The 72,089-nt window shown below is 42.6% G+C and overlaps 3 protein-coding genes across 5 annotated transcripts in view; 2 read left to right on the top strand and 1 right to left on the bottom strand.

Moving 5' to 3' along the window:
• LOC110499049 (COP9 signalosome complex subunit 3) overlaps positions 1-295 on the top strand; it is an 11,189-nt gene extending 10,894 nt beyond the window's left edge. For both annotated transcript variants that reach the window (XM_021575881.2, XM_021575882.2), the window contains one exon: positions 1-295. This exon is cut by the window's left edge. The gene's annotated coding sequence lies outside the window, so the exon portion shown is untranslated.
• Positions 296-16,102: 15,807 nt separating this feature from the next.
• On the top strand, positions 16,103-60,267 carry LOC110498751 (ubiquitin carboxyl-terminal hydrolase 22). 2 transcript variants are annotated; one of them, XM_036955885.1, is made up of 13 exons: positions 16,103-16,593; positions 38,530-38,662; positions 41,746-41,859; positions 45,124-45,225; positions 47,951-48,117; positions 48,546-48,693; positions 51,806-51,908; positions 53,093-53,251; positions 53,568-53,694; positions 53,844-53,935; positions 56,293-56,352; positions 57,130-57,279; positions 58,867-60,267. In XM_036955885.1, the coding sequence occupies exons 1-13, from the start codon at positions 16,474-16,476 to the stop codon at positions 58,907-58,909; spliced, it is 1,518 nt and encodes a 505-aa protein (XP_036811780.1). In that variant the 5' UTR covers positions 16,103-16,473; the 3' UTR covers positions 58,910-60,267. The 2 variants fall into 2 exon arrangements, with proteins under 2 accessions (XP_036811780.1, XP_036811779.1); XM_036955884.1 differs by having other exon boundaries at positions 51,803-51,908.
• On the bottom strand, positions 59,558-66,079 carry LOC110499048 (tumor necrosis factor receptor superfamily member 13B). Its single transcript, XM_021575879.2, has 4 exons — positions 65,667-66,079; positions 65,211-65,327; positions 62,314-62,610; positions 59,558-62,085 (listed from the first exon to the last, which is right to left on the bottom strand). Exons 1-4 carry the CDS (start codon positions 65,779-65,781, stop codon positions 61,832-61,834), a joined length of 783 nt encoding a protein of 260 aa, XP_021431554.1. The 5' UTR covers positions 65,782-66,079; the 3' UTR covers positions 59,558-61,831.
• Positions 66,080-72,089: the final 6,010 nt, after the last annotated feature.

The following is a 72,089-nucleotide window of genomic DNA, read 5'->3' as shown; positions in this document are numbered from 1 at the left end:
TTTATTTATCAATGTTCAGATGGAAGAGCCACTGCTGCATTAACAACCATAATAATAAAAACTGGACTTATTTGTTCAAAAAATAATGTGTTGCATGTTCATTTCTTTGGAATTTCCTTCTAGGCAAACTTGAAATTTGAGGAAAGCTTAAGTCTCCTGTTTCCAAGATCAGTAATTTTCCTCGACGAGCTAGCATATTTTTTGGGGGGGGTCAAATCAAATGTAGATTTGACAACAAAAGCAAGACTGTACTTCTGCCCTTGACCAAATGTACAGAGGAGAGTCCAGCTTTAAATTTTTTTTTAAAAAATGCACTGTTTTTTTCCATCCCCTAGAGGTCTCTCATGTACTTTTGTACTGTAGTTTGCATTTACTGCAGGTGGGATGAGCACTGAACTGAATACATATTTATCTGTTATGTGGAAGGACTCAAGATTAGCGATTTTTGAATGTTGGAATAAATTGATTCAGTAAATTGACACAATTTTGCATTAAATGGATCACGTCACATTACTATTTTGTCAGCATGGTTTACCCTAGTTTTCCGACATTGTGTGTTACTTATAGCTCAGGTATTTGTGCAGTGTGTTATGTAGTTAACACAGCCACCAAGTCATAATTATGGCTAAACCCTGCCCATTTCTACAATTATCTTCTTAAAATCTAATTTAATACCTAACCTTAACCACACTGCAAACCTTATGCTTAACCTTAAATGAAGACCACAAAGCTTTGTTTTTGTAGCCAATAGATGTGGTAAAGAGGTCAATGGGACGCTGGAATGGGCACATTTAACACATCTGATCTAACAAAGTCGATATTTTTCAAATCCGTATTAATTTATGTCTTGTAACAGGCTCACAGTGTGGTTACTAAAGTCTGATTTGGATACAGACCTTTTCAACTGTCAAAACAACAACACGTACTATGTACACGCACAACCAATAGGTTCCCCAGTAAGGCCTCGAATCACACCTACAGCGTCATTGCGCAAAATGCTACGCAGCATCATCTGTATGTTTGCAAAAGTTCAACATTCACTTTCTGCTACCATTTTCTATCCAGCCGTCTACGCATACGGTTTGACGCATAGGTTCAATAAATCCAACGTATGCACCACACAGAACGCACTGCAACGCAAATGCAGTGTTCCATTGGAAATGAATATACTTCTGGTTTACCAAAATGCAATAACGCCTCGATCACAACGACAGTGTCATTACACCAGAGGTACATTCATTTCCAATGGAACGCTGCGTTTGCGTTACAGTTGCAGTGCGTTCTGTGTGGTGCATATGTAGGATTTATTGAACGTATGCATTAAACTACATGCGTAGACTGCTTGACAAAAATGGTAGCAGAAGGTGAATGTTGAACTTTTGTTGCACACCTATCTAGATGATGCTGTGCAGTTGTGAGTTTGGCATGTAGATAGGGCCTACATAAAGCAGTCCCAACAACTTACCACTGCTACACCTGGCTATCAACGGAACCTTGTCTGGCAGCAAAACAGTTCAGCCTCATTTACTGCCTTTAATTTTTTTTTGCTGATATGGCTGTATGTAAGTATGATGTTGACATGATCAGTCCAATCAAACTACGGTAGATATAACGTGATTTGATGTAATTTTATCTGTGGCCAATGACCTTGAGCCTTCATGGGTGGGCACTTCTAATGTAACTCAATGGCAGCACCCAAGGGGCTTGAATTTTCGAGCTCTCCCTGTAGATTTGGCTGCGATGTAGTGTCCCCATGAGTGACAGAACAGTGAGCAAATCATGGCGCAATTAGAGAACATTACCAACCCCTACATTACCAACCCCTACATACGTTCTGCTGGCTGCCCCACCACCACATAAAGCAATGAGCTAGGCTGAAACACCTGCGTTTTGGAGCTGCCTTACTCAAGGAAGCAAAAAAGAGACATGTTTGTATGCGACTTTATTAACTCTATTATATATATTTACATGGTTGGCAAACTGATATGTGGCTCGTACTAATGCCAAAATAACGTGCAAAACAGGCACACACAAAACAAGCTCAACAGGCGGGGGCTCAAAACAGCCCTGAATGACGGGTTGCCACTGATGTTGTGTATCATTTTGCGCAATGACACAGTAGATGTGATCTAGGTGTAAACATCTGGCTCTGGCTGCAGCGCGCCATAATTGCGAACTAGGAAATTACTAGTACTTGGCTAACGTTACTGAGCTAGCACAAAATGTTAAGTTCGTATTAATTGATCCAACCAACAAATGAATTATATATACACATTGAATTGTTGCCACCAGATCAAACAAAACATCATCGGGCAATGTTTATTTCCCGTTAATTATCCATTTGTTCTGGTGGTGTTACATTTGGCTAGCAATAACTACAACACGCTGGCTGTGTGAAGGTAGAGAAAGATCATTTTACCTTGTTAGCAGCTAGATTAATTTACCTCATGACAGCCAACAATATAACTCAACTAAATGTGGCTAGCATACGAGTCCAACGTGCGATGGCCACGTTGTTTACATCAAAGTTAGCTAGCAGCAGTAATTCACACTATCACCTCTCTCTCCCCCCTCACCAATCTGTCTCCCCTAGCTCTTCGTCTGGTTCCTCCAAAACGCAACTATATTTTACCCGGGTGTATTGTCCACTTAGTTTCAATTAGGAAACATACTGTAGTATTATTGACCTCACGTTACGAGACCAAGCTAGTGGTTTGTTTACATGTAGCAAAACAATTGCTAACGCTGACACCTTGTGGTTATAATGTTGAACTGCATATGAATTACACCAGGATGATGCATTGCATGAAGTTCAAATTGCAACTTTATTTCAAGCAACATGTATTTTGACATTAAATCAAATAAACCTTAACATATTAATTTCTGCACCCCCTATTGAAAGTGATATTTGCTAAAAATGTCTCTCTTCTGAGCATGTCATCCTTAAGGCCTACCTTCGTTACAACGGTAAGGCTTGCAATAATCAATTTCCTACGGCATGTACAGTAGGTGTAGAAGTCAAATCTGGTATCCTTCAACATGGTTAGCCTCAATGTCTAATGAAAAAGAAAATCCCACACACTGATCTTGCCAGTTTCAATCAAATTATTCCCACACACAAGTTCGAAGATGTGTGAGTGCTTTTCCTATTTCTAATAGTGTATCATTTCCAATGTAGAAAACATCTCAGCAAAATGTAAACAATGTGTGAGTATTTGTGAATCCTGTTTCAGCATAGAAATGACAAGCTACATGTACAAGTGCATTGGACAAGACCACAAGGCCAATACTAATCCCATCATGTTTGCGATGGGCGTGCATGCCATAAATAATCTCACATCCACTGTAACCAAAAGGGTAGAGCATGGATAGTGGAGACAAAAGAAAAACACCCTGGAGAGTGACCACAACGAAGGGTAACTTTTACACGGGCTGCAAAGTAGCTATGTAATTTATGAGTTCCATCCCTGTATGGCTGACTGGCCAGGACACAAACCCTAATCAAATTACACTTGTAGCTAGCATGCCAACCACTGGAGGAGGAGGATAGTGAGTGTAGCAGCGGGAAGCAAATCGGCGCAAAATTATGGGAGGAGATTCACCCGCAGCCGAGATGCTTACAGTATTAAAATATCTATACATTCATGATAGACAGGAGGAGACACGACTTCAAATCTCCTCCACTACATACACACCCCTTCCACCTCCTACCCCACCGACAGTATATCTCAGCCACCGACTGTGATCTGAGTCAATGTAGCACAATTAAATACCCACAAAATTAAATCTGTGGGTGCTAGATTGACCCAGTTCACACAGTCTTCTCTGCTGGCTGCTGAGGTTGATGAGGAGGAGGAGGCCAGTGAGTGTAGCAGAGGGGTGAGTGTGTAGCACATGTGAACTAGTTTACAGGTGAATGTACAGATGTACAGATGGGGAGATAGGATGCGAGTAATCAAGGATAGACAAAGTGAGAAAGCCCTAGTAGCCATCATGTGGTGAGACCAAAAGTATTGTTATCCTAGCCCAACCAAGATCATGGATGCTTCATTGTGGGTATGAAATGCTGTTGTGGACAGGAGTTGCAACATCCTAGGTTAGGCATTCTGACCACTATATTTTTTAACCTTTATTTAACTAGGCAAGTCAGTTAAGAACAAATTCTTATTTTCAATGACGGCCTAGTGGGTTAACTGCCTGTTCAGGGGCAGAACGACAGATTTGTACCTTGTCAGCTCGGGGGTTTGAACTTACATTGGAAACCTTCAGGTTACTAGTCCAATGCTCTAACCACTAGGCTACCCTGCCACCCCATATGATGTGTTATATTAAATGTTATATACTGTAGTGAAGACCTCAACACACCATGGTAATGACCACCTGGCTACAGCTTATTACTGTAAAAAGTATTACACAGGATAAAGTTGGATATTGAAAACATGGTTCATTAAATTTCTATGTGTTTCCATAGTCACCAATAAAAGTTTAAATCTGCAACACATTGTTACATTTAAAATAGATAGCAAGTGCAAAAACAAATCAAAGAATTTGCACATCTGCATACAGTAATTGTTTCATAATTCACCAACAGACATTGCATACATAGAAAGCCTGGGACACAGGGTATATAATTGCAGATAGTTTTTTTTATTATTAATGATTTATATGAGTAGTGTGATGGGTCACATCTGCAGTGAAGAGAATCAGCGCATTACAACTTGATCAATTTGGGGTTTAAAAGAAAACTAGAAAAGGACATTCCTCAAGAAAATGTAGTCTATCTATTTCTATGATGGATCACACCAATATGTAGCTATACCCTTGCGTGTTATTTGGGTTCTTGCATTGTAATTATATTGAATCTCGCTGTGCTCTATCAGCACCATGGACAGTGCCCTACACACTAAAGCAAGATTTCTTATAAAAAACAACCAACTGGATTGTTTCAATCTTAACTTTTCAAAAGTTGCAGCTTCCTTGATGCTCTGTGGAACTCTCAAATACCAATTTGATTAGTTGAATTTTCATTGGGTGTAGCATGTTTTTTCTGTGCTGACTGAAAACGTTTGTCAAAGTGGAAAGTGGGTTCTGTTGTGTACCCTAAAAGTCTGTCCATGTTTCAGTGCAGTAAGCACGGTCGGCTTAGCGGAGAGAAGCCCAGATAATTGGAGCCAGAGCAGGCAATTTCAGTCTTGGCAAGCAACACTAAATTCAGCTTCCACCAAATCGGTTTTCTCAACATCACAAGTCTCAACACCAGTCTCAACGTCATGTGGTATCCCAGGAGGTCTACCCCCGGGGATGGCAGTTGACTGCAACTTTCTGCAGACTTGTTTACGTGCTGCTGTGCATTTTGTTGCCAACCTTACTTTTCTACCTGACAATTTTACAGTTTTGACTTTTTAATTACTGTTTCTATTTTTAGTTTTTCCCTCACTCAACTTTTTTTCATTCAACTTTTTCACTCCGGATGTTTTATCTGGACATGGTTCGTCCGGACTTCCAACTGCCGAAGCTAAGTAGTAACATTAACATGATGCCTTCTAATTGCAGTCGCTGTACTCATAATATACGGGAGAACGATTGCCTTACGGCAAGGATAGCTGTGCTACAAGCCCAGCTTCAGACGCAATCTTTAGGCAAGGGTAATTTCAATGTAGGAAAGGATGAAACAGTGTCTGTGCCACCTGTAAGTACAGATAGTAACGTTAGTATAAATCCCCTCGCACGGTCCCCGCAGCCGGACAACTTTCTCATGGCTTCTGGAGGGAAATGCTGTAGGAATACTCAACCGGTGTCACTCATTCAGCCGACAGAAACTTTCAACCGGTTCTCCCCATTAAGCAGCGAGTCGGAGTCAGAGGCCGAGCCTTCTCTGGTCTCTACTCCTCCCGTTACAGGGTCTGAGACTCCGAAGCTTCCCACCATTAGCTCTGACAAATTGAAAACCCTAGTCAATGGCGACTCCATTACCCGCAGTATTAGACTTAAAACAAATCATCCAGCGATCATACACTGTTTACCAGGGGGCAGGGCTACCGACGTTAAGGCTAATCTGAAGATGATGCTGGCTAAAGCTAAAACTGGCGTGTATAGAGAGTATAGAGATATTGTTATCCACGTCGGCACCAACGATGTTAGGATGAAACAGTCAGAGGTCACCAAGCGCAACATAGCTTCAGTGTGTAAATCAGCTAGAAAGATGTGTCGGCATCGAGTAATTGTCTTTGGCCCCTTCCCAGTTAGGGGGAGTGATGAGCTCTACAGCAGAGTGTCACAACTCAATCGCTGGTTGAAAACTGTTTTCTGCCCCTCCCAAAAGACAGAATTTGTAGATAATTGGCCCTCTTTCTGGGGCTCACCCACAAACAGGACCAAGCCTGGCCTGTTGAGGAGTGACGTACTCCATCCTAGTTGGAGGGGTGCTCTCATCTTATCTACGAACATAGACAGGGCTCTAACTCCCCTAGCTCCACAATGAAATAGGGTGCAGGCCAGGCAGCAGGCTGTTAGCCAACCTGCCAGGTTAGTGGAGTCTGCCACTAGCACAGTCAGTGTAGTCAGCTCGACCTAGGTTGGGCAAAACTAAACATGGCGGTGTTCACCCTAGCAATCTCACTAGAATAAAGACATCCTCCATTCCTACCATTATTGAAAGAGATCGTGATTCCTCACATCTCAAAATAGGGCTACTTAATGTTAGATCCCTCACTTCAAAGGCAGTTATAGTCAGTGAACTAATCACTGATCATAATCTTGATGTGATTGGCCTGACTGAAACATGACTTTAGCCTGATGAATTTACTGTGTTAAATGAGGCCTCACCTCCTGGTTACCTAGTGACCATATCCCCCACGCATCCCGCAAAGGCGGAGGTGTTGCTAACATTTACGATAGCAAATTTCAATTTACAAAAAAAAAAAAACTGACGTTTTCGTCTATTGAGCTTCTAGTCATGAAATCTATACAGTCTACTCAATCACTTTTTATAGCTACTGTTTACAGGCCTCCTGGGCCATATACAGCGTTCCTCACTGACTTCCCTGAATTCCTATCGGACCTTGTAGTCATAGCAGATAATATTCAAATTTTTGGTGACTTTAATATTCACATGGAAAAGTCCACAGACCCACTCCAAAAGGCTTTCGGAGACATCATCGACTCAGTGGGTTTTGTCCAACATGTCTCTGGACCAGCTCACTGCCACAGTCATACTCTGGACCTAGTTTTGTCCCATGGAATAAATATTGTGGATCTTAATGTTTTTCCTCATAATCCTGGACTATTGGACCACCATTTTATTACGTTTGCAATCGCAAAAAATGATCTGCTCAGACCCCAACCAAGGAGCATCAAAAGTCGTGCTATAAATTCTAAGACAACCCAAATATTCCTTGATGCCCTTCCAGACTCCCTCTGCCTACCCAAGGATGTCAGAGAACAAAAATCAGTTAACCACCTAACTGAGGAACTCAATTTAACCTTGTGCAACACCCTAGATGCAGTTGCACCCCTAAAATCTAAAAACATTTGTCATAAGAAACTAGCTCCCTGGTATACAGAAAATACCCAAGCTCTGAAGCAAGCTTCCAGAAAATTGGAACGGAAGCTAACTAAAAAGCAGCATTCCCCAAGTGAGGATGGCTTTCACTTCAGCAGTAATAAATTGATGAGCTTTGAGGAAAATATTATAATCATTAGAAAGCAAATTACGGACTCCTCTTTAAATCTGCGTATTCCTCCAAAGCTCAGTTGTCCTGAGTCTGCACAACTCTGCCAGGACCTAGGATCAAGAGAGACACAAGTGTTTTCGTACTTTATCTCTCGACACAATGATGAAAATAATCATGGCCTCTAAACCTTCAAGCTGCATACTGGTCCCTATTCCAACTAAACAACTGAAAGAGCCAAACCTTGACCCAGAAAATATTAAAAAAACTATCGGCCTATATCGAATCTTCCATTCCTCTCAAAATAATTTGAAAAAGCTGTTGCGCAGCAACTCACTGAATTCCCAAAGACAAACAATGTATACGAAATGCTTCAGTCTGGTTTTAGACCCCATCATAGCACTGAGACTGCACTTGTGAAGGTGGTAAATTACCTTTTAATGGCATCAGACCGAGGCTCTGCATCTGTCCTCGTGCTCCTAGACCTTAGTGCTTCTTTTGATACCATCGATCACCACATTCTTTTGGAGAGATTGGAAACCCGAATTGGTCTACACGGACAAGTTCTGGCCTGGTTTAGATCTTATCTGTCGGAAAGATATCCGTTTGTCTCTGTGAATGGTTTGTCCTCTGACAAATCAACTGTAAATTCCGGTGTTCCTCAAGGTTCCGCTTTAGGACCACTATTGTTTTCACTATATATTTTACCTCTTGGGCATTCGAAAACATAATGTTAACTGTCATTGCTATGCGGATGACACACAACTGTACATTTCAATGAAACATGGTGAAGCCCCAAAATTGCCCTCGCTAGAAGCCTGTGTTTCAGACATAAGGAAGTGGATGGCTGCAAACCTTCTACTTTTAAACTCGGACGAAACAGAGATGCTTGTTCTAGGTCCCAAGAAACAAAGAGATCTTCTGTTGAATCTGACAATTAATCTTGATGGTTGCACAGTCGTCTCAAATAAAACTGTGAAGGACCTCTGCGTTACTCTGGACCCTGATCTCTCTTTTGACAAACATATCAAGACTGTTTCACGGACAGCTTTTTTCCATCTACTGTACGTAACATTACAAAAATCTGAAACTTTCTGTCCAAAAATTATGCAGAAAAATGTATCCATGCTTTTGTTACTTCTAGGTTAGACTACTGCAATGCTCTACTTTCCGGCTACCCGGATAAAGCACTAACTAAACTTCAGTTAGTGCTAAATACGGCTGCTAGAATCCTGACTAGAACCGAAAAAATGTATCATATTACTCCAGTGTTAGCCTCCCTACACTGGCTTCCTGTTAAGGCAAGGGCTGATTTCAAGGTTTTAGTGCTAACCTACAAAGCATTACATGGGCTTGCTCCTACCTATCTTTCCGATTTGGTCCTGGCGTACATACCTACACATACGCTATTGTTCCTAGAATTTCTAAGCAAACATTTTTATGGAATGGTCTGCCTACCCACGTGAGAGACGCAGACTCGGTCTCAACCTTTAAGTCTTTACTGAAGACTCATCTCTTCAGTAGGTCATATGATTGAGTGTAGTCTGGCCCAGAAGTGTGAAGGTGAACGGAAAGGCTCTGGAGCAACGAACAGCCCTTGCTGTCTCTGCCTGGCCGGTTCCCCTCTCTCCACTGAGATTCTCTGCCTCTAACCTTATTACAGGGGCTGAGTCACTGGCTTACTGGTGCTCTTCCATCACGTCCCTAGGAGGGGTGCGTCACTTGAGTGGGTTGAGTCACTGACGTGGTCTTCCTGTCTAGGTTGGCGCCCCCCCTCGGGTTGAGCTGTGGCGGAGATCTTTGTGGGCTATACTTTGTCTCAGGATGGTAAGTTGGTGGTTGAAGATATCCCTCTAGTGGTGAGGGGGATGTGCTTTGGCAAAGTGGGTGGGGTTATATCCTCCTGCCTGTTTTGGCCCTGTCCGGGGGTATCATCGGATGGGGCCACGGTGTCTCCTGACCCCTCCTGTCTCAGCCTCCAGTATTTATGCTGCAGTAGTTTATGTGTCGGGGGGCTAGGTTCAGTCTGTTATATTTGGAGTATTTCTCCTGTCTTATCCTGTGTCCTGTGTGAATTTATGTATGCTGTCTCTAATTCTCTCTTTCTTTCATTCTTTCTCTCTCTCGGAGGACCTGAGCCCTAGGACCATGCCTCAGGACTACCTGGCATGATGACTCCTTGCTGTCCCCAGTCCACCTGGCCGTGCTGCTGCTCCAGTTTCAACTGTTCTGCCTGCGGCTATGGAACCCTGACCTGTTCACTGTACGTGCTACCTGTCCAAGACCTGCTGTTTCAACTCTCTAGAAGAGACAGCAGGAGTGGTAGAGATACTCTCAATGATCGGCTATGAAAAGCCAACTGACATTTACTCCTGAGGTGCTGACTGGTTGCACCCTCGACAACTACTGTGATTATTATTATTTGACCATGCTGGTCATTTATGAACATTTGAACATTTTGGCCATGTTCTGTTATAATCTCCACCTGGTACAGCCAGAAGAGGACTGGTCACCCCTCATAGCCTGGTTCCTCTCTAGGTTTCTTCCTAGGTTTTGGCCTTTCTGGAGAGTTTTTTCTAGCCACCGTGCTTCTACACCTGCATTGCTTGCTGTTTGTGGTTTACAGGCTGGGTTTCTGTACAGCACTTTGATATATCAGCTGATGTAAGAAGGGCTATATAAATACATTTGATTTGAGTTGATTTATAGGGGAGGTACGTGATGCGATGTTGGCTCTCTCTGCTGGGAGTACATGAGCTGGGCACCCCGACACGGATAGCTTCAATTGGAGGTAATTAGGGGAAAGTGCCAACCAGCCCTGGAGGCCAAATATAAGGAGCACTGTGGCACACCGCCAGGCAGGACGGGGAGAGACCAACACAGAGCCAAAGCTGAGAAGAAGGACCGAGCCAAACCTACGTGATTTTCTTTGTTATGTTTATTTTATGCCCGATTAAAGTTGTTTGTGGACTAAAACTTCCCTGTCTCTGTGTTAATCTCTGCACGCTCAACCCAACACCCCACGGTTTACCACAGTCAACAGTGAAGAGGCGACTCCGGGATGCTGGCCTTCTAGGCAGAGTTGCAAAGAAAAACCCATATTTCAGACTGGCCAATAAAAATTGTCAAAAGAAAACAGACACTGGAGTCTGCCTAGAAGGCCAGCATCCTGGAGTTGCCTCGTCACTGTTGACCTTGAGACTGGTGTTTTGCAGGTACTATTTAATGAAGCTGCCAGTTGAGGACTTGTGAGGCATCTGTTTCTTAAACTAGACACTCTAATGTTCTTGTCCTCTTGCTCAATTGTGCACCGGGTCCTCCCACTCCACTTTCTATTCTGGTTAGAGGCAGTTTGCGCTGTTCTGTGAAGGGAGTAGTACACAGCGTTGTACGAGATCTTCAGTTTCTTGGCAATTTCTCGCCTTCATTTCTCAGAACAAGAATAGACTGTTCTATTTGTTTCTAGACATTTTGAGCCTGTAACCAAACCCACAAATGCTGATGCTCCAGATAGTCAACTAGTCTAAAGGCCAGTTGTATTGCTTCTTTATTGAGGACGACAGTTTTCAGCTGTGCTAACATAATTGCAAAAGGGTTTTCTAATGATTAATTAGCCTTTTTAAAATAATGAACTTGGATTAGCTTACACAATGTGCCATTGGAACACAGGAGTGGTGGTTGCTGATAATGGGCCTCTACAACTATGTAGATATTCCATAAAAAATCTGCCATTTCCAGCTACAATAGTAATTTTCAACAGTAACAATATCTACTGTATTTCTGATCAATTTTATGTTATTTTAATGGACAAAAAAAAAGCTCTTCTTTCAAAAACAAGAACATTTCTAAGTGACTTTTGAACAGTAGTGTACATACTGTCACATTCTGACCTTAGTTCTTTTGTTATTTCTTTGTTTTAGTATGGTCAGGGCCTGAGTTGGGTGGGTTGTCTATGTTCCTTTTTCTATGTGGTGTTTTTTGTTTGGCCTGGTATGGTTCTTAATCAGAGGCAGGTGTTGTTAGTTGTCTCTGACTGAGAATCATACTTAGGTAGCCTTTTCCCACCTGTGTGGTGTGGGTGATTATTTTCTGTTTCGTATCTGTACCAGACAGAACTGTTTCGGTTTCATTTTGTTCTCTTGTTGGTTTTGTATTTTAGTGTTCTGAGTTCTATTAAAGAATATGAACACTTACCACGCTGCGCATTGGTCCTCACCTTCTTCCACAACAGACAACCGTTACACATACATACAGTACATATACCAGTGCATTCGGAAAGTATACAGACCCCTTCCCTTTTTTCCACATTATGTTACGTTACAGCCTAATTCTGAAATTGATTAAATCTACAAACTATAACTATCTATAACTATAACTATAATGACAAAGTGAAAACAGGTCTTCAGACATTTTAGCAATCAAATAAAATATAAGAAAACGTATACCTTATTTACATAAGTATTCAGACCCTTTGGTATGATACTCGAAATTGAGATCTGGTGCATCCTGTTTCCATTGATCATCCTTGAAATGTTTCTACAACTTGATTGGAGTCCACCTGTGGTAAATTCAATTGACTGGACATGATTTGGAAATGTACACACCTGTCTATATTAGAGGTCGACCGATTATGATTTTTCAACGCCGATACCGATTATTGGAGGACCCCCCCCCCCCCCAAAAAAAGCCGATACCGATTCATCGGTCGATTTGTAATAATGGCAATTACAACAATACTGAATGAACACTTCCTTTTAACATGAGTCTTCAATATTCCCAGGTAAGATTTTTAGGTTGTAGGTATTATAGGAATTTAGGACTATTTTTCTCTATACGATTTGTATTTCATATACCTTTGACTATTGTATGTTCTTATAGGCACTTTAGTATTGCCAGTGTAACAGTCTAGCTTCCATCCCTCTCCTCGCTTCTCAAACCAGGAACACATCGACAACAGCCACCCTCGAAGCAGCGTTACCCATCGCTCCACAAAAGCCGCGGCCCTTGCAGCGCAAGGGGAATAACTTACTACCCCCAAGTCGCAGAGCGAGTGACGCCACTGATTGAAACGCTATTAGCGCCCACCCCGCTAACGAGTTAGCCATTTCATATCGGTTACACCAGCCTAATCTCGGGAGTTGATAGGCTTGAAGTCACAAACAGCGCACTGCTTGAAGCATTGCGAAGAGCTGCTGTCGAACGCACTAAAGGCTGTAATCGCTGCCAAAGCTGCTTCAACAAAGAACTGAGTAACGGGTCTGAAAACTTACGGAAACTTGATATTCTTTTTTTTATTTTACAATTTTGCAAACATTTCCAAAAACAAGTTTTTGCTTTGTCATTAATGGGTTTTGTGTGCAGATTGATGAGGGGGAAAAATATGTAATACATTTTATAATAAAGCTGTAAAGTAACAAAATGTGGAAAATGTCAAGGGGTCTGAATACTTCCAGGATGCACTATATATATAGTTTACTATTTAATCTGAATTATTTTAATGTTCCGACATTTTAAATGTACTGTAACTTTGTCTGTTCCTGATAATTACAGGCATCCACTAGGTGCTTCAATCATGCATTCTTACATCTATTTAAAATACATTTTCTTCAACACCAAAATGTCTCTAACAGACCAAAAGGGAAGACAACTATTTATCAAGTGCCACACTGATTTCTTCATTTTTGCCCTTGAAAACCAAACCCAGAATCAAACTGAAAAGACATTTGAAACACTTAGACATGCCTCCCTCGTCCTTCCTTTCAGAATGTTAAGTATCAAAGAAAATGTCAACCAAGTGGAATTTCATTGTGTTTTATTAACACCATAATTTGCTAAGTACAAGATGTGTTATGGTATGCTTAGATGAGTTCATTAAGTGCCATATGAAAATAAAGAGCTATACAAGGTACATTGCAAATATTAATAAATCACAAGGAGTTATCTTTAGCCATTAGATAAACATGTATGAAGAAAGCTGTACAAGACAACAACAAGAAAACACAAATCAAGAGTTATGCTTAGATAATAAGGTAGAGCTGACAGAGAGAGCTTTACCAGGCACAAAATACAAGACCTATTTAAAAACACAAAGTATTAGGCCTAAATACCACATAGATTAACATATTTGGAGCACAGAGTTAGTCTGAATGACTGGATCTCATATACTATCCTTGGCAGCATATGTGTGAAATAGACTGCCTTCAGTTTAGGAATAACATCAGCACAGAACTTCACATCAAATGGCACATCAATAACAACTTGCTTGGATGGAGCCCAGACAAGTAGTTTGCATCTCTCCAGTCCTGTGTAGAACATGCCCATTTGCTCCTGCAAGTAGTACCCACGGGCTCCATTAGTTTGCCGCTGAGGCATCCACCAGTTTCACATCAGTGAGTTTGCCAGAGAACAGTTCAGTCAGAGACTCACACTTCTTACTCAGAACAGGACATTTGATTTCTAGAAGTGTGTAAGCCACCTGCTTGTTCTCCTTGCCAAATGTGGTTGCTGAGTTCCCATGGGACATGGAGAAGAGATGCTCCCACACAAAGTTGTCGGGATTTTTTGTGGTGCGCACAGGAAACGTCTTTGCTGAGCTATAAGGGATCCGAAGTTTACGTGTGTCATAACACGCATGGGAGGCTCTCTGTGCTTTAGTGACCTCCTTCAAGGTGGCACATTTACACTCCTCCAGCTTAACATAAACATCATAAAATGACAGCATTTCTGACACTGCATATTTATGCCATGTTCACCATGAGGCTGCTGTAGCTGTTGCTAGAAATTGATGACTGTTTGGTTTAGCTTTGATACACTTGTGCAGAAGGATCTCCACTGGAACATTGGCCCCTTCCAAACTCTTCTTAAGTGCGTTGTGGGAGAGGTAGAGATGGAGAAGCAGGCGGGTTTCTGTCAGTTCCATTTTAACTAGTAGGTTTAAGTTATGCTGGTAATTACCAATTTCATTGTAAAATTCACCTTGATTCTGTACCTACCTCATTGTAATTCGAGATTAGACTGATATACTTACACAATGAGCCATTGAAACCAAGAACTGTGTGTGCATGTTGTAATAGTTAACATTATCAGTTCTGGTCAGTGATATGGTATAATCACAATTAGCTAGCTAGCTAAGTAACTAGCTAACATCAAACGTATCAGTCATAAACAAAAAGACAGCGAGCTTGCTACTTTCCATAGTATTGCAGCTGCATGACTGCAAGACTTCCCCTGCCCTTACAACAAGAACACCTTGCAGTCTCCACCGTGCCGACAGAGGATACAAGAATCCAGGCAGAATGATGGTGTGTTTTGGTCTGACTGGGCTGGACATCTGCTTTGAGGAACACCAGGTTGTCATCCTCAAAGTGAATAAACACCCACCCAACTTTGCCACTGTGGAGGTATTGATATGCATCTGTGCTTTTGTAGCTCCTCATCTCGGAGCCATCCACACAGACAGACAAGATTAAATAATTGAAGATGTCTTTGTAGGTGATATGTGGCCATTTTTTCATATCGTCCTCCCACTCTTGAATAATGTGATGTAGCCCAGACTTGCCATTCAACTTTGAAAGGTTTTTCTTGGTGTGATTTTCCGACATTTTGAGCTAGCTAGCTAATGTTCGGAAAAATGGCAAGAATATCACAACGGATGTCCTCCACAAAACTGAACATTCAGACATTGTTCTGTTTTCCAGGTTCTTAAATAAGGTGAATACATGAGGCCAACTTTACCATATTATCCTGGAGGCATACTTACACATCCTGTCTCATTACTATGAGTGAACGATATCTCTGAACTTTAAACAACTTCTAATACAAAATCTTTGTTCAGCTTCTTTCTATTCTGTGGTTGCATGAAATAGCAAACATAATGTGAATTCAACAATGACATTACTTTATCTTTGTTACTCCCTGATAAAACAGTAACATCCTTTACTGTAGTTAAACAGTGGGTTAAATAGATTCCACGATCCGGATTCGATCCAAATTTACGCAAGTGCTTGGTTCAGTTCTCGCCCTGTGTGCACCCATATGCGTGCAGAACTGTACGCCCACCTTGATGTATAGCGCCGCCCACCGGGCGAAATGTCGTGAAAAGAGTGTGTCCACCAAGGAAAGAGGACCACTGGAGAGGAAGCATGGTGGTCTTTCGCCCAAAAGACAAAACCTCTGTATTTGTTTCGAACTGTGTAACACAGATAGAAAAATGAGGTTAGTTATAACAATATTTGAGTCTAATGTACAGGACCAGCGCTTCATGTAGCCAATGGGAGTCGTTTTACGAGCGGATAAGGCTCGTAATAAATAATTGTGCCAATCACAATATCAGTTTCCAAATAGGGGCGGGACATAATACGGAAATGATACCCACACACGCCAATCAAAACCAGGCACTCCTTTCCATTGGCCGATCGAGAAATGAATGAGGTGGGGCTTGCAGCAACGCTCGCGGTGTTCTGTTGAAATTCCATTGCCGAACATTAGCTAGCTAAAATAACTGGAACTAAGGATATAGCTTCCGAAGTGTGGCCAACGACCAATACCACCCAAATGTGGATTTAATTTGGGAAAAATATGTCAAAATTCTGGAATGGGATTACTCAAGGATTGCTTTGATGTGTACTGCATTTACCTCCGATTTAGCTGTGGCTACCTCTCAAGCTAGCCGAATCGGAACAATCGGCGGATAACTGGCTAACTAACGTTAAACGTAACTAACTTAGCTAGCTAATTCTTTAACGTCAGGACTAGGACGGAGCACGTTTCATCGTTAAAAATACACAAAACGAATGTTACTGTCATGAGTCCAGCCGGGTGCCCCCATGTGAACGGGTTCAAAGTGGATAACTGGAAACAGAATCTACGGGTCATTTACCAATGCTTTGTGTGGAGTGGGTCTGCCGAAACCAGGAAACGCAAGGTAAACATTTTAAACGTTAGTTAGCTAACGTTGGCTACTACTAACTCGCTCAGAACATGTATGCAGACCGCTTCTCGAGAGAACAGTGCCTACAACGTCTCTCTGGCTAGCTGTCGTACATCGTCATTGTTACCAAGCCACACTCGAAGAGGCAACTCGTACAGTGTGTGAAAGACCCTGTTTTTTTCCCGATTCACTGGTGATATATGCTACTGTTTCCCTTGCACGAATAGACCTTGTCCAACGTTAGCTAGGCACACATTTTCAGGCATGTCTTTTTCTCGGCTTGGGCACTTGTAACTTTGCTTACGCGGACTGCTGCAGTTTTAGACAGAATTGACACTGACTGAGGGTTTGTGTGTGAGAGACTGTTCGTTAGCTCAGCTCACTACCTAAACCCCCTGCGTCTCTTGCGTCACAAAATATGAGTGTCAACTCTGCCCATGTGTGCGCGATCCTGTTTAAGCACTCCCAGTTCAAAACTTAAATGTAATGGCAAAATGTAGATTTCCGTCTAAATAGACATACCCAAAAGTAACTGATATTCATGTGTAATTACAAGATTCTGACATGTAATAATAACTTGGTATATTTGGAAAGAGAACATCTGGGAGATTGAGGAAATGATCAGGAGTTACATAGTTCAGTATACACAAGATCAAGCACACAAGTTTTTCTTTTGAGTCATCTTTCATTGACAAGCTATAAGTGATGACTAGACCTGAAAATTCATCCGGTGGCTTCCACAGCATGTGAACAATAGCATAAAAAAATGGGATTGATAGAGCTAACAACTAGACATTTATTTTTTATTTTACTAGGCAAGTCAGTTAAGAGCAAATTCTTATTTTCAATGACGGCCTAGGATCAGTGGGTAGTTAACTGAGCAAATTCTTGTTCAGGGGCAGAACGACAGATTTTGTACCTTGTACCTTGTCAGCTCGGGGATTCGATCTTGCGACATTTCGTTTACTAATCCAATGCTCTAACCTCTTAGCCACGCTGCCACCCCAAATGGGGTATCCTGGGTACATTCAAGTGTCCTTTTAAACACTCCAAAGGGTCCAAATGTGCTAATTGCACAGGATGTGCCTAAAAGTTATTGTTCACTATTAAAACAACATTCTTACCACATCAACCTCTCACAAACATTGTGGTGGTGTCAGGGAACATACAGGGGATATCGAAGTGTTTTTAATTTATTTTTACATTTCCCAACCTAGTCACTCATTTGACATTTTGATTTTGCCATTAAGTCATACATCATGGAAATAGGCTAGATTTGTTCCTACCAGCTTAAAGATTAACTTCATTACCCGCCATGTATCTATAGATCAAACACAGACCAAATCTAAGCGTACCTTGTAAGATGTTTGGTGAAAATATTGTGTAAAATAAACATTTTAACTCTCGGGGCTGGTGATCAATAATGGTAGATCACAGGCAGACACATAAGATATTCTCATGGTCTGTGGAGTCCCTGCAATCGGTGTGTAGCAACGTATTCCGTGTTTATTTTGTTTATGCTTCGCGACGCTAACCAGAATGGGGGTAGCAGCCATCTTGAAATGAGGTCATCGGCTTGGCCTTCCCTTATCAATTTGTATGCCCATATATGGTGGTAAGTCACACCAAAGATTTGAAGGCACCGATCAATAGCCAAGATACTCAGCTGTCCGCAGACACACCGATTTTGCACATAGGGGCTACCGTTATAATACCAGACTGAATTGAATTTTAAAAAACAAATGGGGTTTACATTTTTAAGAGTAACGTCATTGCATTCCCAGCTAGCTACATTGCTGGTCTCTCTGGAAAGTATCTTGTAGTTACATTGAAAATAAGTAAATCATGCCATGCTTCCTGAAGAACATGAACACAGTACTTTGGTTGTCTCATCCAAATGTGCAATACCTCTATATCTACCTTTATGGTACGCCATCAGCGCTCATCAAATAAAATTGTATTTGTCACGTTTCGTAAACAGGTGTAAACTAACTATGAAATGCTTACTTTACTGGCCTTTTTCGACAATGCAGAGAAACATAGAAAAATTGTAACACAAGGAATACATGTAAATTAGTAATGATAACTTGGGTATATACACTGAGTGTACAAAATGTTAGGAAAACCTTCCTAATATTGAGTTGAACCCAATTTTGCCCATAGAACAGCCTCAATTCATTGGGGCATAAACTCTACAAGGTGTTGAAAGCGTTCCCCATGGATGCTGGCCCATTTTGACTCCAATGCTTCCCACAGTTGTCAAGTTGGCTGGATCTCCTTTGGGTGTTGGACTATTATTGATACACACAGGAAACTATTGAGCGTTAAAAACCCAGCTGCATTGCAGTTCCACGTTGCGGTGCACACTAAACCAGTGTGCCTGGCAACTACTACCATACCCTGTTCAAAGGCACTTTTGTCTTCCCCATTCGCCATCTGAATGGCACACACACAATCCATGTCTCAAGGCTTAAACATCCTTCTTTAACCTGTCTCCTCCCCTTCATCTACACTGATTTTAAGTGGATTTAACAAGGGACATCCAATAAGGGATCATAGCTTTCACCTCCATTCACCTAGTCGGTTTGTCATGGAAAGAGCAGGTGTAAGAAATGTTTTGTACACACAGTGTACATGGTGTACCAGTACTGAGTTAATGTGCAGGGGTACAAATTAATTTGGGTAGATATGAACATATTTGTAGGGGTAAAGTGACTAGGCAATAGGATAGATAATAAGCCGTAGCAGCAGTGTATGTGATGAGTCAAATGAGTTGGTGCAAAATGGGATCAATGTAGATAGTCGGGGTAGCTATTTGGTTAATTATTTAGCGGTCTTATGGCTTGTGGGTAGTGTCCTGTTGGTGCATCAGTACCGCAATGGTACAGACAGACACAACATTCGACTGATTATCTTATGTCCGTTTGGACCCGAGTACAGTCTGGGGATATTACTAACTAGCTGTTGTAAAATCAACATGACATGTATTTCCATAGCATGTTAAAGTAACCCATGCTCCCATTGAATACAGACAGTGCTCATTAACGTATTAATTAATCCCAAAAGTGTTCATTGGTGTCAGCTCTCTATGCAGGTCAGTCAAGTTCTTCCACACCAATCTCAACAAACCATTTCTGTATGGACCTCGCTTTGTGCACGGGGGCATTGTCATGTTGAAACAGGAAAGGGCCATCCCCAAACTGTTGCCACAAAGTTGGAAGCACAGAATCATCTAGAATATCATTGTATGCTGTAGTGTTAAGATTTCCCTTCACTCGAACTAAGGGGACTAGCCCGAACCATGAAAAACAGCCCTTGACCATTATTCCTCCTTTAAACTTTACAGTTGGCACTATGCGTTTTCCTGGCACCCGCCAATCCCAGATTAGTCCGTCGGACTGTCAGATGGTGAAGAGTGATTCATCACTCCAGAGAAGGCGTTTCCACTGCTCTAGAGTCCATTGGTGGCGAGCTGTGCATGGTGATCTTAGGCTTATGTGCGGCTGCTCGGCCATGGGAACCCATTTCATGAAACTCCTGACAAACAGTTCTTGTCCAGACGTTGCTTCCAGAGGCAGTTATGAACTCTGTAGGCATAGTTTACAGGCAACATCCACACTGAGTTAAAGGATAGATGATTTTTACACGCTTCAGTACTCTGCGGTCCCATTCTGTGAGCTTGTGTGGCCTTCCACTTCGCAGCTGAGCCATTGTTGCTTCTAGACGTTTCCACTCCACAATAACAGCACTTACAGTTGACGGGGACAGCTCTAGCATGGCAGAAATTTGACGAACTGACTTGTTGGAAAGGTGGCATCCTATGATGGTGGCATGTTGATCGTCACTGAGCTCTTAGTAAGGCAATTCTACTGCCAATGTTTGTCTATGGAGATTGCATGGCTGTGTGCTCGATTTTTATACATCTGTCAGTAACTGGTGTGGCTAAATTAGCCGAATCTATGGGAGTCCACATACTTTAAAAAATATATATTGTGTAACTGCTGTAAATGTAGCTACATTAGAGACTATGCCTGTTGGAGTTTGTGTGGGTGGGCAGTGAAATTTCCATTTGCATATATTTTCAAAGGTTAGGCCGACTTAAACCAACTTATCCCACCCTTGTGTTTTGTCTGAGTTCATCTGTCAAGTTACACTGAGAGGCTGCAGTGACGGTTTCAACGTACAGTGTAGCTTCCTTCTTAATGGTCTCTTATGGGGGCGTTGCTCAGCTTGCTTAACAGCAACACACACACAGTGTATCCAGTAATGGTAAGGTAAAAGGTAACCACCTCACTATCTAAAAACACTATGAGCAGTACTGACTGAGTCCCCATAAGACTGCTGGTTTGTATCAGTAATGCTACATAAAAATCTACCATGGCTCTTGAAAAGGGGCCCATGGATCATAAAGTCATTGATGCTGCATGAAACAGACAGTTCATAAGACAATTCATAACCCCACCCCCACCCACCAACTCTCCATTTCTGCTGGAGCCTCTATATTTGTTTGGCTCCACGCCACCCAATCATATAAGATGTTGAAAGTACTGTCATCGTGCGTTAGGCCCGGCAATCCTAGATTTATTGCATGGATTGGTAATGTGAACCTACCTATTCACTGGGTAGTGGTTAGTTATGGGGAGGGACGGTGACACCTGTGTTCAGCGCTGTCACAGACTAGGCTTGTATTTAATCAGGGCTGGCAGACTGTCTGAGGGGTGTGGAGCAGGGACTACACAAAGATTTATCAGTTCAAACACCCCCCCCCCCCCCCCCCCCCCCCCACACACACACACACACACACACATGCAGTTGCCCTTGCTCCATGGATACCTCAATTAGGATAAATGGAGTGAATGTTGCATGGATGGAGGAGGAGAACTAACAGATCAATCATCTGGGGAGGACCTCCTAATGAGCAGTTGAATTGCTCATCGGTCTTATTTATAAACACCTCGTTTCTGCCCTAAGATGAACAGACCCAAAGAGATGAGGTGACATACCATTGGCAACCATCCAGGTTGTGCTGTACAGCACACTGTAGCAAATTGTTTTGAAACAGAAAATAAAAAGGAGAGTTTCTAATCGGGGAAAATGCAGGTATTACCTCCCTGTATCATTCTATTTCCAACCTGTTCCATGTCTCAACCTAGTCTGTTTTCTCTTTTGATACTGTGCCTACCTCCTAAACCCCACAAAGGCTCCATTTGAAGAAGAAGCAGCACACCGTGTGAAGTCCCCTCAACACCTTGGACCAGCCACTCCTCTTTGCAGATGGGTCTTTGAGTTATCTGATTGTTGAGGAAATCGTAGGGCCTAACAAGCTGTATAGCAGCAGTACATCAATAATTCATGCACATTGTAACCAGCAGCTATTTTTCATGCTCATATATAGGCTACAGCGAGTGTGTTCAGAATACATATGATCTCCAGGCTGCTGGTTGAGATGAGGGGCTCAAGGTTATTTTATAATTTATGTTACCTCTTGAGAGAGACCAGTTCTGGCGACTGCAGGTCATTGTCCACATGCCCAGTCCCTGCTGGGTTTTAGAGAGAGTGTGTGTGTCCTAGTGCAATGGTAGGAGGAGTGGCTTGCACACACAGCCTCACACACACACTGTTGCATATTTATGCTTCTTCATAATTCATGGACACAATGAGGAAGTGGATAGATCTCGTTTCTCATGATAATCAGTCAAATTTACATTTATAAAATGGATTACTAGCTTTTTGAGACTATAAAAAAAACTATGACCAACCACCCATCTTTGGAGTAGTTAGGTCTATTTCCCTGCTTTTGAAAGGCTGCTGGCTACTGTCCTGGGAGACTTTCAGCAATTGTGCTAAGCTCACGATATGCTAACTTAAATCATCTCAAAACTGCACCCAGAGACATAAAAATGGTATCCATGAGTTTCTCTGACTCTGGGTAATTAAACTTCCTGAATCTCAAAATATCACAGTATCCCTTTTAAACATGCTGCAGCGTTCTGACATTTTTTTTTAACTTCAGGACCGTAGGTACATTTCCCAACCAGAAGCCATAGATTACAGGCAACATCCACACTGAGTTAAAGGCTAGAGCTGCCGCTTTCAAGGAGCTGGACACACATCCGGACTCTTATAAGAAATCCCGATACGCCCTCAGACGAACCATCAAACAGGCAAAGCGTCAATACAGGACCAAGATCCAATCCTACTACACCAGCTCTGACTCTCGTCGCATGTGGGAGGGCTTGCAAACTATCTCCGATTTACAAAGGGAAACCCAGCTGCGATCTGTCCAGTGACGCAAGCCTATCAGATGAGCTAAATACCTTCTATGCTAGCTTTGAGTCTATCAACATTGAACCATGCATGAGAGCATCAGCTGTTCTGGACGACTGTGATCACACTCTTCGTAGTCAATGTTAGTAAAACCTTTTAAACAGATTAATATACACGGATTACCAGGACGCGTACTCAGAACATGCACTGACCAGCTGGCAAGTATCTTCACTGACACATTCTACCTCTCCCTGACCATCTGTAATACCTACATGTTTCAAGTAGACCAACATAGTCCCTGTGTCCAAGAACGCCCAGGTAACCAGACTATCGTCCCGTAGCACTCACACCTGTAGCCATGAAATGCTTTGAAAGGCTGGTCATGGCTCATATCAACACCATCATCCCAGACACCCTAGAACCATTCCAATTCGCACACCACCTCAACAGATCCACAGATGATGCAATCTCTATTGCACTCCACACTGCTCTTTTCCATCTGGACAAAAGGAGCACCTGGTGGAAAATCTTGTCAACTTTGAGAAAAAAATATTTATATTGGAGTTGTCTCGATGGTTATGCATATTCATGGCATGAGATTTGTAGCATAGCATCTCTTTCCATTGAATACTGATGGTTGATGTCAACAACCCTCATCGAATATTCAAAAAGGATTACAATAATGAGATGTATCCACCAATCCAAAGAAAGGATAGGCGAGAGCTAGATGTGGGTTTTTTTTGGACAACTCCCCTCCCGTACTTCCTGTTCACCCATGACAGCGTGGCCGTGTTTAAAAATGCGTGGCAGGTTTAAAAATGTATACTTCTGTGTATTGATTTTAAGAAAGCCATTGGTGTTTATGGTTAGGTACAGTCGTCCAAAGATTGTGCTTTTTTCGCAAATGCACTTTTGTTAAATCATCGCCCAGCGTTGCATCGATTATATGCAACGCAGGACACTCTAGATAAACTAGTAATAGCATCAACCATGTGTAGTTATAACTAGTGATTATGATTAATTGATTGTTTTTTATAAGATAAGTTTAATGCTAGCTAGCAACTTACCTTGGCTTCTACTGCATTCACGTAACAGGCAGTCTCCTTGTGGAGTGCAACGAGAGGCAGGTGGTTATAGCGTTGGACTCGTTAACTAAGGTTGCAAGCTTGGGCCCTTAGATTCACAAAAGGTTCCACAGCTGCACCATTGAGAGCATCTTGATTGGCTGCATCATCACTTGGTATGGCGACTGCTTGGTTTCCGACCAGTACATCACTAGGGCTGTGCTCGCTACCATCCAGCACCTCTATACCAGGTGGTGTCAGAGGAAGTCCCTAAAAATTGTAACATACTCCAGCCACCAAGTCAGACTGTTCTCTCTGCTACCGCACGGCAAGCGGTACCGATGCAACAAGTTTGGAACCAACAGGATACTGAACAGCTTTTGCACTAACTCTTTTGACTCATCACATACGCTCCTGTTACTTTTTTATTATCTATCCTGTTGCCTAGTCACTTTATCCCTACTTATATGTACATATCTACCTAAATGACCTTGTACCCCTGCACATGACTAGGTAGGTACTGGTACTGGTTATTGTTTCTCATTGTGTACTTATTATTTGTTGTTTTTCTATTATATCTCCTTTTTTCTCTGCATTGTTGTGAAGGGCCTGAGCATTTCACTGTTAGTCCACACATGTTTATGAAGCGTATGACATTTGATCTATCTGGCACTTCTGAGCTCATTTGCTTTCTATCCCATCATGTCTTGCATTTCACAGTCACGTTCTCATTCTCTCTGTTTTTCAGTCCGAGCATTACAGCAGCATTGTTGATCAGTTCACAGGGGATCTTTCCATCAGCCTGCTGCTCACCTCTCCTTTTGATGTTTGTCTGATTTAGTCGCCACTGTTGCACTTCTGCTGCCTAGCCCCCTTTCACCCTCACCGCACCATGCCTCCTCGCCAGCACAGAGCAGCCCTTCTCTCACTCTGGCCCAGCCAAGCACTGATGTCATCCCAGAAGAAGACCAATCAACATTCTTAGGCCTTGCTCACTCTTGTCCAATTCCACATTGAACAAAATGCATCAGCATGAATGGGTTTGTGCTTGTGTCATTTGTGCATGTGTGTCAGGGTTTCCGTTAAGAAAATGGAGCCAGACAACGTGACGGGAAGATTTTAATTTACCGGCCATTTGTGAAATTTACCGTACCCATATGCATTTGGTGCATAACCCATTAGGTTGTCCACCCACGGTGCTCACAATGACAGAAATCACATTTTAGGTTAGGGGAATAAATCCTAATCTAATGTCCTCCGGATGCAATGTTTTGCACCCTGTCCTACCAATCTCTGCAGAGCGCATCGGAGTATAATCTAATCAAAATCACATTTTATTTGGCACATACACATATATTTAGCAAATGCTTGTGTTCCTAGCTCCAACAGTGCAGTAGTATCTAAGAATTCACAACAATACACATCTAAAAGTAAAATAATGAAATTAAGAAATATAAATATTAGGACGAGCAATGTCCGAGTGGTATTGACTAAAGTACAGTAGAATAGAATACAGTATATACATATGAGATGAGTAAAGCATTATGTACTAGTGAATCCATGCATATGTATTAGAGGTTGACCGATTTTAATTATGGCCAATTTCAAGTTTTCATATCAATCGGTGGGCGCCTATTACATTGCAATCCGCAAGGAGACTGCGTGGCTTGTTGACCACCTTTTACGCGAGTGCAGCACTCTGAAGGACCTTGTGGCTGCAAGGAGCCACGATAAGTTGCTAGCTAGCATTAAACTTTTATTATAAAAAACAATCAATCTTCACATAATCACTAGTTAACTACACATGGTTGATGATATTACTAGGTTAACTAGCTTGCCCTGCGTTGCATATAATCAAAGCGGTGCCTGTTTATTTACCATCGAATCACAGCCTACTTCAACTTTGAAAAGCATATTTGCGGGAAAAAAAGCACAATCGCTGCACAAATGTACCTAACCATGAACATCAATGCCTTTCTTAAAATCAATACAGAAGTATATATTGTTTTAAACCTGCGCATTTAGTTAAAATAAATTCATGTTAGTAGGTAATATTAACTAGCGAAATTGTGTCACTTCTCTTGCGTTCAGTGCAAGCAGAGTAAGGAAATATGCAGCAGTTTGGGCCACCTGGCTCGTTGCGAACTGTTGTGAAGACCATTTCTTCCTGACAAAGACCGTAATTAATTTTCCAGAATAACATTGAAGGTAGTGCAATGTAACAGCAATATTTAGACTCAGGATTGCCACCTGTTCGATAAAATACGTAACGGTTCCGTATTTCACTGAAAGAATAAATGTTTTGGTTTTCGAAATGATAGTTTCTGGATTTGACCTTATTAATGGGGCGGCAGATAGCCTAGTGGTTAGAGCGTTTTACTAGTAACCAACCCCGAGCTGACAAGGTAAAAGTTTGTCGTTCTGCCCCCGAACAAGGCAGTTTGGCCTTGTTCGGGGGCAGAATTTACTTTTAACTGACTCGCCTAGTTAAATGAAGGTGAAAAAAATGTAAATAATAAAATGAACAAAGGCTTGTATTTCTGTGTGTTTAATATAATTAAGTCTATGATAGAGCAGTCTGACTGAGCGGTGGTAGGCAGCAGCAGGCTCGTGAACATTGATTCAAACAGCACTTTACTGCGTTTGCCAGCAGCTCTTAGCAATGCTTGAGTTACAGCGCTGTTAATGACTTCAAGCTAGGCTAGCAATACTAAAGTGCCTATAAGAACATCCAATAGTCAAAGGTGTATATATAGAAATAGTCAACGTGTAGTTTACGTGTCATAATTCCTATAATAACTACAACCTAAAACTTTTTAACTGGGAATATTGAAGACTCATGTTAAAAGGAATGTTAACCAGAGCAAGGAACTTAAACTTTTGCTTTTTTACATGGCACATATTGCACTTTTACTTTCTTCTCCAGCACTGTTTTTGCAGTATTTAAATCAAATTGAACAGGTTTCATTATTTATTTGAGACTAAATTGATTTAAGTTAAAATAAGTGTTTATTGTTCATTTGGTATTGTTGTAATTGTCATTATTACAAATATGTGTATTTTATATTAAAATCGGCAGATTTTAATCAGTATCGGCTTTTTTTGGTCCTCCAATAATTGGTATCAGCGTTGAAAAATCATAATCGGTTGACCTCTACTATGTGTATATAGGTCAGCAACCCACCTGAGTAACTGGCTCGTAGCTGACTAGTGATGGCCATTTAACGGTCTGCTGGCCTTGAGATGGAAGCTGTTTTTCAGTCCCGGTCCCAGCATTGATGCACCTGTACTGACCTCGCCATCTGGATGATGGTGGGGTGAACACGCTGTGGCTCGGGTGGTTTAAGGATCTTTTGGGGCTTCCTGTGACATCGGGTGCTGTAGGTGTCCTGGAGGGCAGGCAGTTTGCCCCCGGTGATGGGTTGGGCAGATCGCATCACCCTCTGGAGAGCCCTGCGGTTGTGGGCAGTGCAGTTTCCATACCAGGCAGTGATGCAGCCTGACAGGATGCTCTCAATTGTGCACCTGTAAAAGTTTGTGAGGGTCTTAGGTGCCAAGCTGAACATTTTCAGCCTCCTGACGTTGAAGAGGGCCTCCTGATGATCGTCACCACACTGTCTGTGTGGGTGGACCATTTCAGTTTGTCAGTGATGTGTACGCTGAGGAACTTTCCATCTTCTCCACTACGGTCCTGTGGATGGCGGCGTGCTCCCTCTGCTGTTTCCTGAAGTCCACGATCAGCTCCTTCGTTTTGTTGAGAGAGAGGTCATTTTCCTGGCACTACACCGCCAGGGCCCTCACCACCTCCCTGTAGGGTGTCTCGTCATTGTTGGTATTCAGGCCTACTTCTGTTGTCGTCTGCAAAGATTGAGTTTTTAGCCACACGGTCATGGGTGAACAGGGAGTACAGGAGGGGGCTGAGCATGCACCCTTGTGTGTTGATGATCAACGAAGTGGATGTGTTGTTTCTTACCTTCACCACCTTGGGGGGGCCCGTCAGGAAGTCCAGGTCCCAGTTGCACAGGGTGGGCTTCTATGGTGTTGAAGGCGATTAGAGGGTACTATGCTGTTGAAGGCTGAGCTATAGTCAATGAACAGCATTCTTACGTAGGTATTCCTCTTGCGATGTCAATTGCATCGTCTGTGGATCTATTGGGTCAGTAAGCAAATTGAAGTGGGTCTGGGATGTAAGGTAGATGGGATATGATCCTTAACCTCTTGATCCTACTTGAGACGCAGACGTCTCAAGTAGGCACCTGGAAATGCAAATGGGCTACGCTAAATGCTAAATGTACTCGTTAAAACTCAAACGTTCATTAAAATACACATGCAGGGTATTGAATTAAAGCTACACTCGTTGTGAATCTAGCCAACAAGTCAGATTTTTAAAATGCTTTTCGGCAAAAGCATGAGAAGCTATTATCTGATAGCATGCAACACCCCAATAAACCTGAAGGGGACGTAAACAAAATAATTAGCTACTTTTGTAACCCAACTTACAGCCAACCTACACAATGTGTTTTGAATTGGCTGTTTAGCTATTAGCGTGTATTATTGTCATGTCCGGTGTACTAAAATAACTTTCCACAGGCACTCGTGTATAATTGCAAATGGCGGACACAGTTGATACGGGTGCACAGTTGATGAAACCAATGCTGCATACTCCGGTTGTAAAACTCAAAATTGTCTAAGATTCAATACTGGCCAAAGTTATAGAAATATTTTAATTGACAAGTAACTCCTATGCTGTCAAGATCGAACACTGAATATTTTAACCTTACAAATAGATAAACATCTTTAGTTAGCTAAATCCCCCACCTTAGCCATTTGATCCCTGATTCATTGAATGAGGAAATTATTTTGGTTGTATTTGTAATGTTGCAGGGTGGCCAACCATCCTCCAGGAGATTTCAGGAGAGCTACTGGGTGTGCAGGCTTTTGCGCCAGCCCTGCTCGAACATGCCACATTGTAAAACATCAGCTGCTTAACAGGACCTTGATAAGCTGACTGCTGTGTTTGAACAGTCTGCCTACAATACTTCACCAAAAATCATGACATGGCCATAGAGGAATTGAGGATCATAAGCTTCTTTAAAAAAATTGCTGTGGATTGTTTCAAAACCACAAGCTCGTAGGCCTATGTCTATTTGGGAAGCCTGTAATTTGGGAAGCGCGTGTGGAGGCCTAGTTTATCATTGAATTGCGGTTGAAGGTGAAAAGCATCTAAAATGTGTCTTGAGTATAATTTCAAATGTTGAGACAGGAAGAGGGGAGGGGGGGGGGGGCGTAGATATATAGGCGCGTTTCTCCAGAATGGCTCAGCTGTCTCCCTCCAGTTCTTGTACATTCATTGTGTGAATGGTTTGCCCTTTTTTTATATTTTTTTTATAAATTCACTGTTGCATACAGTTGAAGTCTGAAGTTTACATACACCATAGCCAAATACATTTAAACTCAGTTTTTCACAATTCCTGACATTTAATCCAAGTAAAAATACCCTATTTTAGGTCAGTTAGGATCACCACTTTATTTTAAGAATGTGAAAGTTCAGAATAATAGTAGAGTGATTTATTTCAGCTTTTATTTATTTCTTCACATTCCCAGTGGGTCAGAAGTTTGCATACACTCAATTAGTATTTGGTAGCATTGCCTTTAAATTGTTTAACTTGGGTCAAACGTTTCGGGTAGCCTTCCACAAAAAGTTGGGATAATTTTGGCCCATTCCTCCTCACCCAGCTGGTGTAACCGAGTCAGGTTTGTAGGCCTCCTTGCTCGCACAAGCTTTTTCAGTTCTGCCCCCAAATTTTCTATGAGATTGAGGTCAGGGCTTTGTGATGGCCACTCCAATACCTTGACTTTGTTGTCCTTAAGCCATTTTGCCACAACTTTGGAAGTGTGTTTGGGGTCATTGTCCATTTGGAAGACCCGTTTGCGACCAAGCTTTAACTTCCTGATGTCTTGAGATGTTGCTTCAATATATCCACATAATTTTCCTGCCTCATGCTGCCATCTTTTTTGTGAAGTGCACCACTCCCTCCTGCAGCAAAGTACACCCACAACATGATGCAGCCACTCCTGTGCTTCACGGTTGTTCTTCGGCTTGCAAGCCTCCCCCACTTTTGTACCCGTTTCCTCCAGCATCTTCACAAGGTCCTTTGCTGTTGTTCTGGGATTGATTTGCACCTTTCACACCAAAGTACGCTCATCTCTAGGAGACAGAATGCGTCTCCTTCCTGAGCGGTATCACAGCTGCGCGGTCCCATGGTGTTTATACTTACGTTTGTACAGATGAACGTGGTACCTTCAGGCATTTGGAAATTGCTCCCAAGGATGAACCAGACTTGTGGAGGTCTACAATTTTTTTTCTGAGGTCTTGGCTGATTTCTTTTGATTTTCCCATGATGTCAAGCAAGGAGGCACTATGTTTGGAAGGCCTTGAAATACATCCATAGGTACACCTCCAATTGACTCAAATGATGTCAATTAGCGTATCAGAAGCTTCTAAAGCCATAACATCATTTTCTGGAATTTTCCAAGCTATTTAAAGGCACTGTCAACTTAGTGTATGTAAACTTCTGTCCCACTGGAATTGTGATACAGTGAGTGAAATAATCTGTTTGTAAACAATTGTTGGAAAAAAAAATTCTTCTCGGGATGTCTCATGGTCTGACAAGCACCGCTCTAGCCCTGCCCTTTACTGTTCTCATTCTCGGAGTGGAAATGCTGTTTGCAGAGTTCACAACCTGCTACATTTGTGAGAAACAAACACGTTTTGGTTCATTTCATAACCATACTTTATGAGATTTATTTTGTCTGGAGTGCTCAATGTGAGCAATAAACAGGTAAACTGATTTCTCTGTCCTGATAATGTTGAAGGGGTGCGCACACATAGAAGTACCTGGCCTGCTGCCTTGAAATGTAGGAGTGTTTTTAACATCCATTGTGAATGATAATATATTAAAGCTATAGTTACTAAAATTAAGCTATTTGAACAATCTCCCATTCGATAATCACCAATCCTCAGTGTGAAAGCCCAATATAAGTTATTGTCCTACTGCTACATTGGCCTATCGGCTATGAGGTCCACACGCTAATTTCTCTAGCGTGTGGATTGCTGCCCTACCAAGCAAAAATGCAGTAACTGCTCATTGCGTGGAACTGAGAATTATTTTTTATTTACATTGGTTTCACAGTAAATTTATGCAGTTACTGTTAACATGACCCCCATTTTCTCCAAAACACAATACAATAGAGGCAGGATACTTGTCAACATGATTAATCATGTACACTGCTCAAAAAATAAAGGGAACACTTAAACAACACAATTTAACTCCAAGTCAATCACACTTCTGTGAAATCAAACTGTCCACTTAGGAAGCAACACTGACTGACAATAAATTTCACATGCTGTTGTGCAAATGGAATAGACAACAGGTGGAAATGTATAGGCAATTAGCAAGACACCCCCAATAAAGGAGTGGTTCTGCAGGTGGTGACCAGACCACTTCTCAGTTCCTATGCTTTCTGGCTGATGTTTTGGTCACTTGAATGCTGGCGGTGCTTTCACTCTAGTGGTAGCATGAGACGGAGTCTACAACCCACACAAGTAGCTCAGGTAGTGCAGCTCATCCAGGATGGCACATCAATGCGAGCTGTGGCAAGAAGGTTTGCTGTGTCTGTCAGCGTAGTGTCCAGAGCATGGAGGCGCTACCAGGAGACAGGCCAGTACATCAGGAGACGTGGAGGAGGCCGTAGGAGGGCAACAACCCAGCAGCAGGACCGCTACCTCCGCCTTTGTGCAAGGAGGAGCAGGAGGAGCACTGCCAGAGCCCTGCAAAATGACCTCCAGCAGGCCACAAATGTGCATGTGTCTGCTCAAACGGTCAGAAACAGACTCCATGAGGGTGGTATGAGGGCCCGACGTCCACAGTTGGGGTTGTGCTTACAGCCCAACACCGTGCAGGATGTTTGGCATTTGCCAGAGAATACCAAGATTGGCAAATTCGCCACTGGCGCCCTGTGCTCTTCACAGATGAAAGCAGGTTCACACTGAGCACATGTGACCGACGTGACAGAGTCTGAAGACGCCGTGGAGAACGTTCTGCTGCCTGCAACATCCTCCAGCATGACCGGTTTGGCGGTGGGTCAGTCATGGTGTGGGGTGGCATTTCTTTGGGGGGCCGCACAGCCCTCCATGTGCTCGCCAGAGGTAACCTGACTGCCATTAGGTACAGAGATGAGATCCTCAGACCCCTTGTGAGACCATATGCTGGTGCAGTTGGCCCTGGGTTCCTCCTAATGCAAGACAATGCTAGACCTCATGTGGCCGGAGTGTGTCAGCAGTTCCTGCAAGAAGAAGGCATTGATGCTATGGACTGGCCCGCCCGTTCCCCAGACCTGAATCCAATTGAGCACATCTGGGACATCATGTCTCGCTCCATCCACCAACGCCACGTTGCACCACAGACTGTCCAGGAGTTGGCGGATGCTTTAGTCCAGGTCTGGGAGGAGATCCCTCAGGAGACCATCCGCCAGCTCATCAGGAGCATGCCCATGCGTTGTAGGGAGGTCATACAGGCACGTGGAGGCCACACACACTACTGAGCCTCATTTTGACTTGTTTTAAGGACATTACATCAAAGTTGGATCAGCCTGTAGTGTGGTTTTCCACTTTAATTTTGAGTGTGACTCCAAATCCAGACCTCCATGGGTTGATAAATTTGATTTCCATTGATAATTGTTGTGTGATTTTGTTGTAAGCACATTCAACTATGTAAAGAAATACATATTTAATAAGAATATTTCATTCATTCAGATCTAGGATGTGTTATTTTAGTGTTCCCTTTATTTTTTTGAGCAGTGTATTTAATCTAGCAAAAATGACTAATTTCTGACCAAATTAGCAGTTACTGACTTTTTGCTTGGTGGGGCAGAATGGATTAGTGTATCAATGTGTCCACATGGCTGGTGGTTTTGCATTAGTTGACTTTAAACTTTTAGATTTTTTTCATTCAGATTTTTATGATTAACCACATGAAATGAAAACAACATTATTATTGAAATGAAACTGTTCCACAAAAATGCACATATAACAATCATAACTCACACGCAGAACAGTTGACATGTTTCAAGCTTCCCTAAACTTGAAACCTAAATAAAATAATTGTCTCCACATTTCCATGGTTGGATTTTGCCTGTAGGCTACTTTGAAATTAGGTAAGACTTGCCTCATAATAAGAATTAAAACAATCAAGACTCAAAAAATTATGTTTTCAAAATGCATACTGCCTCCAGCTCATGTTGTAAAGTTGTGGATGACATAGCCTGTTGCCTGCACTTGACGCAGACGTCTCAAGTAGGCACCTGGAAATGCAAATGCGCTACGCTAAATGTACTTGTTAAAACTCAAACGTTCATTAAAATACACATGCAGGGTATTGAATTAAAGCTACACTCGTTGTGAATCTAGCCAACAAGTCAGATTTTTAAAATGCTTTTCGGCGAAAGCATGAGAAGCTATTATCTGATAGCATGCAACACCCCAAAATGCCTGAAGGCGACGTAAACAAAAGAATTAGCGTAGCCGGCGCTACACAAAAACGCAGAAATAAAATATAAAACATTCATTACCTTTGATGATATTCTTTGTTGGCACTCCTATATGTCCCATAAACATCACAAATTGGTCTTTTTCCCGATTTAAATCCGTCCATGAATGCCCAAAATATCCATTTGTATAGCCTGTCTGCTTCAGGAAAAAAGCTCTCTTCCAACACGCAACGTCATGTTTAAAAATTATATAAGTTGCCTATATTCTTTGACAAAACACTACAACCTACTTTTATAACCCAACTTTAGGTATTTGTAAACGTTAATAAGCGATCAAATTGATCGTCGTGTGGAAGCTGTAGGAATTGCATCCGTATCCATATTAAATTTGGTTTCCTTTAAACAATACATGAAAGGGGCGCATGGATACTTTTTTCAGCTTTCAGTGACCAGTTTTTCTTGCGCTTTTCGATGAAACACACGCTCTGTTATAGTCACAGCCGTGATTTAACCAGTTTTAGAAACTTCAGAGTGTTTTCTATCCACACATACAAATCATATGCATATACTATATTCCTGGCATGAGTAGCAGGACGCTGAAATGTTGCGCAATTTTTAACAGAATGTTCGAAAAAGGAGGGGGTAGGATGAAGAGGTTAATTACCAGTTGAAAAATAAAAACATTTGGTAGCTGCTAGCAATTTTTATAAACTGGATTTGCCTGTTTTTGCAATTAGTTTAGGTTAGTTTTAGCTCGTTAACATTTAGCTACGTGATTTCGCTATTAGTTTGTGCTAATTTTGTAGTCTGGTTAGAGGCCCAATGGGCTTTTCTTGCATTTTAGCGCCCCCTTGTGTGCTATGCCGTTAATGGCGTAAATCCCCGTATGAAAGAAGGATGGTATGACAATATGAAAATCTGGATACCACCCAAGCCTAGGTCCTACAAAGGTTGTAATGATGAACTTAGCATTTAGATAGGCCTTGATCTGATCTGTCTCCAGCTCTCTTTTTCAGATGGTCTGGTCACGGGCGAGGCTGTGATTGATGCACCCCCTAATAGCATATCAACACCAACTGGGAAGACTGCTGACAACATTGCCTTGCCTGCCTGCTACAGAGGAGGGAAGGAGGGATAGCGGGAAAGGATGGGGGACTGTGGAAAAAAGAGAATGGGAGAGAGGATAGAGAATGCATCCATACTGGTTAAAATACAGATGGAGAAAGTGAAGAGAATGATGAGAGGAATAGATGGAAAGGAAGGAAGAAAGAAGAGGGAGAGTGAGCAGTGTAGGAGAGATGTATGACGACGGGGATGTGAGAGGGCAGGCTGTGAGTCTGGGACAGACCAAGGAGAGAGGGAGTCTGAGAGCAGCTGTACTGCAGTGCAGAATCCTGTTGTCACAATACCCACATTTTCTGCCATATTTGCCAGTCACAGAATGGCACTTGATCCAGACAGCTCTTTTGAGTTCAAGAGAGAGCCATGCATTAATGAGTCAATTATATAGTGATGAAATCGATTTGACTTACCAATCTAACTACATAACAACATAATAGTAATAATTGATTTGAATGATAAATCTCTATTAATAAACTGTTTTAATCAAGATGTAGCCTAGGTCTATTCACAATACAGGTGGATCACAGGTGTCTGGTGTAGAGGTCGACCGATTAATCGGAATGGCCAATTTTTTTTTAATTAAATTTTTTAGGGGGCCGAATTCAAGTTTTCACAACAATCGGAAATCGGTATTTTTGGATGCCGATTTTGCCGATGTAAAATATATATATATTTTACAACTTTATTTAATGAGGCAAGTCCGTTAAGAACACATTCTTATTTTCAATGACGGCATAGGAACGGTGGGTTAACTGCCTTGTTCAGGGGCAGAACGACAGATTTTACCTTGTCTGCTCAGGGATTCAATCTTGCAACCTTACTGTTAACTAGTCCAACGCTCTAACCACCTGCCTCACGAGGAGCCTGCCTGTTACGCGAATGCAGTAAGTTGCTAGCTAGCATTAAACTTATCTTATAAAAAAACAATCATAAACACTAGTTATAACATATACACATGGTTGATGATATTACTAGTTTATCTAGCGTGTCCTGCGTTGCATATAATCGATGTGGTGCGCATTCGCGAAAAAGGATTGTCGTTGCTCCAACGTGTACCTAACCATAAACATCAATGCTTTTCTTAAAATCAATATGCAGAAGTATATATTTTTAAACCTGCATATTTAGCTAAAATAAATTCAGGTTAGCAGGCAATATTAACCATGTGAAATTGTGTCACTTCTCTTGCGTTCATTGCACGCAGAGTCAGGGAATATGCAACAGTTTGGGCCGCCTGGCTCATTGCGAACTAATTTGCCAGAATTCTACGTAATTATGACATGAGGTTGTGCAATGTAACAGCAATATTTAGACTTATGGATGCCACCCGTTAGATAAAATACGGAACGGTTCCATATTTCACTGAATTAATAAACTTTTTTTTCTTCGAAATGATAGTTTCCGGATTCGACCATATTAATGACCAAAGGCTCGTATTTCTGTGTGTTATTATGTTGTTATTATTAAGTCTATGATTTGATAGAGCAGTCTGACTAAGCAATGGTAGGCACCAGCAGGCTCGTAAGCATTCATTCCAACAGCACTTCCGTGCGTTTTGCCAGCAGCTCTTCTCAATGCTTCAAGCATTGCGCTGTTTATGACTTCACGCCTATCAACTCCCGAGATTAGGCTGGTGCAACCGATGTGACATGGCTAGCTAGTTAGCGGGGTGCGTGCTAATAGCATTTCAAACGTCACTCGCTCTGAGACTTGGAGTAGTTGTTCCCCTTGCTCTGCATGGGTAACGCTGCTTCGAGGGTGGCTGTTGTCGATGTGTTTCTGGTTCGAGCCCAGGTAGGGGCGAAGAGCGGAACGGAAGCTATACTGTTACACTGGCAATACTAAAAGGCCTATAAGAACATCCAATAGTCAAAGGTATATTAAATACAAGTCGTATAGAGAGAAATAGTCCTATATTAACTACAACCTAAAACTTCTTACCTGGGAATATTGAAGACTCATGTTAAAAGGAACCACCAGCTTTCATATGTTCTCATGTTCTGAGCAAGGAACTTAAACGTCAGCTTTCTTACATGGCACATGTTGCACTTTTACTTTCTTCTCCAACACTTTGTTTTTGCATTATTTAAACCAAATTGAACATGTTTCATTATTTATTTGAGGCTAAATTGATTTTATTGATGTATTATATTAAGTTCAAATAAGTGTTCATTCAGTATTGTTGTAATTGTCATTATTACAAATACATTTTTAAAAAATCGGCCGATGAATCGGCGTTGAAAAATCATAATCGGTCGACTTCTAGAACGGAGTTCCATGCAATAATGTCTCTATAATACTGTATGCTTGAATTTGTTCTGGATTTGGGGACTTTGAAAAGACCCCTGGTGGCATGTCTGGCGGGGTAAATGTGTGTCAGCTGTGTAAATTGACTATGCAAACAGTTTGGGATTTTCAACACATTAATGTCATTTGTAAAAAAATATTTTAAAAAATGTGATGCAGTCAGTCTTTCCTCAACTCTTATCCGAGAGAGACTGGCATGCCACAGTATTTATATCATCCCTCTGATTACAATAAAGAGCAAGCCTCTGTTGTTCAGCTGCAGCTTAACGAGGTCTTTCCTTGCAGCACTCGACCACACGACTGGACAATAATCAAGATAAGACAAAACTAGAGCCTTCGGGATTTGGTTTTTGGAATGTGGTGTCAAAAAAGCAGAGCATCTCTTTTTATTATGGACAGCCCTTTCCCCATCTTTACAACCATTGAATCTACAGCCCCAGTCAGTTTTGGACACACCTATTGCGTTTTTTTGCGTTTTTTTTTTTTAGCTAACTTTGATTAGCAGGCCGTTTGGTTGCTGTTAAGGAGGTTGTCATGGAGAAGTGTTCTATCGTGTCCAACTACGTTGACAATTTTAATTGGCTGATACGGAATTAGAACCGGATATAATCACGGCCTCCTGGTGAGGATGGCATGGGGCTAAATAGGCCAGGTTATGTAATGGGAAAGGCTAACATGTAGCCTGCTGGTGCCTTTGATCACGTACTACTACGTCAATGATTTTCATTGGCTGATGCTTTAACTTTTTCCAATATTCGCAAGTATGGCCCCAGGGTTTTATGGAGTTTTTGTCTTGTCTGTGTTTTCATTCTCATGAGTGCACTCTCTCTCCTCTCCGTTTCTGTGTGTGATTTGTGCTTCCACTTCACCAACTGATTTTGGCTGAGGCAACGGTCATGGTGTGAACATGTGTCACATATAATCTCTCAGCTCACTCAGGTGGCATGTCACCGGGGGACACCGTGGCAGGACAGCTTGCCACGCCGAAATGGGCTCGGTGCAAAATGTTACATCAAAGAAACTGTAACAGGAAGGCTACCCTAAAGGCAGCCTAAAGAAAAGGGAACCACAAATCGAGGTCTATTTCAAGATCTGGTTGTAGGCTTACCTGTGTTATTGATACGATGCCAAATGGGTTCTCTTTATTGAGAATACATTGTGTGTCGCAGACTTGTGATCTCCAGGCTGATGATGTCAGGGGAGGGGTTTGGCAGGTGTGGAAGCTAGCAATCTTTTTCACCTTGCCAAAAGTGCGGAGATGAGGCAAGGACATTATAAGCAAACACCCACACGCCAGCTGAAAATGACACGCTGGCTTTCTCTCTCCATGACAAAATGGATGTGGTGTTTTATCATGTGTCCCAGAGATGTTAGGTGTTCTCTTCAGCCTGTTTTTTGTCTTTTGTGAAAAGAAAGTAAAGTACAACAATGTAAATTTGCTCCTCTTTTCACGGCAGACTTTCGCTCCATTAGGCTCTAACACGGCTGCCGACTATCACTATAAACTGGATAAATCCGGTCTGATTGACCGACCTGAGTCTTTGTGAGTTTATGATGGTGATGATGACACTTTTGGTTTCTATCAGTGATCCTCAACCTGTGTCCCTCTCGTCCCCCGCAGGCCAAGTCGTGTGTCTGTCACATGTGCGGTGCCCACCTGAACCGGCTCCACTCCTGCCTCTACTGCGTCTTCTTCGGCTGCTTCACCAAGAAACACATCCACGAGCACGCCAAAAACAAACGACACAATCTAGGTAAGACAGGCGCGCACACACACACACACACACACACACACACACACACACACGAGTGCAACAAACGCTTGAGAACATCACAGCAAACTGCTCATTGTCCTATCAGGTTGGGTGGTGCTGTAGTATAGCTCTCCTCCTATCCTATGGACCACAGCTTGAGTCCACACCAGCTCTACACTGCCCTCACAGAGGGGAAACCATAGGAATAGTGTTGTGCCGACATGGCCGTACTGGTCATCCTATACTCAAATCAACAGTTGATAGTCGGATCGGATGATACTCCTGATTGTACAAAACTGAAGTGTTTTAAAAAAAAAAAAATTGATATGCCTAAGTAGATATTGGCAAGATACCTCCCTGCACGTTCTCACTGCAAAAAAATCAGCAGATTATAAGCAGCGCACAGAGGGGTGTCTGAACTTGCAGCGGGAAGCCAAGTTTGCTGTCGACCAGTTAGAATGCGGATTCGTCTTTTTTTCCCCCTTACCCTTGCCCCGCTTGTAAAATATTATTCACGTTGATAGCTTCATAGCAAACATCCTCGTCGTGTAATTTATCATGGTAGCAGGCAGCAGCAATCTCAACCGAAAAACATGCAAGGAAAAGTGATTGGGTGAAATTATGACACGAGTGTACGGAGAAATACAGTTTCACTTTATCCAATCAGAGCAGCAGGATCAACGTACAGCCCGCCCTTCTCTTTACAGACAGCCAGTTGAGTTATTTGGACCACGTAGAACCTCACACATGACTGCCTGACATGAGAAAGAAGTGTGCTAGCACCCGATTTAAAAAAAAAAAAAAAAATAAATATTTAAATGAGCACGGATAATTACAAAAATTTCTTGGATCATAATCGTATCCTCAAAATTGTCCATATCCGTTGCGATACTCGTTTAGTCCGACTACTCGGCACACCTCTAACATAGAACATGTGCTCTGCTCCTCTGTCTTACTTCATATTTGACACGTCAGACCTGTACAGCACCACCACAACACTCCGCCCCCTGCCAGGTCCTGAAACATTAAAGACTCATAATTACCCCCTTCGCTGAACTAGGCAGGCCTCGGCTGCCCCTCCTCCGCCCCCATTCACACACGGGGCCCAAACAAAGGCCGCTAAGTAGCTAATTATACTGTTGAGGGTAATAAGCACCCAGTAAATAAAAATGTATGTCCTTTTGTTCAGCTCTAGGGGTTTTATGGTGGCAGAACCCCAAATGAGCCAATGTCAAGATGAACGTGTCATCAAACCTTGTTGGGTTATCGTCGCTGTACCACATCAGGGATGGAGCTGATGGCGACATAAATCACCAACCTGTTATGCAACCTAACGCAACATAATTGCAACACAATGCAACACGCCAGGACTGATGCCCCAGGGGCTATTGAATGTCGCCTGTGTAGTTGGCCACATAGGCACTAGGCACCAGTGGGGTTGCTGATTCTCTGTTGCACAAATGTGCCTGAGCAGCTCAGTGCATTGCAGCCCGGGTCTATTAGCCTATAGGGCATAGATAGATTTACGCTACAGCAGGAGGAGAAGAAAAGAATGACCGATCTCACTAGATGAGTGCACAGAGTAATTAACATGTCTTAATAAAACCCAACAGAATTCAGATAAACCAGTTCCTTCATTTTCCAGTAATTTTTTGGGAGTTCTTTCTTCCTTTCAGATGTTTGGTCTGTTCTTCCTCTATTTTGGCTCTTCGTGTTATGTTTCTCCCTGTATCGGGTTATTTCTCTTTCTCTCCCTCCTTTTTCTCGGTTCCCATGGTTACATGAAGGTCTGTGGGTTTATTTTCATTTTGTCTTCTCTCAGCAAGTCTCACCTTGTTACGCAACTTTGTTCTCACTCTCTCTCTCTCTCTCTCTCTCTCTCTCTCCAGCTCTTATTGTGCCATTAACAGTGTGGCTGTTATTCAATCTGAGTCCTAAGGCTAGGGTTTTACTTTTTCAGTCTCTCCATCCTATTTTTGTGCCCGATTTTTAGGTGAATTGCCTCCCTCGTGGATGTGGCATCTGCAGGAAAGTTATATTTTCACTGCAATGACAGCATTATACACTTATGTCCAATATCCACAACATATTACAGCTGTAAAACTGGTTGTATTTGGTTTGGTGTGTGAATTGAATCCACAGGAAGACTTGATGCTCCACTCTTTGCTATTAGCTGCAGTTTGGTACTCCCCAACACCTGCAGGGCCCAGTCTGACATTTCAATACATTCGGTCACAGCTGGGACACCAGTCAACACCGTATCTATCCACATTTTAATACCGTAATTAATCATTCGGGCGATCATTTAGACATACACACAACCTGCATGCCCCGTGCTTTCTCCACATACACCTAATGATTGTTTTGTCTGCCTCAAGCAGCCAATTGCATAGGCAGGTTGTCATGGGAACTGCAAACAGGTATTGGAGCTGCGGCTGCTGAGAAGGTGAGGAGGATATGAGAGGGGGAGAGAGAGAGGGATAGGGAGAGGTGCAGCTTTTACCTGGCTCTATCCTCTTTCTATCCCTCTGTCTGTGGGTAACTGCATGCGTGGTAGCTGACGAGTTGACGGTGAAAAGTCTGATTTTTCAGATTGAAGTGGTGTAAAAGATGTCAACGATGGCTGACAACTTGTATTAGAAAACGGGCCCTTTACACTACATTCATAAATAGACATTTATCCAAACATTATCAAGCGGGGATGTGTTCACATCGTCACATTGACTATAATCCCTCCCGCTCGCCCCGGATCTTTTCCTACGCCAAAGGATGTTATCAGAAAGTCAAGATGTCAGCGCGTAAGCTGGCCTTGCAGAGATAGAGAGCTAGCTAGCTGCCTACTCCTTTCTCCGGGACTGATCTTGGATTTGCGACCCAAATTGGCACCCTTTTCCCTCTGTAGTGCACTGGGCCCTGGTCAGAAGTAGTGCACTAAATAGGGAGTAGGGTTCCATTAAGGATGCACCCCAGAGCTACAAATGAACAGAATGTTCCAATGTAGCCTTGAGCTGTTTCATACCTCCTTTTCCTCCCCATTTATCATTTGTCACTTCATTCTCTTTCTGTCTCTGTTTTTCTTCCAGCTATAGATCTATTGTATGGAGGTATATATTGCTTTGTGTGCCAAGACTACATATACGACAAAGAAATGGAACAGATTGCCAAAGAGGAACAAAGGAAAGCGTGGAAATTGCAAGGTAAGTTCTTTACCCTATTCAATCCCCCAGTATTGCCCTCTGACTTATACAGTGACACCTCGGTTATAACCACAGCTTTTGTTTTCTAAACTTTTGATTTATTGCTCGAGTTTAGCGTTCTCTCTCTCGCTCTCTCTTTTGGCCTGTTCCCAATCCCATTCACCAAGCCCTGCCCCCTGTTACTCAAGCAGACAGTTTCTCATGCTCAATATTCACTCTGCAATGCATGCATTGACCAAACAACAGCATGCAGTCAACAGGTTTTTCAAAAAAAAAGAGCTATTCCATTTTGCGTCTTAATATAAATCCACATGTTTTCTGTCGTATACTATTCTTTTGTGTAATTTGCTAGTAAGTTGGTTTTAGCAAGCTACAAATTTGCCCCTAATGCTAATCGCTTGCTAGCTAAATCTGGGAAACACTCTTTTCACACCACTTCGATAGCAGGTTAGGAGATAGACGTTAAGGTTAGGAAAAGGGTTAGTGAAAATGCACCCCTAACCTGCTACGAAAATCCCTTTTTCTCTAAGTGGTGTGAAGTGTCTCAGCTTTTTTAAAATGTGTATTTTTCCATATAGACACACCCTATATGCATCGAACATGTCTGATGCTTTAAGCGTACTGTTTGAAATAAGACACAAACAAGAGGGACAGCCAGATATCAAGATAACTAGAAGAAGAAAAATTGACCCGACCATCCCCATACCTCTCCTACGGCTGATAATTGGCTACACGAGGAGGCGGCAACCTTTTTCTGATGTGGAATTTCAATTTATCTTACCACTTTTACCTGATCTGCGTGCCAGTTATGGTTTTCATGTGCAATTTTTTTTGTGCAACAGTTTAATTTAATTTCTAATAATGTCTTTGTTATTGTCATGTGGCTAATTAAAATTGTATTAATGAAAGTGATAGCTTTTAGGTTTGTAACTTCTATTGTCATTGCCAATTATGTAAAAAAAAAAAAAAAAAACTATAAAGACAACAAATAAAAACATTGCAGCCTGCAGGTAGAAAATATCCATAAAATAATGTATATCCAGTAAATCACATTGGCTGTGCATGGCCTGTCTGCAACTAACTTGAAACATTGGTTCAACTATTAACTTGGGTCTGGCCTGAAGCTCATGCTAGCAAAGTTGCAACATTGTATAAGATATTCTGGGCCCTCAGTTTCTTAAGCCAGTAAAGCTCAGGAAAGACGGATATATACAGTGGGGCAAAAAAGTATTTAGTCAGCCACCAATTGTGCAAGTTCTCCCACTTAAAAAGATGAGAGGCCTGTAATTTTCATTATAGGTACACTTCAACTATGACAGACAAAATTAGAAAAAAAATCCAGAAAATCACATTGTAGGATTTTTTATGAATTTATTTGCAAATTATAGTGGAAAAATAAGCGCATTCACGAAAAATCACTGTTGTTGCACCGATGTGTACCTAACCATAAACACCAATGCCTTTCTTTAAAATCAATACACAAGTATATATTTTTAAACCTGCATATTTAATTAATATTGCCTGCTAACATACAATTTCCCTAGTTTAATTTATTTTGTCACTTGCGTTCCGTGCAAGCAGTTTGGGCCGCCTGGCTCGCTGTGTGAAGACCATTTATTCCTAACAAAGACCGTAATTCATTTGCCAGTTTTGTACATAATTATGACATAACATTGAAGGTTGTGCAATGTAACAGCAATATTTAGACTTGTGGATGCCACCCGTTAGCTAAAATACGGAACGGTTCCATATTTCACTGAAAGAATAAACATTATTATTTTTTTTTTATAGTTTCCGGATTTGACCATATTAATGACCAAAGGCTCGTATTTCCGTGTGTTATTATGTTATAATTAAGTCTATGATTTGATAGAGCAGTCTGACTGAGTGGTGGTAGGCAGCAGCAGGCTCGTAAGCATTCATTCAAACAGCACTTTCGTGCATTTGCCAGCAGCTCTTCGCTGTGATACAAGCATTGAGCTGTTTATGATGTAGCAAAGAAGGGGGTCAAGTGATAAATGGCAGATATGTGAGAGCAGAACTAATAAACGGGCTCTGCCCGATCACTAAAATGGCCACCCCTGTCAGAACTACAGACCACAAAATGGCCGACCGCCAAAACTACAAGTCCCAGAAGCAAGGGGAACCCTCAGAAGGTGGAGCCGACCCACAGATAACGGGTCAAGAAAAACCAGGAAGAGAGAGAGTGCTGGAAGGATCTATGAACAATAGAGATAGAGACAATAGAGATTGGCTGGATTTACCGTGTATGAGCTGGATTGTTTTGGATTTACCTGTTGGCGTTTGGACCTGGACCTACCGAGAACCCGATTCGTGTACCGAACCCTGCTATCCTTGACCTCGCCTACGGCCTGGGTGAACCAGGACGGAGAAACAAACAAACAGGTACTGTCCTGTTCGAAAGAACTCTCATTCTTGGGTGATTTGGTGGCAGTTTACCACTTAATTTGTGACAAATGCTCCTAACCTAGAAGAGGTTTGCCACAATGACTTCAAGTGCTGTTATTGTGAAGTGGAAACGTCTAGGAGCTACAATGGCTCAGCCACGAAGTGGTAGGCCATACTAGCTCACAGAACGGGACCGCTGAGTGCTGAAGCGCTTAACGTATAAAAATAAATTGTTGGTCCTCAACACTCACTACGAGTTCCAAACTGCCTCTGGAAGCAATGTCGGCACAATAACTGTTCGTCGGAAGCTTCATGAAATGGTCTTCCGTGGCCGAGCAGCCGCACACAAACCTAAGATCACCATGCGCAATGCCAAGCGTTGGCTGGAGTGGGTTTGGCAGATGCCAGGAGAATGTTACTTGCCCCTTAGTTCCAGTGAAGGGAAATCTTAACGCTACAGCATTAAATGACATTGTAGACAATTATCTGCTTACAACTTTGTGGCAACAGTTTGGGGAAGGCCCTTTCCTGTTTCAGCATGACAATGCCCAGTGTACAAAGCAAGGTTCGTACAGAAATGGTTTGGTCGGTGTGGCAGAACTTGCCGATCGCAAGTAGAATTGCAATATTTGGGACCAAAATCTGCACCTCTGGTATATGTAAAATGCATATTCTCTAGAGATTCCACTGCATTGGCCTTGTAGGTTTCCCTATTTCCTGTTCCCCTCCCTTCAGGTTTAAGGTAAAGCAACCCATCTAGTTAAATCTAAGTTCTCACATCCTCTCTCTAGCTCTCTGCCTTGCACTTGTTTTTTTACTGATTTCTTTCCTGTTGTTTGTGTGTGTGTGTGTCAGGTGTAGGGGAGAAGTATTCGACGTGGGAGCCCACCAAACGAGAGCTGGAGCTGCTGCGGCACAATCCAAAGCGTCGGAAAATGACGACAAACTGCACCATCGGTAAGGGCTCCTCCTCCCAGTGCTGCACTGTCTGGCTACAGCAAGAGTTGTCTTGTGCCTCGTCTGAAATCAAACTCCCTGGTCCCTTATCCTAGCTTCTTACCCCTGCCTAGCCCATACCCTCTCCCCTTTCTGTATTTCCAAATCTGAAGAATCCCAATAATGGGATAAGCAATATGGCAGATGGAAATTATAAGGCTTGGTGGAGCCATTGTCGTATTGAACCCGCCATATTGGTCCATTCAGACCTGTCAACACAGAAGGGTTAGTTGAGAGGACTAGGGCAAACAGCTCTAGTCTGCTTCTCTCTATATGGGCGTAGTTCATTTCCTATGAGGTTCAGTGTGATGACAGCATCTGCAGTACAGACTGTGTGATGTCTGTGGGCGGATAGAACCCCCAGTCTCTCCTTAATCTCATTGCAGAGACTTCTGTTGGCTGTGTCTGAAAAATTTGTTTATCTGGGAAAGTGTGTGTGTGTGTGTGTGTGTGTGAGAGAGAGAGGTAGTATGTTATTGATCAAGGATTTAGAAAGTGCTGTCCAGTGGAGAAATAAGACATTCCTCTACTCTCACTCATCCCTCTTTAATTCTCACTCCTCCACACAGCTATGGAGCAGCTCAGACAGAGTTGGAGATGAGTGGTGTTAAACAGCATCGCAGTATGCTTCTGTTAGGTGCTAAACGTTCACGCTCTCTCGCGCGCTTGCAAATCTCAATTTGTCTTTTTGTCAAGATGCCCTGTACTGTGTGTAATGGTGCCCTGTAGGGGTACTAAGGTGAGCAGCTGGTCAGGGGCAACATGTTTTTAAATACACAAACGTCACTTAGAAATGTCCTTGTTTTTGAAAGAAAAGCAAAAAAAAATTGCCCGTTTAAAATAACATCAAATTGATCAGAAATGCAGTGTAGACATTGTTAATGTTGTAAATTGCTATTGTAGCTGGAAACGGCTGATTTTTAAAGGATATCTACATAGGTGTTTTCTTTCAAAACCGAGGACATTTCCAACTGACCCCAAACTTTTGAACGGTAGTGTGTGTCATTATGTCTTTGTTTTCGTTTGGAAGAGATAATTGAAAATAATGCCATTGTTGATTAGATGCTTCTCTTTCATTAATTAGGCTATTTTTCTCTTCAACCATGTGGTTTATCTACTACAAACTCATGGACAATATGGACAGACATATAACACATCTATTCTGTATATATGATTCATTTTATAAAAAGTTATTCACATCAAAATGTGTATTTGTCACATGCTTTGTAAACAGCAGGTGTAGGCTATTAGTGACATGCTTACTTACAGGTCCTTTCCAACAACGCAGAGTTAAAGATAAAACATTCAATGACGTCGAGACACGAGGAATAAACGCACCATGAATAAAGAATAACAATAACGAGTCAAAAATAACATGGCTATATACAGGGAGTACCAGTACCAAGTCTATGTGCAGGGGTAGCAGGTGATTGAGGTAGCTACAGTACCAGTCCAAAGTTTATAAACACACACTCATTCCAGGGTTTTTCTTTGTTTACTATTTATAATAGTAAACAAAACTATATAAGACATCAAAACTATGACATAACACATATGGAATCATGTAGTAACCAAAAAAGTGTAAAACAAATCCAAATATATATATATATATATATATATATATATATATATATATATATATATATATACATACATACACACACCACCCTTTATCTTGATGACAGCTTTGCACATTCTCACCCCTTTGTTTCCTGTAGTCCACAATCAGCTCCTTTTGTCTTGCTGATGTTGAGGGTGAGGTTGTTGTTGTCCTGGCACCACACTGCCAGGTCTCTAACAACATCCCTATAGGCTGCATCATTGTTGTGTGGGTGTGATTAGTTCTACCACCTTTGTGTCGTCAGCAAACTTGATGGTGTTGGTGTCTTACATGCAGTCGCGTGTGAACAGGGTGTACAGGAGGGGACTGAGCACACACCCCTGAGGGGCTCCCATGTTGATGGTCTGCATGGCGGATGTGTTGTTGCCTACCCTCACCGCCTGGGGGAGGCCGGTCAGGACGTCCAGAATCCAGTTGCAGAGGGAGGTGTTCAGTCACTGTCCTGAGCTTGGAGTGGACTATGGCGTTGACTGATAAGCTGTAGTCAATGAACAGCATTCTTACCTTGGGTATTGCTTTTGTCCAGGTGGGCAGTGTAGAGTGCAATGGAGATTGTGTCATGAGGTTGATGTGAGCCATGACCAGTCTTTCAAAGCTTTTCATGGCTATAGATGTGAGGGCTACGGGGCGATAGTCCTTTAGGCAGGTTAACTTGGCTTTCTTGGGCATGGTGGACTTTTATTCAAGTATAAATTAACAAAGTTACCATAGATTGCCGTAGATGACCTGTTATTTACCCAAATGACTGAAAATGCCAGTAAATTACCGGTAGCTTTGCATGCAACCCTACCTGTCAGGGTATCCCAGCTCAGTGGGTCTTACCCTGTTGTCCTCCTGCCAGTGTGAAGCTGCTGTGTTCACTCCGGACCACTGTGGCCATCTGTTACAGCCATATCTCCACTGGTTCTCATTTACTGTAGTGGTTTTGGCGCTGGAATTTATATTATGTATCTTTCTGCATCCCCCCCCCATTTACCTGTCTGTTCCTTTCTCTCTCCATCTTCCTTTGTGTCCTGCTTCTCTCTCTCTCTCGCTTGACCTCTAACCCTCCCCTCTCTCCCTCAGGTCTTCGAGGTCTGATCAACCTGGGCAACACGTGTTTTATGAACTGCATCGTCCAGGCCCTCACCCATACGCCCCTACTGCGGGACTTCTTCCTGTCCGACAGACACAAGTGTGAGATGCAGTCCAACTCCTGTCTGGTGTGTGAGATGTCCCAGCTCTTTCAGGAGGTAAGGCGGTTAAAAATATCTTTCTCTTTCAGGCTCGCACACCTCCTCCATCCTCCTCTCGCTTTCTTTCCCAGCCCACCTCTACTGCTGTCTATAACGCTCTTGTTCTAAATCTCTCTCAACCCAAAACTATCTTCTCCTTTTATTTTTCTCTCCCCCACCTCTCTCCCTCTAAAACCATTGTAGTGGAAGTACCTAGCTAGCGAAGTTGTTGTCAGTACGTAGTGGGATTTGCATGGTTTTAAGTTCCTGTTTCATCCCGACCCTTCTCCAACCCTTATTCTCTCTTATACCTCTTTTTATTTTCCCTCGCCTCACTGTCTCGCTCTCTCTCTCCATTCCCCCTCTCCTTCTCCCCTCACATTTAATGTTTCTGTTCTTTCTTCCTCCTCCTTTTTCTCATCCCTCCCTCTCTCTCTCTCTGTCAGTTCTACTCGGGCCACCGTTCGCCCCACATTCCCTTCCGACTGCTGCACCTGGTGTGGACTCACGCGCGCCACCTAGCAGGCTACGAGCAGCAGGATGCCCACGAGTTCCTCATCGCTGCCCTGGACGTGTTGCACCGCCACTGCAAAGGTTTGCATCATAGTACAGGGGCGATCGCATAGAATCGCGCAGGAACACACACACACACACACCTACCTTTTTAAGACCTACCTTTTTATATATACAGGGGCAAACACGAATATATTACACAGCCTTACACCCACATACAGTGCCTTCGGAAAGTATTCAGACCCCTTGACTTATTCCACATTGTTACGTTTAACCTTTCTGGCGCAGGCGTTCTGCTAGCGACCCACCTCGACAAACATCCGGTGAAATTGTAGAGAGTCGAAATTCAAATTACAGAAATATAAATATTTAACATTCCTCAAAATACAAGTGTCATACATCAAAATAAAGCTTAACTTCTTGTTAATCTAGCCGCTCTGTCAGATTTCAAAAAGGCTTTATGCTGAAAGCACACCATGCGATTATCTGAGGACAGCGCCCCGCATACAAAAGCATGAAAACATTTTTCAACCAGGCAGGTGTGCCACGAAAGTCAGAAATAGCGATATAATAAATACCTTACCTTGGAAGATCTTCTTCTGTTGGCACTCCAAAAGTACCCAGCTACATCATAAATGGTCATTTTGTTCGTTACAGTCCTTCTTTATAACCCCACAAACTCAGTTTAGCTGGCGCGTTTCATTCTATAAATCCACCGGTTTCCCTCCTTCAAAATGCATACAAAATGAATCCCAAATGTTACCAATAAACTTCTCCAAACAAGTCAAACAACGTTTATAATCAAACCTCAGGTACCCTAATATGTAAATAAACGATAAAATTTAAGACGGAGAATCAATGTCTTTACCGGAGTTAAACAACAAAGAACGCGCTCTCAACCATGCGCATGAAAACAAGACAGGCAAAATGGGAGCCACTTAGAAAAACTACAAATTCTAGCTCATTTTTCCAAAAACAAGCCTGAAACTTTCTAAAGACTGTTGACATCTAGTGGAAGCCCTAGGAACTGCAATCTTGGAGGATTTCGCCTCATAATAAACATGACAGCCATTGGAAACAGTGGTAGGCTGAAAATGTTTATTTTTTGGATGGTTTGTCTTCGGGGTTTCGCCTGCCATATCAGTTCTGTTATACTCAGACATAATTTTAACAGTTTTAGAAACTTTTTATAGTTTTTTTTTCTATCCAAATCTACGAATTATATGCATATCCTATCTTCTGGGCCTGAGTAACAGGCAGTTTACTTTGGGCACGCTTTTCATCCGAACGTCAAAATACTGCCCCCTAGCCCAAAGAGGTTTAAGCGTTATTTTAAAATGTATTTAAATCATTTTTTTCCCTCATCAATCTACACACAGGATTTTAGAAATGTTGCTAATTTATAATAAAACAAAACACTGAAATATCATGTTTACATAAGTATTCAGACCCGCTACTCAGTACTTTGTTGAAGCACCTTTGGTAGCGACTACAGCCTCAAGTCTTCTTGGGTATGACGCTATAGCCTTGGCACACCTCTATTTGGGGAGTTTCTCCCATTCTTCTCTGCATATCCTCTCAAGCTCTGTCAGGTTGGATGGAGAGCGTTGCTGCACAGCTATTTTCAGGTCTCTCCAGAGATGTTAGATCAGGTTCAAGTCCAGGTTCTGGCTGGGCCACACAAGGACATTCAGAGACGTGTCCTGAAGTCACTCCTGTGTTGTCTGCTTAGGGTCGTTGTCTTGGTTGTTGGTCAACCTAAGCCCCAGTCTGAAGTCCTGAACACTCTGGACCAGGTTTTCATCAAGGATCTCTGTACTTTTCTCCGTTCATCTTTTGCTCAAACCTGACTAGTATCACAGTCCCTGCCGCTGAAAATCATCCCCACAGCATGATGCTGCCACCACCATGCTTCTCCGTAGGGATGTTGTCAAGTTTCCTCCAGATGAGACGCTTGGCATTCAATCTTGATTTCAAACTCCAAGTGTGCTGTCATGTGCCTTTTACTGAAGAGTGGCTTCCGTCTGGCCACTCTACCATAAAGTCCTGATTTGGTGGAGTGCTGCAGAGATGGTTGTCCTTCTGGAAGGTTCTCCCATCTCCACAGAAGAACTCTGTCAGAGTAACCATCGGGTTCTTGGTCACCTCCCTGACCAAGGCCCTTCTCCCCCGATTGTTCAGTTTGGCTGGGTGGCCAGCTCTTTGTGGTTCCAAACTTCCATTTAAGAATGTTGAAGGGCACTGTGTTCTTGGGGACCTTCAATGCTGCAGAATTTTTTGGGGTACCCTTCCCCAGATCTGTGCCTCGACATAATCCTGTCTCGGGGCTCTACGGACAATTCCTTCGACCTCATGGCTTGGATTTTGCTGTGACAAGCACTGTCAGCTGTGGGACTTTTTATAGACAGTGTGCCTTTCCAGATCATGTCCAATCAATTTAACTTACCACAGGGGGACTCCCAAGTGGTAGAAACTTCTCAAGGATGATCAATGGAAACAGGATGCGCCAGGACTCAATTTCGAGTCTCATAGCAAAGGGTCTGAATACTTATGTAAATAAGGTATTTCTTTATTTAATACATCTTGTAAAATTTCTAAAAAACCTGTTTTCGCTTTGTCAGTATGGGGTATTGTGTGTCGATTGCTGAGATTTTTTCAACACATTTTAGAATTAGGTTCTATCGGGAAAAATGGGGGTCTGAATACTTTCCAAAGGCACTGTGCATGTACACATACTAACTTGTACAGACAATCAGATTGTAGAAAGCAGACTGCTCTACTCAAATGGCGCCCACGCTCTCTACTTCTGCTACAGTCAAATGGTGGGAGGAAAAGCAGGAATACGGGAAAGGAAGGGAGCAGCGATTGGGGGAGAATGAACTAGAGAGGAGGAGAGTGAAGAAAATGGCTGGTCTGCTATCTGACTGGATGAGCTGAGATGAGGGGCTGCTAATTGACACGGACAAAGAGCCTCTTTACATAAGTGCTGATTGTGTTTGCTTAGCCCTGTGTCCTCCTTCAACATCCCTCATTCTCTCACTCTCTCTCTCTCTCTCTCTCTCTCTCTCTCGATTTTGTCTTTCTCTGATACTGTGGTGGAGGGGGGGGGTGGAGTTCTGCAGCAGTTGACAAGCATTAATTCTCAATCGCGTGTGTGTGTTTTGTCCCTGTACTCTCGATGTTCACCAAGGAGATGATAACGGGAAGAAGGCCAACAACCCCAATAACTGCAACTGCATCATCGACCAAATCTTCACTGGGGGTCTGCAGTCTGACGTCACCTGTCAAGTCTGCCAGTATGCTCCTCCATCTTTCTGTGTGTGTGTGTGTGTGTGTGTGTGTGTGTGTGTGTGCGCGCTTGTCAACAGTGTGAAAGTTATTTCCTCTACATCTTTGTGCTTCACCCTTACTGTTTGTTTGTGTGGGCGTGTGTACTGTTGATGCATCATGTTGATCACGTTTCAAACCAGCACTTGTAAAAAATAATAAAAAAAATAAAAATGATTTTAAATCACTCACTCTCAGCCCTGGTCAGACCCCTTCTCTGCAGTGAGTCAAGGAGAGTGGGGCTGATTTGTATTTTATTTTTTTAAATATTTTTTTATTAACACACCCGTTGCTCCACTCCCACTGCTTTAGCAGCCAGGCACCTACTGGGCAGTGTAGACTCTGACATAGTGTTCTACCTACATCTGGTGGACACATAGAGTATTGCACAATATTTACTCATTCACAAAGATTCAGTCATTTCGTGTTGAGTTTACAACACTAATTGAGAAGCATTTGTGCAACATTTTGTAAATGTGTATAGACCGGTTTGTTGTTTAGCAACAAAACCAACGTGGGCGCAACTATGGGGCAAAACAGACGGGGTTGGCTTAGATTGTTGACTACACGTAAACAATTTTTCATCTCCAATGTTTAATGAAAACATAAGTTAATTTGCACAATGAGCACTTGTTTTCTCTCAAATTCATAATTACAGATGTTTGTTGGTTGGTTAGCAATCTCGCAAACTTGAGCCAAATTAGGATTGACATGAAATCAGTCGAAATACCTCAAAACAAGACCTATCAAGAACAAGATGAAGCTAGCTGAAACGAGTCACTTACGATTCCCCACGGCACAGTTTCTTGTCATAGTTGGGAGCCATCCCGAATCACAACAACTCCGACTTCTACCCCATTTGAAGTCGTCTATATATACACTCACACTCGCATGCAAACTAACATTGTTCAAGTGTTGTAACTGGCTACTTAGGTATTCTAGCGGTTAAGAGCGTGGGGCCAGTAACTGAAAGGTTGCTGGTTCGAAGCCCTGAGCCAACTAGGTGAAAAATCCCTTAACCCTAAGTCGCTCTGGATAAGAGCATCTGTTAAATGACTCAAATGTATAGGTTATAAGATGGATTCATAGGCTTTGGGTCAGTCAAAGCCCAAAAGCCATTCCCTAACACACCCCCTCCCCTCTCGTCCTGTAGTGGTGTTTCCACAACGATAGACCCGTTCTGGGACATCAGTCTGGACCTGCCGGGGTCGTCCACGCCCTTCTGGCCCCTCAGCCCCGGGGGAGACGGCAGCACACTCAACGGAGAGAGCCACCTCTCAGGGGCCACCACACTCACAGACTGTCTACGCAGGTATCTCACCCCTCTCCCCCTCTCTCAGGGGCCACCACACTCACTGATTGTCTACGCGGGTTCTGCTCATCCCTTTATCACCATCCCTTTCTCTATCGCTCTCTTTCTCTCGTTCTCTCTTCATCTTTCAGGGGCCACCACTCCCACTTTCTGTCTATGCAGGTAATCATCCCTCTGACTAATTCCTTCCACATCATCGCTTTAACCTTCTCTGTATCTCTCTGTTCTGCTGTCCATCTTTCTATCATGCGCGCGTACACACACTCGCAGGCACACACACACGGTGTGGGTTCTGACCCTGGTCCGTCTTCTGCAGGTTTACCCGACCAGAGCACTTAGGGAGCGGCGCCAAGATTAAGTGTAGCGGTTGCCATAGTTACCAGGAGTCCACCAAACAGCTGACTATGAAGAAGCTCCCCATTGTGGCGTGTTTCCACCTCAAAGTGAGCGCGTGTGGTGTTTTTTGTTGTTGTCTGTATTTGTGTAAAAGAAATGTAAGTGTGAGAGCTCAACCTTATTTCGTCCTTCGCACTGTAATATCTCTAACCTATCTCTGTCGTGTTCTTTTTCTCTCTCCCCCCCCTCCCCCCAGAGGTTTGAACACTCTGCGAAGCTACGGAGGAAGATCATTACGTACGTCTCGTTCCCCTTAGAGCTGGACATGACTCCCTTCATGGCCTCCAGGTCAGTCTGAACAATGAGCCAGTTGCACAGTGGCGGAGACCAGGGCTGCATCTCAATAGTCTGGAGACTCTTCCTTTATTCATATTATTCATCCTCTGCACTGATCCGAGAGAAGTGAAAGTCAGTCCACTGATGGTTTCTTTGCTATGTAGCCTTCACCTGCTGATTTCTTAGATCAGTGCTAGTGAAGTGAAGGAGCCTGGGAAAAGGAAGCCCCTTGAGTCAATCGAGAGGCATAGGTGTGCGCATATTCGTGTGTGTATGTGCTGTCCGACCAGCCATGATCATTTGCTGTGTGTGTGTAATTGGTGTTTTTAACTTAATTAGCCAAACAAACACAGGTGTGCGCTCCACACACACACACATCAACCCGTGGCTCCCCATGCATATCCCCTGATGTGCAGCATGTCAAAACAGCACCTGCTGCTGAAGGAGACTCAAATGAACTCAAATGGATTCAGATCTCTCTCCTCCAGAGAGAAAGAGAGGGATGATTGGAACTGCATTAATTGAATGAACGAGTGTACGTATGAAAGGGATGCGCCATATTGGTGCGGAGGTGGGAATGTGATCTAGGATTAGTGTCAGACGAAGCAGTCAGTCAGGGGCCTCATTTAGAAACAGTGCCAGACGGGGTGAGGTGTTAATCTCATAGCTAACTCAACTTTAAAGGGGTGCTTTTTATTATTATTTTTACATTTAACCTTCATTTAACCTTTATTTAACTAGGCAAGTCAGTTAATTCTTAGGGCTGCAATCCCGTTAACGGGATGATATGACAACAGCCAGTGAAAGTGTAGGGCGCCAAATTCAAAACAACAGAAATCTCATAATTAAAATTCCTCAAACATACATGTATTTTATACCGTTTTAAAGGTAATCTTGTTGTTAATCCCACCGCAGTGTCCGATTTCAAATAGGCTTTACAGCGAAAGCACCACAAACGATTATGTTAGGTGACCACCAACTCACGGAAAAACCCAGCCATTTTTCCACCCAAAGAGAGGAGTCACAAAAAGCACAAATAGAGATAAAATTAATCACTAACCTTTGATGATCTTCATCAGATAGGAAGTCATAGGACTTCATGTTACACAATACATGTATGTTTTGTTTGATAAAGTTCATATTTATATAAAATCTGAGTTTACATTGGCGTGTTAGGTTCACTAGTTCCAAAAAGATCCAGTGATTTTGCATAGCCACAACAATTCAACAGAAATACTCATCATAAATGTAGATGAAAGTACAAGTTATACACATGGAATTATAGATATACCTCTCCTTAATGCAACCGCTGTGTCAGATTTCAAAAAAACTTTACGGAAAAAGCAAACCATGCAATAATCTGAGACGGCGCTCAGAAAATAAATACAATTTTCCACCATGTTGGAGTCAACAGAAATTAAAAATCACATTATAAATATTTCCTTACCTTTGATGTTCATCAGAATGCACTCACAGGACTCCTAGTTCCACAATTAAATGCTTGATTTGTTCGATAATGTCCATTATTTATGTCCAAGTAGCTACTTTTGTTAACGCGTTTAGTACACAAATCCAAACGCTCGTGCAGGTCCATCCGAACGTCGGACGAAAATTTCAAAAAGTTATATTACAGGTCGAAGAAACTTGTCAAACTAAGTATAGAATCAATCTTTAGGGTGTTGTTATCATACATCTTCAATAAAGTTCCAACTGGAGAATTCCTTTGTGTGGAGAGAAGCCATGGGACGCAGGTCGCTATCATGTGAATTGTGCGTGACCAGCCCTTGGCTCTCTGCCAGACACCTGGCTCATTCAGCTCTTGTTCAGCCCCACCACACAGTAGAAGCCTCATTCAAGTTTCTAAAGACGGTTGACATCTAGTGGAAGCCCTAGGTGCAACTTCATCCATATCCCACTGTGAATTCAATAGGAGCTGGGTTGAAAATCGACCAACCTCAGATTTCTCACTTCCTGTTTGGATTTCTTCTCAGGTTTTTGCCTGCCCTATGAGTTCTGTTATACTCACAGACATCATTCAAACAGTTTTAGAAACGTCAGAGTGTTTTCTATCCAATACTATTAATATATATATATATTAATATATTAGCAACTGGGACTGAGGAGCAGGGCCAATTGTGCATCGCCCTATGGGTCTCCCGATCACGGCCGGTTGTGATACGGCCCGGGATCGAACCAGAGTCTGTGGGGACTCCTCTAGCACTGAGATGCGGTGCCTCAGACCGCTGCGTCACTCAGGAGGCCTGCTCTGAGGATTGATTGTAAATGTGTGGTATTATGCTAGAGGATGGCTTAGTGTGATGGCCTTTATTCATTGTTGCTGACATATTGTCTGATCGTGTGTCTTTCAGCAAAGAGAACAGGATGAACGGACAGTACCAGCAGTCAGTAGACGTTTTCAACGACAATAAGTAAGTGGACTCTCCCTCTAACACTGAGTATACAAAACATTACGAAAACATGCTCTTTCCGTGACATAGACTAACCAGGTGATTCCAGGCTAAAGCTATGATCCCTTATTGATGTCACTTGTTAAATCCACTTCAATCAGTCTTGAGACAATTGAGACATGGATTGTGTATGTGTGCCATTAAGAGGGTGAATGGGCAAGACAAAAGATTTGAAGTGCCTTTTAAAACGGGGGATGTTAGTAGGTGCCAGGCGTACTGGTTTCCGTCAAAACCCAGCAGCGTTGCAGTTCTTTTCACGCTCAACAGTTTCCCGTGTGTATCACCACCCAAATATATATTTTACCTTTATTTAACTAGGCAAGGCAGTTAAGAACAAATTCTTATTTTCAATGATGGCCTGGGAACAGTGGGTTAACTGGCTGTTCAGGGGCAGAACGACAGATTTGTACCTTGTCAGCTCGGGGATTTGAACTTGCAACCTTCCGGTTACTAGCCCAACACTCTAACCACTAGGCTACCCTGCCGCCCCAACAGAAATACTCATGAACACGTACTCCATAATGTTTGGTATACTCAGTGTATGTTGCATGTAAAGAACAATATATAATGACAGTGAATTTGCTCTGTTCTCTTGCTTTGATTTTAAACAATTCTCACCCATTTTCTGCCTCCCTTCCTCGTTCTCTCTCTTCACCCTCTCCCCTTCTCTCTTTCCCTCCACCTCCTTCCCTCCCTCCACTCTCTCTCCATGCCTTCGCCTCTCCACCCTCCGTCCAGGTATTCTCTGTTTGCGGTGGTCAACCACCAGGGTACTCTGGAGAGCGGTCACTACACCACGTTCATCCGGCAGCACATGGACCAGTGGTTCAAGTGTGACGATGCCATCATCACCAAGGCCAGCAACAAGGACGTGTTGGACAGTGAAGGGTGAGCTCAGACCGCTGCAACCTCGACCTTTACGGTGCTAACCCACTAAGCTCGACGTCCACTCCCCCGCGGAAATTGAATTAGCGTAAAAAAATATATAAAAAATCCCCACATAAATCTGCCAGGTTAAGCTACAGATGGGTTTTTTTGTTGTCGCATTGGGTGCGTCTCAATCCACCGTATCCGCCGATGTCGCACTTCTGCATCTGCGGTGACCGAGCTAGAGCGGTGTTTGTCAGACCTTGAGACGTGGCGGAAAATTGGTTTTCTCACAAAATCGTCTGTAGCGTCTGAATGGGTTTCAAACTATTTTGACCCCTCTATGGAAAGATGAGACTCTTAACGAACGCGGTGGTGTTCTCCGTTTTTCTCTTTGAACCCCACAAGCGTCTTGGGACTGGTCTGGAGTCGGGTACAGCTGATCTGCCAACTTCTTCTGTCTGTAGCGTCCAAACAGTTCTGGCCACACACTAATATGACCCCTCTGTAGAAAGGTGAGACTCATGAACACGTAATGTTGTTTTGCTCTGGGATGCCCACAGGCCTCACAAGACTCGTCTAAAGGTTTCCTGGTACCAGTAGAAAACATTAATGGAAGTATATATGGACACTAAACGTTTAGTGCCAAAAATAAGGGGTTAGATAAAAAAAAAAAATACAAATGTGTCCTGATCTTTCTTATCTCTCAGATATAGGTCAGCCACAAACTTCCTTTCAATTTTTTAGGGGAACGATCTGTTGTCTATGTAGTGAATCTGTTAGCCAAAAATAGTTTTTCATCAAATTATATTTTAATATTTTTTTGGGGGTGCTTCAAGGGGTCCTAACATTCAAAATAGCTAAATGATCCTCTGTATGACCTTAAAACAATTCTATATAGCTTAGTAGAACTGGGCTGCAGGTAGCCTAGCGGTTAAGAGCGTTGGGCCAGTAACCAAAGGTCAGTTTGAAACCCTGAGCCGACTAGTTGAAAAATCTGTCTGTGCCCTTGAGCAAGGCACTTAACCCTAATTGCTCCTGTAAGTTGCTCTGGATAACAGCATCTACTAAATGACTAAGATATAAAAATGTAGAACCCCCTCCCCTGGCTTAGAGAGGGCTTAGACTCTTATGGGTTTAAAGCTCATACAATCCTTACCTTTACCATTACGGGGTTAAACATGTAGCAGATCTGGTGTTAGGGGAAACTTCTACCTACTCTGTCTTTTTGGGGGAGGTTTCCCAGACGTCGTTTAAGCCTAGTCCAGGACTTAAAAAGCACTTGGAGATTCTCCATTGAACTTGCTTGTCGTCCATGTTTATATTTTATGGTCAATCAGTAGACTTCAAAGCTACGTTATTTTTTACATTTTTAACAAACTTCAAAGCCACGTTATGAACACCTGCTATTAGGAAGGTGTTTTAATGTTTTGTACACTCGGTGTATATTATTTCATCCAAAACTCCATCTCCCCTGTTCTTTCCATTTTTAGCATTATGCAGTAGCTTCGACCTTGTGTTTTTCTCATAAGTAATTCCTCAAGATAATGAGAGAAATATATTTTGAGTGTGAAATCTTACCAGTAATTATTTTTTTCTTGTTGTCAGGTACCTTTTGTTCTACCATAAACAGTTTCTGGAGTATGAATAGCCAAGCTTCCTTCAGCACTGATGTCAACAGCCACCAAGAGTTACGCAACAACAAAATGGCAACATAACACAAGCCTGCCTGAAAATCTACATCGGTGAAGATTTGAAGCTGTGGGAATGGAGGAACACCGCATCCTTTCTAACTAAAAGGTCACTCCAAAACCAATCTGCATGGAAGCTACTACGTAGGATCTACTTGATAGGGCGGAAAGGCGGAAGAGCAGGGGGAAGATTGCAGAACGGCGAGAGAAACGAGGAGCCTTTGTTGGAAGATGAGGTGCTTCACTCTCTCGCTCTCCTCTCCTATCGTTTCGGGCAGATGAAGGAACAGTCCGACAGTGGCCACATCTCATAAAAACAGTCAACTTCACGTTGTATTATTTTCTGAAATCCATAATTCCACTCTCCCCCCCACACACACACCCATCTCTCAAGTGACCAAACATTTCTGAGGGAAGACATTTGGTTGTCTAAGTTCATTATATGCATTGTTATTGCTCTGAATGCAAAACAAGCTGACAGATTATATTAAGAACATTGCAAACACAAGAAGAGATGATTATAATCGTTGTTTGAACTTTTTAGTTTTGAAAATACTGTATGATGAATCTAGCGCACATTTTTTTTTTTTTTTTTTTTTTTTTTTTTACTGAAAAAAAGATGGGAGGTAGAGAAAGGGAGGAGGTTGTTCTGTGAAAAGTCCCACCCTCTTTCTTTTCTTTTCTTTTTTCTGTGAGGGCAGGGAAAATATAGAAGTATATTTTTATAAGTCATTTGAATCCTTGTTCACGGTTTCCAATGTTCCCCCCTCCCTCGAACCCCTGTCCTTGTTATGTTGTGCAGTCAATCATGTATTTTTTGAAAAAATGTATGCTTCTTCTCATGAGACTGCTGTTGTCGAGCCTTTTTCACATTTGTTGGTTGGTTTGTTTGTTTCTTGTGACGGGATAATTATTTTGTTGCTGACATGGTTGTGAAGATGTTTCAGGTGATGCGTTGTTGTGAATAAGAAAAAGACGAGCACTATTCTGACACGGTGTGTATCCTGCCGTGGCGCGATCCGACAGTGTTAAACTTTGGCCACATGTTGCTCTAATTGTGTGTGTGGGTGTACGCACATGTGTTGTGCGCATGTTTGTGTACTGAATCAGTACTTTTTTTTTCACATGTTAATTATGTATGTTAAAGTATGTATGTATGTTAAAAAAGAAAACCAAGGTATAAACTGAGTTCCTTTATCCATGTGGCTGGAAAAGGTCAAGGGTTATTATGCTAGTCAAAAATACATCCCCCACACTTTATCTGCTGCAAGAACTGGACACTGATGGTGAGACACACAATAAAAAATCTATGTCTATACTCTCGTGTGCTTCAGGGTTTTATTAACTTCTACAAGACTTACTGGAGGTCTTTGCTGAATCATGGCACAAGGAGGCCACCCACATGTGAATGTCTCCCGAGAGATGCAGCGGGTGTCATTTGTTTGGGGTGAGTACATACAGGCATAAATCATGTTCTCTGTTACTCCCTTGTGTGTCACTCCCTCAATACCGTTTGTGTATCCTTTACCACCTATTTAATTTCTGCTCTCCAGACTTCTCACGTCACAGTTTCTGGTCTGCATGGTGTAGGCCAGGTGAAGTTACCCATAGATGTGGCTGATCTTGGGACAGTTTAGTTGTTTTTTTCCTCCTAATGGTTCAGGTTAGGATTGTGGAGGGCAAGCTGATCCTAGATCTGTACCTAGGGGAAACTACCCTGGAGTGGGCGTGTCATCTGTCTAGGGTTGTTTTATTGCGACTATAATAGAATTATAATACTAGAATGGCCATGAACCTCATGATGGTCCAAAGGTCAGCCATGATAGTCAGGGAGTTGGTCAACTTTGGTTTGCCAGTGCTGTATTAAGATATTGTGTAAAACTGATCTGCTCTGTGTGTATCGAGGCACAAGGTGAGACCAAAATGCTAACACAGTAGGCAAATGGTTGGAGTCTTACAATGTTAAGTAATCCAAAGGGGTAGTCAAGAGAATGGTCGTGGACAGGCAAAAAGGTCAAAATCAGATCAGAGTCCAGGAGGTACAGAGTGGCCGGGGCAGGCAGAATGGTCAGACAGGCGGGTACAAAGTCCAGAAACAGGCAAGGGTCAAAACCAGGAGGACTAGAAAAAGGAGAATGCAAAAAGCAGGAGAACGGGAAAACCGCTGGTTGACTTGGAAACATACAAGGCGAACTGGCACAGAGAGACAGGAAACACTGGGATAAATACACTGGGGAAAATAAGCGACACCTGGAGGGGGTGGAGACAATCACAAGGACAGGTGAAACAGATCAGGACATGACGGTATGGGTGTTTGCTAGCTAGCTGCCCAACCAGTTTTTGAGGAAGGACACCATAAATGTTTCTAATTAACTGCCAACAAGCAAACATTCCATTCAAACAAGGCAGACAATACACAGCTATACACGGGCTCAAATCAGTTGATGATATGACTGAGACCTAAATGCAACGAGTACTGATATTGTATCATAGAGTAGCACACCGTTTTTCAAGAAAACTAAGACGTATGGTCTGTTTACATGTATTTTAGAAGGTATTTGTACAGAAAAATGGTATAAAACCAGTATCAAATGTTTTTAGAATTACAATACTATTTTAGGTTGACTATAATTACATTACACAATTTCTAATACATCACCTGCCTTACTTTTATTTTCCTGCATCAGTAAAAGCAGGAAATGCATCACCTATGCCTCTGCCATTCATTCCAATTAGACTGGTTTTGGATTTCTCCCTGACCAAGATTGCTGCCATTTTCACCCCATTATGGAACTTTGAGGGTTTATGACATAGCCCCTCTAGTAATTTAATAGGATTTCTATGATTGCCGTAGTGTCCAGTCGGTTTCAGTTCTGCTCCGGTCAGAAGCTAGGCTGAGAGGGGGAGCAGATTATTTTTTCTGATGATCCACAAGTGAGTCGTCTGGTAGGAGTGTGGAGGTCCTGGGGGACAGCCTGCTGGTAGAGGGTGAGAGGGGGTCTCTGCTGCTTCTCACCTCTGCCAGGCACTCTGAGGTCAGGGAAGCAGTGGACACACACACAGGTCTCTATTGGGCTGGACGAACGGCCCGCTGTCACACTGTTCAGCTTGGGCAGGGATGGATCCATCAGGTTGTCTAAAGATGGTACGAATGCATGCACACAGAGAAGAGAGATAAACAAGCTAAAAGAAGCCATGCTGAGTTATTCAATTGTGATCTAGGATCATTTTTGCCTTTTAGAGCTTAATGAATAGGAATACATGGACGAGGGGACCTGATCCCCGATCAGCACTCCTACTCTGAGTGGCTCTATGAAGACATGCCCTGAGCTATGTTTTAGACTAGATTTGTGCCCAAACTGACCTTTGGAGGACTTGCTGTGCTGGTTAGGCTCTTGGGCCTCCTGGCTTCCACGGCCCTGGGTGGGACTGCTCTGTGTGGCCCCTGGTCGGGGACCTCTGGCACTGGCCCTCCTCAGCAGCACAAGCAGGGCCAAAGACAGGGTCAACAGCAGCAGTGCCAGACACAAGCCCAGCAGAGAGTACACCAGGATGACTGAGTTAGGCACACCACTGAGTAGGGAGCCCCCCTTGGTGGTAGGGTTCTGGAAGACTGTCCCGTCCACAGGCCTCAAGGTTGCACTCAAGTCAGGCTGTTGGGCTTAAGGTGAATTAAATTACTTAAATTTAATTTAAATCCGTATTTACCTTGCAATAACATCAATGTAATGCAAAGTGAGTCTAAACAAATGTATGCACCATTTCCAAATGTCAAAGCTCTACTTCTAGGAGTTTCTCAGTTCAAAAGATAAAAACCAAAAGCATTTAATCCCAAGGTTATCCTATTTAAATGTGACTGAATTAGAAAAGACACCAAATGGCCCTTTTGGCCAGTACCTTATGGAAGGGTGCCGTTCGGGACGTAGACAATACATTTCAGCCTTTGGGATGTATGGCAGCAGTCTTACGGGCTCCTGACCAATTATGCTATTTTGAGTTTTTTTATTTTTATGTAATGAAACAGGCAGGGAGCAGGTCTCGAACCATCGACCTTCGAGCCCGAGGTCCGGCGCGCTATCGACTGTGCCACAAACGCATGCTCGTGCGACAGACGCGCTTATAAACCCAGGTTCGTTACAATAATCTTTTTTTATATTCAGATTTCAGATCTTATACAAATACATTTTTTGCTCTTCACTCGCCTGTCATACTCCCGACCAAAAGCCTGTGATTTGTCTGATAATCAATCAATGTGATTTTTTCCCCCACCGAATCTCTGTCTGTACACAGTAGTTGGTTAGTTGATCTCCGTCTGGAAAACTGGAAGTTGTAGCTCATTTATTTGTTTGCTCATCTATCACTGATCAGAAACATGGAGCATGAAATAATGTAGCGGAAATCAAGTGTATTAATTATCTAATGACCATCTAATGACCAACGTAGAAGCCGTACCAGTGTGTCGGAGGCTACACCGTGCACCTGGCAACCTTGGCTAGCGCGCACTGCGCCCGGCCCGTCACAGGAGTCGCTGGTGCGCGATGGGACAAGGAGATCCCTACCGACCAATCCCTCCCTAAGGCTATATATATATACACAAAAAAAACTACTTGAGTCAGTTATAGAACCCATTGCCCTAAATATATATATATATATATATATAGCCTTAGGGAGGGATTGGTCGGTAGGGATCTCCTTGTCTCATCGCGCACCAGCGACTCCTGTGACGGGCCGGGCGCAGTGCGCGCTAGCCAAGGTTGCCAGGTGCACGGTGTAGCCTCCGACACATTGGTGCGGCTGGCTTCCGGGTTGGATGCACGCTGTGTTAAGAAGCAGTACGGCTGGTTGGGTTGTGTATCGGAGGACGCATAACATTCAACCTTCGTCTCTCCCGAGCCCGTACGGGAGTTGTAGCAATGAGACAAGATAGTAGCTACTACAACAATTGGATACCACGAAATTGGGAGAAAAAGGGGTAAAATTCAAATATATATATATATATATTTGAATTTTACCCCTTTTTCTCCCAATTTCGTGGTATCCAATATATATATATATATATATATATATATATATATATATATATATATATATATATATATATATAATTACACTTTGACATTATGGAGATTGTGTGTAGGCCAGTGACAAAAACATCTCAATTGAATCAATTTAAAAATGTGGAAGAAGTCAAGGGGTGTGAATACTTTCTGAAGGCATTGGGTAAGACACCAAGAAACAACAACAAAAAATGCTATTTGCACTATTCACATATACAGTACATATTCATATTCTTATATACAGTAGAGTTAAATTAGATCTTTAGAAAGAGGAGAGGTGCTGTGATATGATTTTTTTCTGTTTTTTTAATGCTAAACTTGCTTTTTGCTTGAGAAACCTCTGGTGGGAGATCATTCCATGATGACATGACTCTATACACATATACAGTACATGAGCGATGCGTTAAATCTTTGTGTTCCGTGAAGGAACCCATAGTGGCGTGTCTGATGGGGTATGTACATTACCGGTCGAAAGTTTTAGAACATTCAAGGATTTTTCTTTATTTTTACTATTTTCTACATTTTAGAATAATAGTGAAGACATCAAAACAATGAAATAATACATATGGAATCATGTAGTAACCAAAAAGATGTTAAACAAATCAAAATATGTATTATATTTGAGACTCTTCAAATAGCCAGCCTTTGCCTTGATGACAGCTTTGCACACTGTATCTAGAGGGATTTGTATTTAGCTGAGCCTGCTAGCTAGTTACATTTCGGTTAGCGAGAAATTGCTGTGAAGTCATTGAAATAACTTAAAATAACGATTAAGGTAGCCACAGTATTTAATCTAACTCAACACTAAACTACTACAAACTAATTTAAATGACAATAAATAAAGGTTAACTTATTTGTTTTCCACTGTCCAGTGGCAGCACAAGTGGGGCATTTGATTTGCGAACTCATCACATGATCAGCGTGTCATCAGCAACACTAAAAAAAGTACTTCTGGGTCATGGAATTTTGGACCAATTTTCAAAATAAAAATGTCTAAATATTGGATCGTCAGCCAGAAACTATTTTGGAGATGGCTGTAGGCTCAATTCATTATTTAGTAGTGTACAAATTCTTATGACTTTGTGAGAGCTGTGTCTGTGTATGTGTGTACCTGCCTGTGTGTGTTTGAGTGAGTGTTTTACAGAGAATGAGAGAGAGAGAGAGAGAACATATGTGATACAAAAATAATACTGTTCACACTCACTCTTACATTGGCGGGAACACTCTGAGGGATGGTTGCCACACACCACAGCACATGTCAGACACTTCTTCAACAGCCTGTCGTAGTACTGCCCTGGGACTGCCTTACACCCTAGAGAAGCTAGCACAAACATACACACAATGGCACAGGAATGGTATACGTATTATAAAATGTCTGTGTTTTGACACAAAATGGCTACTATGTATCAATCACAATTGCACTAGACTATACTTGTTAATTAACCCCACGAAAAGGATCTTGAGATTCATTGATCTTTGTGTGAGCCTTTTACCACTGATATAACACCATAGAATGAAATATAACATGTATGTTATGTGTATAACTTTGAGGACTCAGTCATATGGACAATCGTGTGGTGCATTGTCCTCTCATTGACTTCTTAAGTGTATGTGTTATTTCCTCCGGTGAGCGTTTGTGTGTGTGTGTGTGTGAACTTACCACAGTACTCGATGCATCTGAGGTGGTGGTGCGGCTGCTGGCAGACCATCTGACAGGTCAGACACTTCCTCACCAGGCCATCCCAGAAGTGACCCTCAGGACAGCCAAACCCCATGGCTCAGCTCGGGTGTCAACTCACACTCTGACTCACTGAATGACAGGCAGAGGGATATCAGGGTCAGTTCATGGAATCCTTGCGTAATCAGCTTTGTATCACTTGGTTGGGATTGATTCAAACCGGACACTAATCAAGTTGATTTGGGGGTGTTAGGCGTCCAGATTTGACATTACTTTATGATGGACTTCCTTAGATTTTGTGTTCTATTTTTCTTCTTTACTTTTAGATGGTGTAGGTTCGTCTACAGGCAGACAAGCAGGCTCAAACAAACTTGACACAAAAAAATAATGATTTACTCATGTTCTGTATATTATTCTGTCTAAGTAACTAGAAGGTATCAGAAGAGAGGACAAGCCTCCATACACAACTTCAAAGATTTAAATGCACTTTTCTAGACAGAGGCATACTGCGCTGTGCTCCACTGGGCACAAAATCACTGAGCTGGAGAAATGACACGCTCTACAAATAAAGCTACGCCTCGCCTTGGTCTTCAACTTCATAAAATTGACTTGTACATTTGTTCTTATCTGTGAATTTGCCTAAATCACTCTCCAACAATAGCATTTTACGCCTTTACTGATTATTCATTCCTTTTACCACACATGATGGGATCAATGGTGTCTTTGTTGGTGTAACACTCTATAGCATAAGCAATGGCTCATTGCTTACACCATGTAAGTAATGTATTCAAGGCAGGATGTTGATCTTTAAGTCTGGATATCCGATAAGTAATTTTTTTTTTAAATTATGTTCTCCTTCAATACCATTCCCAGGTGTTATATGAATAATCAAAGACAGCACCTATCTTTTAAAAAGTTATAAACCATGAACAGCTTACTCATTAACCAGCTCACTTGTAACTAAAAATACAAAAAATAAAAAAATAATAATCTCATCATGGAATGTAATAATATTGCCCAATGTAATAAAACACAATATCGTATGACTTACCTACAGAGAGAAGAAAGACATCTGAGGACCTCAGCTTGAAATGTGCCCCTCTTGCAGTGGCCTTGGGCTACATGTAGTTGAGTTAGGGGCTGATTTGGGTGCAACCACAATGCATTTTCTGGGACTTCCCCCTTGCACTGAAGGTAAGCTCTTCTCCAGTTATGATGAGTCAGGCTTGATAGGTGTGAATTGTGACTAAAATGTGGAGTTTTGTCATATCTATGTATATACTACTACTAAGAAATATGAATTTGCCTACCTTTCCCAAATGTTGAATGAGACCGTAAGTCATTTTCAGTGGTGTGTCATTTATACATGGTACAATGTTAGTTTCATGTCAAGTTCATGGAGAATGCAGACTTGGAGAGCAATAGACCGTAAAGTTCTTATATTGCAGTAGACTTCCATGACCATCTTACTATGCTATTTGAAAGAGCATGCACTCATCTGTCCTGGCTAACCCTATTCTGTTAATTTGCACAGGTGTTTTGCAGAATGACAATTGTCTGTTTTTAATAATAACGTGACAGAGAGGTTACATACAGTATGCATGGATATCTGTTTCATAAGCTACCGTTCATAAATATTGCTAGACTTACACATGGCAGATTTACTTTAAATCCATGTTTATGTTTTCACATACATGCAAGTAGTTTGTAGATGAAGCTGTAATAACAGCATCAACTCAGTGGCCTTGTGGTTAGTGTCCCCCCTGAGATTGGAAGGTTGAGCGTTTGATCCCAGGCCGATTCATACCAAAGACTGTGGAAATGGGACCTGATGGGTCTCTGCTTGGCAGGTAGCATTAAGGAGATATAATTGGGGGGGTAAGGCTCTGCTGTAGACCAGCCACATACTTTCCAGGGGCTATACTTGTACATCACGCTACAGACACAGGAGATAGGCTCCTGCTCTCCTATGAGCTGTTCCGGCTCGCTCATGCAAGGCTACTTAGGGGAGACCAGGGTTGGTTGTATCATGGTTTGGTTGTATCATGGTTTGGTTGTATCATGGTTTGGTTGTATCATGGGTTGGTTGTATCATGGGTTGTTTGTATCATGGGTTGTTTGTATCATGGGTTGGTTGTATCATGGGTTGGTTGTCCCGGTGCTTATTACTACCAATCCAGAGGGCACTGTGTAATAATTCTACACTTAAAATGTGTGAATTGTTGGAAAGAACTCATCCACCTGGTCAATTAATATCAGCATGACAAAACATTTTGGTGATGGGAATGTACTGTATGTGTTTTTCTATGCATTGATATTCATCACATGGGCCGAATACAACAGGTGTGGTCTTACGAGCCCTTTCCCAACAATGCAGAGTTAAATAGTAAGAAAAGTAGCAAAAATAAATAGGAAATACTAACACAATAAAATAGCAATAATTAGGTTATGGACAAGGACTACCAGTATCGAGTCAATGTGCTGGGGTACGAAGTAGTTGAGGTGATTGAGGTAGTATGTAATGTACAGGTAGGTAGGGGTAAAAGTGACTAGGCAATCAGGATAGATAATAAACGGATAATAAACAGAGTAGCAGCAGCGGGTGTGAAAGTGTGTCTGTGTGTGTGTATGTGTGTCGTCAATATGCACGTGTGTGTATGTTTTGTTTGTGTGTTTTTAAAAATAAATTTTTTTAAGGAGTTGGATCAGCTTAATATTGCGGAAAGATTGTTGCTTCCATCAATGTAATTGTCTGCGTCATTTCCAATCCCCCATATATTTTTTGGGTAAATATACATACACGTACGCATACATATACACATATATACATACACATACCTATATAGATATACATACTTTTTAAAGAATATACCTTTATTATTCCCCGCAAACCCTACCACCCCTCCCCCAATTGGAGTAAACTAATAAACACTTAGGCTTCTACCTTCAGATTATACATCTTATACACATTTTACAGACACTATCTATTTAACAATAGTTATATTTTGTTTGTTTTTAGTTCTTCCTCTATTTATGATGTCCATTAAGTTTGATTTCTATTTGTAACTGTGCTATTTCACAACATTTCAGAACCCATATACATTTTACAGACCCTGTATGTTTTACATTGGTTATCTTGTTGTTATTAGGCCCACCCTTCATTCCCCTTCAACCCCTCCCATCTATCTCTTAACACCATCCATTTTGGATTTCTATTTGCCATATATTTTTCAACTGTGTGTGAGCATATGTTGTGTGTGTGTGTATGTGTGTGTGTGTGTGTTGGGGTGTCGGTGTAGTAGTATGTGTGAGTGTGTGGTTAGAGTCCAGTGAGTGTGCATAGAGTCAGTGCAAGAAAAATAAGAGTCAATGCAAATAGTCCAGGTAGCCATTTGATTAAGTTTTCAGCAGTCATGGCTTGGGGTTAGAAGCTGTTCAGGAACCTTTTGGTCCCTGTCTTAGTGCTCCAGTACCGCCTGCCGTGCAGAATCACAGAGAACAGTCAATGACTTGGGTGGCTGGAGTCTTTGGCAATTTTTATAGCCTTCCTCTGACAACGCTTGGTATAGAGTTCCTGATGATGTTGGAGGGCACTGTGGTGTTGAACGCTGAGCTGTAGTCAATGAACAGCATTTTCATGTAGGTGTTCCTTTTGTCCAGGTGGGAAAGGGCATCTGTGGATCTGTTGGGGCAGAATGCGAATTGGAGAGGGTCCAGGGTGTCTGGGATGATGGTGTTATTGTGAGCCATGACCAGCCTTTCAAAGCATTTCATGGCTACAGATGTGAGCAATGTGGTAACTAGCATTATAGTTAGCATTTTTGGCAGGTTTGGGGATTGTTGTCACGTGGAATCTGGGGTTGTTACTATCAACTCCGTTACGAAAAGATAATGGGGATTGGTTGTCGCAATCCAACTAATTTTAACCATATTGTTCAGGGTACATAGCCCCTGTTAGCATACAGTAAATCCCAAGCTCTTTTGTGCTTGTGCTATAAAGAGCTCCCTTTGTTGCTTCTCTCTCACACACATATTTTTTTTCTGTCACATACCCACACACATGCATGTGCATACACACACACACACACACATACACACACACACACACACAAAATAATGTTGTTCTCAAGGCATAAAACACTGCATTTTCTCAGGAATATCGTTTGATCAATGAAAAGCTATTTTTAAGACTGTATGCCATTAATGCTTTATTTCCTGTTACAAAAGGAATAAGCTACTAGCAAACATTGTGACAAGTTGATTGGCTAATAACTACATGTTGGAAATAGATATGAGGAGAAAAAGGGTCCCCATTTTACCCCAAGACTTTGGTCTTTCTATACATTTTTAAATGAGTCATACAAACTGGTGGTTTAGGAAATCCCATTGCCAGAGCCTAGCCCATGATATATAGATAACTTACACTGAGCATACCAACATTAAGAACACCATCCTAATTTTGAGTCGCACCTCCCCCCATCTCCCTTTTTTTGCCCATAGACTCTACAAGATGTCGAAAGCGTTCGACAAGGATGCTGGCAATGTTGACTCCAATGCTACCCACAGTTGTGTCAAGTTGGCTGGATGACCTTTGGGTGGTGGACCGTTCTTGATACAAACAGGAAACTGTTCAGTGTGAAAAACCCAGCAGTGTTGCAGTTCATGACACACTTAAACTGTTCCACCTGGCAGTGGCTCCCGAGTGGCGAAGCGGTCTAAGGCACTGCATCTCACTGCAGTCCTGGGTTCAAATCCAGGCTGCATCACATCTGGCCGTGATTGGGAGTCCCATAGGGTGGCCCACAATTGGCCCAGCGTCGTCCGGGTTTGACCTGGGGTAAGCCGTCATTGTAAATAAGAATTTCTTCTTAACTGACTTGCCTTGTTAAATAAAGGGTAAATAAAACCTACTACCATACCCTTTTCAAAGGCACTTAAATATTTTGTCTTGCCCATTCACCCTTTGAATGGCTGTCACGGATCCCTTTGGAACTCTGTCATTAGGCACACCTGGACCCCATTCCCACTGATTGTAATTGTTTAAACGTGCACTTTGGTTTCCATTGGGGTGTCGATTATTGTTCCAATGTCCGTTGGTCATGTGAGTACCTGTGCTGTGTTGTTTTGGCTTTCGTGCCGCTTGTATTGTGCAGATGATTACGGGTCTCGTCCCGTGTGGTATCATTGTGCGCTTGTGTATTTATTCGAGGTACTCCTCGCTCTTTTGTTTGGGTCTTAACCCTGTGTTTTGCATACGTGTTGGTTTGGTCTTCATCCCCGTGCATTTACATGGCACACTAATTTGTGTAAATAAAAAACACAATTACGCATTCCTGCGCCTGTCTCCCTGTCACGTTCGACATAAGGAATGGACCAAGCCGCAGCATGCGTAGAGTTACACATTTTAATAAATAGAAACTCACCAAACAAAACAAACAAGCACAAACTAAACACGACGTTCTGGACTACTCACAGGCAGCTACACAAACACAAGATCCCACAAAGCACAAAGGGGAAATGGCTGCCTAAATATGATCCCCAATCAGAGACAACGATAAACAACTGCCTCTGATTGGGAACCATAACAGGCCAACATCAACATTTTAACGCCTAGATGATCCACCCTAAATCCCACCCCGACTTAACCAACATAGAGAATAAAAGCTCTCTATGGTCAGGGCGTGACAATACTGCCCCGCCCTCCAAAGGTGCGGACTCTGGCCTCAAAACCTGACTCAATAGGGGAAGGTCCGGGTGGGCATCTACCGTCGGGGGTGGCTCCGGTGCGGGGCGAAGTACCCACTCTGCTCGTGGACACGTCATAGAAGGAATCGGACCATGGATCGTCAACGGAAGAACCGGACCGTGGGTCGTCGCCAGAGGAACCGGACCGTGAATCATCGCCGGCTGCTCCGGAACGTGAATCGTTGCTGGAGGAACCGGACCGTGAATCGTCGCCGGATACTCCGGACTGTGGATCGTCGCCGCGGGCTCCGGGCCGTGGATCGTTGCCGGAGGAACTGGGCCGTGAATCGTTGCCGGAGGAACCGAACCGTAGATTGTCGCTAGCTGTTCCGGACCGTGGATCGTTGCTGAGGGCTCTGGGCCGTGGATCGCCACTGGAGGAATTGGACCGCGAATCGTTGCCGGAGGAACCGGACCATAGATTGTCGCTGGGGACTCCGGACCATAGATCGTCGCCGGAGGCTCCGGACTGGGCAACCTCGCAGGAGGCTCCGGACTGGGAACCCCCGCTGGAGGCTCTGGACCGCAGACCGTCGCTGGAGGCTCTGGACCGCGGACCATCGCTGGAGGTTCCGAACCACGGACCGTCTCAGGTGGTTCCGGACCGCGGATCGTCTCAGGAGGTTCCTGACCGCGGACCGTCGTAGGAGGTTCCGGACC

This window comes from Oncorhynchus mykiss, chromosome 20 (genome assembly GCF_013265735.2).
Source record: "Oncorhynchus mykiss isolate Arlee chromosome 20, USDA_OmykA_1.1, whole genome shotgun sequence".
Taxonomy (NCBI): Eukaryota; Metazoa; Chordata; class Actinopteri; order Salmoniformes; family Salmonidae; genus Oncorhynchus; species Oncorhynchus mykiss.
The sequence above is the reverse complement of the archived record's forward strand: the minus strand, read 5'-3'. Positions and strand labels throughout refer to the sequence as shown.

Coding starts and splice junctions, on each gene's coding strand:
- LOC110498751 (XM_036955884.1), top strand. CDS start 16,474: ATGAGTCCAGCCGGGTGCCCCCATGTGAACGGGTTCAAAGTGGATAAC. Junction 45,226..47,950: donor GACGACAAACTGCACCATCG/GTAAGGGCTCCT, acceptor TCTCTCCCTCAG/GTCTTCGAGGTCTGATCAAC. Junction 48,118..48,545: donor TGTCCCAGCTCTTTCAGGAG/GTAAGGCGGTTA, acceptor TCTCTCTGTCAG/TTCTACTCGGGCCACCGTTC.
- LOC110499048 (XM_021575879.2), bottom strand. CDS start 65,781: ATGGGGTTTGGCTGTCCTGAGGGTCACTTCTGGGATGGCCTGGTGAGG. Junction 65,328..65,666: donor CAGATGCATCGAGTACTGTG/GTAAGTTCACAC, acceptor TGTTTGTGCTAG/CTTCTCTAGGGTGTAAGGCA. Junction 62,086..62,313: donor GCACAGCAAGTCCTCCAAAG/GTCAGTTTGGGC, acceptor TACCATCTTTAG/ACAACCTGATGGATCCATCC.